Source organism: Protopterus annectens, chromosome 13.part0 (genome assembly GCF_019279795.1).
Source record: "Protopterus annectens isolate FY-2018-M chromosome 13.part0, PAN1.0, whole genome shotgun sequence".
NCBI lineage: Eukaryota > Metazoa > Chordata > Ceratodontiformes > Protopteridae > Protopterus > Protopterus annectens.
Window position 1 is genome coordinate 44033912 of NC_056747.1, and position 72089 is coordinate 44106000.

The window sequence follows — 72089 nt, forward strand, 5'->3', positions numbered from 1 at the left end:
CATGGCTTAACAATGTACTAAAAAAGGTTAAAGGCCACTCAAAAATACAGGAAGAAGACAGAGTTGGAAATGACCTAGATGATGTTTGGGCTCAGGAGGGTGCCTAAAAAGGTAAAACTTGGGACTTTCTTCAGTCCACGAAAGTTGCAGTTAACCATCAGCAAAAAAAAGGCAGGAACAGGAATATGCTTTCTCTTTGTATAGTGACAAGCCTGATTTTGACTTGGTAAAAATACAGCAGGAAGATGAGACTATAGGAACGTTTTATCATTTCATTCAGAATGCAAATGTGAATAAGCTTACTGAAAGTGACCTACAAGACAACCAGGATCTCATGGCAATGTATAACCAAAACAATAGATTTCTGTTAAAGGGTGGTCTCCTTGTAAGGACAGGTGACACCTCACATAGATTTCAGTGGGTAATACCTTTGGAATACAGAAGTATCATGCTACATCATGCACATGATGAACCAACAAGGGTACATAGGGGGAAATGAAACAGACAGAACACTAAAAGTAGTAGCTTACTGGCCTCACATGTGCAGTGATGTTACTAAGAACATACAAGGATGTAGAGCATGCTGTAAGTTCTAGCCAGTTTCCCCTAGACATAGGGCACTCCTTCAGGCAAGATGAAACACAATACCCTGATCTGATTTCCAAATAGACAGGACTGGTCCAGTAATCAGGTCTTCCAGAGGCAATAAGTGCTTATGAACTGCCACCTATAAATTTAAAAATGGGATGAATGTTCACCTGCTCCTAATAACACTAAAGAAACAACTGCTCTGCTGATCAACTGTGTGTTTAGTTGCTGAGCCATGAGGGTGAAATCTGATAGTGGACAACATTTCACTAAAGAGGTTATGGAAAATATTTGGAAAATTTGTGAAGTGCAAAGGAAGCAGCAGGTGTCCACTCATCCAGAGTCCTCAGGTCAGGTAGAGAGTGCCAGACTATAATCCATATATTAAAAAGTGCCTCAGCACTACAGGAAACGACCAGGATGTTAACTTACCTCCAGTATTAATGACTATGTATTCCACTCTTAGTAAATCCACAGGTGTCACACCTTTAGAAATAATGGTGACTAAGAGAATGATGCTGCCTTTACATTTTCTGTTCATATGCAGAAGATGCAAACTTGGAACATGGCACCACTGCCTATGATTACATGACCCATGTAAGGGAGCACTTAAAAGAAACGTTTGCCTTTGCTCATACAAATTTGAACAAGAATGTGGAAGCCTACAAGACCTATTATGATAAAAAAGGCCAGCACCAGAGAATACAAAATTGGGGAGAAGGTACTCTGTTTTAACTACAGCTGGGAAAAGGCTAAAAAAATTTCTGCCAACCTGAGATGGACCTTTCTTAATAAGAAATAAGATTTCTCCAGTGGCCTATCAGATAGAAATAAAGAAAAAAAGCACTGATGAAGCTATATTTAAATAGGTTCACATTAATCAGGTAAGATCTTTTCATGAATATAAAGCAAGCTCAAAAAATAAGAAGGGAAACTGAACAATTGACATGTATGGTGGAATATAAGACAGCTAAGTGCCCAGAAGATTAAATGGTAAATCCCCTTCTCCTTGCTGTTCTGAGTATTGAATGCCGATAGTGGTAGCATCTATATCCAATAAGGTGACAATGCAGGACTATCCCTTTTAAATGAAAAGGAAAATAAATACATGTATTACTAATTCTATGGTTATCATTAGTACTATTGTTATTCTATATCTGTTATTGTTGCTACCACTGTGTATTGCATGCATAGTGACTTTGTTACTGTCTCTTCATTGCATTTACTAATTCTGCCTTATTTATTTATTTATTTGGAGTTTGTTGAATGGGAAAAGTCCATTTTAAGTGGAGGCTTGGGGGAAAAGCTCCACATTTAAGTTACACGTGATGTACATTTATAAATTGCAGGGTAAAAACATCTATCTTCTTCTTCTTCTTCTTGTTCTTTTGGCTGCTCCTATTAGGGGTCGCCACAGCAGATCAACTGTTTCCATTTCTTCCTGTCTTCTACATCTTGCTCTGTCACACCAACCACCTGCATGTCCTCTCTCACCACATCCATAAACCTTATCTTAGGCCTTCCTCTTTTCCTGTTACCTGGCAGCTTCATCCTTAGCATCTTTTTCCCAATATACTCTGCATTCCTTCTCAGCACATGTCCAAACCAACGTAATCTTGCCTCTCTGGCTTTGTCTCCAAACCTTCCAACCTGGGCTGACCCTCTAATATACTTATTCCTAATCTTGTCCACCCTCGTCACACCCAGTGCAAATCTTAACATCTTCAACTCTGCCATGTCAAGCTCTGACTCCTGCCTTTTTGTCAGTGCCACTGTCTCCAACCCATATAACATAGCTGGTCTCACTACCCTCTTATAGACCTTCACTTTCACTCTTACTGGTACTCGTCTGTCACAAATCACTCCTGACACTCTTCTCCACCCACTCCATCCTGCCTGTACTCTCTTCTTCACCTCTCTTCCACATTCACCATTACTCTGAACTGTTGATCACAAGTACTTAAACTCATCCACCTTCGCCACCTCTACTCCCTGCATCCTCGCCATTCCTCTATCCTCCCTCTCATTCACACACATATATTCTGTCTTAATCCTGCTGACCTTCATTCCTCTTCTCTCTAGAGCATATCTCCACCTCTCCAGGGTCTCCTCCACCTGTTCCCTACTCTCACTACAGATCACAATGTCATCTGCAAACATCATAAAAACATCTATACGTGAGCTTATTTACATGATTTTTAAATATTTTAAAATATTTCTTACATGAACATAACATTTTAACACAAAAAGGGAAAGTATCAACCGAGACATTTTTATATATGGCTGTGCATTAATCTTGCTGTTTCCTGGCATATCATGTAACCAAAAATACTGAAAAATACAGGACATTTAAAAGATGCATCCTGGCTTCAACAAAAGCCATGCAATTTTGTTTTCCTAGGAAAGAGGCCTCTGGAATGTACAGAAACAAATATGTAGCATAAGCCTGAAATCCATCAGCATAACATCTAAACTGAGAATTCTGTTTTCTGCACAGACCTAAAGGTGCCATAAACACATAAAACCACTGAGCTGATACATGAAACTATATCCCATTCTACTCTCAGACACTTAAGTAGTCAAGAGGTCAGAAAGGCGTAATAAACTCACAGAATGCATGGAAAGTTATTTCCGCAATTTCCTCCTTTTTTAAGATGTATACATAGTTAAAAAGATAATCTGCTATGGTAAGATAAACATCAGAAACAGATCAAAGAAACTTCCTAACCATCTGTGCTGAAAAGATAAATACTGATAGATACAAGCTGTTGGAGAAGATCTATGCCTGGCATACAAGGCATTGTCAGACCCCAGGGTACATTTTTGGCTAGGCTTGTATGGGCCCTAGTAGCCTAGTACCTACCTATGAACCACTCTGATGGACCTCCTAAATAGCTGCAAAACAAACAGCCCCAGAATTACCCATTCTAAAGACATAAACCTTACCTGTGAAATATATATATATATATATATATATATATATATATATATATATATATATATATATATATATATAGGACCTGCTGCAGAGACAGGTATGTCTCCCAGAGAATACTCCTTCTCTGGAACAGGCTCCCAATCCATGTGAAGCAGAGTTCCTCCCTAAATCAATATAAGTGTAACTTGGACAACTGGATGGAGAACAGGAAATTCAGCCCTGGTTTGGCTCCTATGTCTTTAATGGACACAGGCCGCCTGTAAATGGGTCATCTCCTAAGGCCCTGCCTGCAAATGTTTCATCTTCCAAGCCCCTTATTACACTTATCAAGTATACCAGAACTTGCCAGAGATTTGGGATCCATAGCTAGGCTTAAAAAGGTCCTTGTGGTCATTAGCCTAGTAAACACCTATGAATCTACTGCAGTGGAACTGAACTCAATCATTCTGAGTTAGTCATTCAGGTGTTCTGTTCAGTCAGACTTTGGAGCAGTTAGCCAGAGACTTCATGCTTCAGACTCTCAGATATTTATCATCTTACTCCAGTCATACTTGCCTGCTGTTTACAGACATACCCTAAAAGGGCCTTGTAGAAGGACTGAAATAGCCTTCTAAGCTCTGGAAAAGGAACCAAAGACTGATATTGCATCTTGCTATCTCTGGGACTGGAAAATCCAAAAAAGTAGATCAATTCTAAGTTAGGGAAAATGGATTATGCCAGACAAGAGCTTTTAACCAGGACTCACTAAAACTGAACTGGACTTTGAATTTAGCCTACAACAGCACCCAACATCTAAGTGCCAGGAAGTAATGTCTGTTCTGTGGATCTTCCCCAAGACAGAGTGGACAGAAAATGCAGAACTATTTTACAGTGGACATTGAGGACCAAAAGATTTTAAGCCTGGACTCTTAAATTTGTTTGACAACTTGGTATGTTGCATGCCCTGCCATACTGCCAGAAATAAATAATAGGTTGTTTCTCTGACTTTCATGCTGTACAGCAAGTTAAGTGTTATTAACTGATGCCAACTCAACACAAAGTTAATAATTTATTTCTTATGTGCTAATAAATTCTATTTTTATACAAAATTTAACTTGGCTCATATTAGCAGTTTTAATTTTGGATTCATTGCAACCTAGAAAAATAAGAAATGGAAAGGGGGGACCAATAAATGTTGAGGCAGCTTATTCTCACCAACAGACAAATGTACTGGCTATAGTATATAGTATTACATTCCAGCCTAATTATTCTGACACAACCATCACAACTTCCTTCCAATATGCTTGTACATTCCCATTTTAAAATATTCTTTAAATAAAACCTTCCAGATCTTTATCACTTTCTTCACTCTCCACATCCAAAATTCTAGGAACACCATCTGTTCCTGGAGACCTCCTTGCTGACTGGTTTTATCTAATTTCTTTTTTTTTCAATAATCATTTTTATTGTTTTGCCAAACCATTATACATTTCACACACTATTTACATTATGTACAATATTGCTTCCAATGTTTTAGTTCCATTTTGAATTTCCCTATAATACATTAAGAATAAATATCATTTTAACCAAGTACAGGAAATTAAAATCACAAAAAATTAAACAAAAGCATCTACAATAGACAATTATAAACCAACTCAAGCCAATAATTTGTATTATTTCTACATTTTCTATCTAATCCAAGAATGTGTTGGTACACATACAGAATGTCCTGACAGAAAGTGGATAGGAACCGAAAATAATATTAAAGATTTGTTCCCAAATTTTTATGCTGTTTATACTTTTCTTATTATTTCTAATTAACAATATGTGTGCTAATATATGCTTAATCGCTAACAGCCTGAAATTTTGCCACGACACCTGTGCTGGGTTCAACCAATTTGTAGCTATATATAATTTCATTAGTAAACTAATATTCATAATTACAATCTTTTTTGTTTTGTCCAAATTCTCCGGTGGAATATGTAAAATCAGAAATTCCCAGGAGAGTGGTTTTATCTAATTTCTTCTTAACTATTATTAACATCTTCCTGTAACTTGACATAATTAAATATTTCATAAATATTTCCATTTATGCCTTTTCTTTTTATTAACACATGTATTAAGTTATCACTTCAAACAGATAAACATCCATTAACAAAAAGAAAAATCATATTAACATTTGTTTCTATTTACATGCATTATCCATCCTGTCTTTTCTTTCTTGTAATCATCAGAAGTCCAAAATTTCATAAATTCCTGCTTTCCCTTAAACCTCAACACTCTTCCACCTGAACATTATTCTGTACATATTTGTGATGTTCCCTATGCTGGCCAGTAATCAAGGACCCTGAATTCTCACCACTGACAATGGAGAGGGATGCTAACTTGGAATACAAATGGGCACACACAGTATTTCCAGATGTAAACCTCTCTGCATGAAGCACGGTTTCCCTTAAGTGCACACAGGGCACACAATCAGCCCAGGGTCTGGGTGTCTCTGTCTATCTCCAGGTCCCCAATAAGACTCCTCACTAGCACAGATGTAGGGTTAGGTTCTCAGCCGAGTATACAAGCCATGTCCTCCAGCACCCTCTCTGTGAAAACAGTACTTCAAGTCCCTGCTCCAAGTAGCTGACACATACACTCTTTGAGATTTAATTTTCATACACACACACCTGGGAAAGACTGGCATAGATATACTAGCTTTGCCACCTTCTGTCCAGACTATAAGGTAGTTTCACTTCCACCAGTCAGATACTATAAGGCTCTTAAAAGGGCATCCAATTATACAGAGTGAAGTTAATATTAAAACAAATGGTAATGTTGACCAAACAGAAGCCTTCAGGAGTGGCCAGATCCATCACCAAATAAATATATGCAAATACTCTCAAAACTTAAATATTTTCTAAAAAGGACCAGCCACAATGAAAAGTTTAAATATATTTAATAATAAATAATAAAAGAACAAGAAAATACTAAATATCTATTCACAGTAAACATCAGAGTTTCAGCCACAGGAAATATTAAAACTAACACAGATGGAAAGTTTCACACAGTTATAGAATAACAGTATTTAGCTAGTCTCGCTATCCATTCCTCATTGACTAAAATAATCACTGTTCATACTTACTGAATAGAGCAAGGCAAGATGAGTGAGTGGTCCTTGTTGTCAGATCCAAGACAGAATACAGAATACTGCTGAGACTTCAGTCGCCTGTAATATTAAAACATTATTTCTGTACAGAATGACGTCACACACATCTGGTCATCTGACTCTATTTACCACTCTATCCCCATTACTAGAAGCTACCAGGGTTTAGCACCTATGTGATACAATACACACAGCTTGAGCATTGCTCAGATGTGGTGCAGCTGCTGTAAGTCATAAAACCATTCCACTCTTCCTATAGGAGTTACAACCTATTCTCTAGCACAGACATTGCATCTCTGGCTCCATTCAAAACTGTGGGATAACATCTTTATGGCTTAACCCATAAAGTAATTTAATTTCGAGAATACTTTTCAAAGTCAGGTAGATTACTATTCCAGTGTCATGAAAAGGGTAAGGAAAATCATCACCTACCCTTCACATTCAGGCCACCATCTTTTTGAACTATTACCATCAGCCAGATGTTATAGATTAATACGTACCAAAACAAGCAGATATAAGAACATTTTTTTCCATAGGCCATCAAGTTCATAAACGGTTGACTCAGTTTATTAGGTTGGGGTATTCTTTTTCCCAAGCCTCCAAGGATTTGGCAGTATTATTTGCATATTGTTAATACTTGTTTCTTTCAGAGTTTATTTCAATATTTCTTGCTGATTTGCACTTTGCACATTGTATGTATATGTATATGTATATTTACTTTTCTGTCTTGTTCTCAATAGTTGCATGTATGTCATTTGTCTTGTTCTTAATAGTTATACATATGTCGTATATGTAATTCATACCTGGAGAGTCACTGAAACCAGAGTCAATTTCCTTGTATGCGTACATACTTGGCCAATAAATGTGATTCTGATTAACCTCTTCCCTTCCAGTATATGCTGTTAAAACATATTCATTTAATTCAGTTGCAATAATACATGCACAATTCTTTTCCTTCCAGCAGGGCACGCTGTTGATACATTTTAACACAAGCAAACCTGACAAATACATTTTCAGCACAAACATCTGTACAAATCAGTCTGATATACAAAGGACACTTTATTTATTTAAAGTTTGATGGCCGGGGAAGTCCACTGGGCCATAAAGAGCCCGTTTTCAGTAGAGGCCCGGGGAGAAAAGCTCCAAATATCGCAAGTTACATATTACATGTTACAAAAGAATAACAAAGATTTGTACAGAACAATTAAAACATTTACAGAAATATAATACATTATGTAATAACCTTTTAGTGAGTAAAAAATTAAACAGAAGGTTACTAGCCTTTTTGGAGGTTGGGTAAACTGAACATTTGCAGAAAAAGACATTTTTGTCAAATAAGGTCTTTGTAAGTAAACATTAAACAAGTAGCTACTAGCCCTTTGCAGGTTAAGTGGACCATTTTGTATGGAGAGAGTACAAGAAAACTGGATTATGGAAAGTACAGTGCATTAGATAGCAGAGAGAAAATCAGTCCCTGGTAGGGCGAAACTGTTTTAGGATGAGATGAAGTAACACAGTTGGTAAATGATAATGATTTCAGTACAGGGTAGAAAGAGACGGGGTGGTGAGGGGTTTATATTAGAGCATGACATGGGCATTCCCATTTGGCTGATAGATGAAAGAATAGCTGAGATTTCAACTTGGTATGGTCTGGAAGGTTGTGAAGGTGGGGGGAGGGCAGTTCCACTGCTTGGCTAAGGAGTAGGACAGTACTAGGTGGCCAGGAGGTCATGCTGGTTTGTGGACCTGAAGGAGATTTTGGCTTGTGGATCTGAGTTGGCGGTTGGGTATATAGGGTTGTAAGGCTGTAGTGAGAGATGGGCAGTTTGTGGGTTTAAAGATGAGCTTGTGAACAATGGTGAGTTGTAGGTAACTGAGGTAGTTGGGGAGAACAAGCCAATTGAGGGTGAGGAGGGAGTGGCAGTGGTGGGATGAATTTTTTGAATTAGTTGCAAATTTGCAGATCTTGTGGTAGCAGGATTCAAGTTTGGATCGTATGTCGAGGTGGAGATTTGTGAACAGAGGGGCACCATACATCAGTGAAGGGAGCAGGAAGGTGGATGCCAGGGTTTGACGGGTAGAGGGGCTGAGGAAGCGGTTGTGTGTGTAGAGGAGACCTATCTTTTGGTGGATTTTTTTGATTGCGGAGTGGATGTGGGTATCTCATTTTAGTTCATCATCAATAATGATACCAAGAAGCTTGTTGGTGGGAATGATTTCAAGGGGGGTGTTGTTCTGGCTCTGTGTGGTGAATGAGGTTTTGTCAATAATAGAGTTTTTGGTAAGGGAAAAGATCATTAGTTTGGTTTTATTTGCATTTAGAGCTAAATGGTTGGACTGCATCCAGGTTTTGGTTGTGGAGAAGGCTAACTGGATTTTTGCAAGGTGCTCAGAAGGTGAGAAGGTGGAGCAGATGATAGCTGAGTCATCTGCATATTGGATGACAGATAACTCTGGGATGGAGTGGTGAAAGTTGTTAATAAACAGGTTAAAGAGTAGAGAGCCAAGAATGGAACCTTGAGGGATGCCTGTGGGTGTAGGGAGGAAGGGGGAGGTTGAAGTTTTCCACTGGACAACTTGTTGGCGGTTGGACAGGTAGCTGTAAAACCAGGCTATGGTGTAGGGAGAGAGATGTAGGGTGGAAACTGGGATATGAGTAGGGTGTGGGAGATGGTGTCAAAGGCTTCTGACAAATCTAGGAATAGCACAGATACAAATTTGCTTGAGTCTCGTTCAATGCTGATGGTTTCCAGAAAGGAAAGAAGGGCAGTCATGGTAGAGTGGCCAGAGTGGAAGTCGTGTTGGGTAGGGGAGAGGAGATTGTTTTGGGTTAGGAGTGTCATTAGTTGTACTTGGATGGTTTTCTCTAGAATTTTAGAAAGAGGGGAAAGGATGGCAATAGGCCTGAAGTTGATAGTGTCAGTATTCTTGCCACCTTTATGTAGGGGGATGATGTAGTTATGGCGCCAGATGGAAGGGACGTATGATTCTTGTATGGATCTATTTGTAAGAAGAGAGAAGGGATAGGCGATGCTGTCTGCAGATAGTTTGAGGAAGGTAGGTGCAAGATAGTCAGGTGCATTGCGACAGGGTTTCAGTTTGAAGAGGAGTCTTTTTATAGTACTTGTGGGAATGGGAGTAAGACAGAAGGGTGTGGAGGGGGGTAGGTGGTTGGGGTGGAGGTTGTGGTGGGAGGGGCTGGGGTTGGAGGAGGGGGGTGGGAAGGAGGTGGATAGTTTGGCTATGCAGTCGAAGAATGAGTTGAACTGGGAGGCTGTGTCAAGGTCATATAATTATATATAATTACACACACACACACACACACACACACACACACACATATATATATATATATATATATATATATATATATATATATATATATATATATATATATATATATATATATACACACACACACACACACACACACACACACACACACACACACACACACACACACACACACACACACACACACACACACACATATATATATATATATATATATATATATATATATATATATATATATATATAATAGGACATATAATTATTTGCAAACTTCCAGCTAGGTGATCTGGCACAGGTTACACATCCAGTACCCCACTTCTCCTGGCATGGCTGGCAGTATCTCTTATCATCATATCACTCCTCCCTTTGAAGACTAAAGCTAGTTTTTCAAGTGCCCCTTGAACAACGTTGTTTGAGAGGAATAAGCCTATCTGGGAATACACTGTCACATACCCTGTCTTGACAGCCCGTCTGCATTGGCATTGCTAACCCCACTATGGTGCTGTACACACTGCTTTACAGAGTCCATTGAACATGTGGGAGAAACAGACAAAATGTAGGTTTTGTAAAACCGAACTGGAAACAGTCGCACACCTTGTTGCTGGTTGTGACATATTAATGGGAGAAGGACTGTATACTGAAAGGCATAATAATGTGGCAAAACTGTTGCACTGTTGACTGTGCAAACATTATGATACTGAAGTGGCTGAAAAACAATGGAAGTAGGAACCATGGTGGTGGTGCTACAGTAGCATTGTCGCCTCACAATAAGACGTTGTCTTGTTCGATTCTCAGCTAAAGCGTCTTCTGTGTGGAGACATGCGTGAATTGGCGTACCTTTGTTGAAGGTTGTACATCAAGGCTGGCAACTCGGTATGTAAAAATCTACTGCCAATCATTAGCAGACCGGAGTTCCGCTGTGGCGACCCCTAACCGGGAAAAGCCGAAAGATACAACAACTAACTACAGTGTCATGCTTACAGAGAGACACAAAGTAATAAAATATCAGGATCTGCAGGCAGAAACGAAAGCAATGTGGAAGAAAGATACCCAGACAGTTCCAATAGTAGTAGGAGCAACTGGTCTTATAAAAAAGAATCTACAGTTGTATTCAGGTATATTACCAATCCATGTAACCCTGTACAAACTGCAGCAGGAGTCATTACTGGGCACATTGTAGGTACTGCGAAGAACACTTTTGGCTGACATCAAAGATTTAAACAATACTAATTTCATGAACTTTAATCGTACTTTGACTTAGGAATGGCGTCCATTCCCGTCATAGTATTAGAAACCCAAAAGATTTGGAGAAATCAAAAGAAAAGCATGCTGTGCAGTCATACTATATGCCTGCAACCCTAGGCTCCACTATAATAACTTGGAATTTTCCTGGTTGGCAACATGAAGCCATAGCTTCCCCTCAGAATCCTCCTGCCTCCTACTGTAAATACTTGGCACCAGGGCCTCCCTATCATGGCAAGGTTTCATCATATTAACATGGTACAGTTTGGGCCCCTGCCTCCTGCTTAGCAGTTCTATCATGTAGTTAACATCACTAACCTTCCTTACCACTTTGAAGGGTCCCTCCCAAGCTGCCTGCAGCTTATTGTGTATTACAGGAATAAGAACCATAACCTGCTACCCCACAGCATACTCTCTGACTCAAGCATTCCCATCATACCAGACCCTTTTCTACTGTTGTGCTCCTGTCAGGTTCTCCTGGGCCAAGCCCATGAGCTCCCTTAGCCTTATACTGAGGTTTAGAGCATATGCCACAACAGACTCCTTGTGGGATTCACACTCACCCTCCCGCCCAGCTTGAATCAAATCTAAAGGTCCCCTCACCCAATGCCCATACAGCAACTCAAAGGGTGAAAACCTGTGGATTCCTGGGTGCCTCTCTGCAAACAGCACTCTCTCTTAAACTGGTCTGCAAATACTGTAGCATGGCCTTTAGTGTAGAGTTTAACCTGTCCACAAGACCATTAGTCTGGGGATGGTAGGGGGTGGTCTTTAGGTGCTTCAGCCCACAGTGCTTCTACAGACAAGCCAGCAGGTCTGACATGAAATTGACACCACTGTCAGTCAGTATTTCTCTTGGGAAACCTACCCTGCTGAAAATCTCTAGCAAAGCATTTGTCACCTTCTGTGCCTCAATGGAAGACAGAGCTATTGCCTGCCTCATGGTATCTAGTAGCATAATCTACTACCAACAGGGTATACTTCTTCCCTGTGGAGCTTTGGGTACTCAGAGGCCCTACAATATCTACAGCTTCCCTCTGAAATGGCTCCTCAATCACAGAGAAGGGCATCAATGGAGCTTTGACCTTGTCTCTTGCCTTGCCTACTTTTTGGCACTGCTCACAGGTCCTGTAGTACCCTGTTATATCCCTTGCAATCCCAGGCCAATAAAAGGCGGTATGCTTTATGCCCATATGACCTGAAAAAGAATTTCATGTGTTATTTTATTTATTTATTTAACATTTGTTATCCGGTATAGTCCGACTGGACAAGTGTCCATTTTCAATGGAGTCCTGGGGAGAAGAGCTCCATAAACATTACTGAATAAAAACAAACAAATTACATGAGTATGCATATACAATATAAATGCAATACAGAAGAAAAATGACAAAACTTAAAATGGTTATAAGTTACAGTAGTTAAAATTCCAATTTGCAGCATTGCCCATTCCTGGGATGACTGAACAGATAACATTATGTACAATATATACAATGAGCATTTCTAGAGAACAGTCTGACAAGGTATTTCCCCTAGTATAATCAGTATATAAAAGTATATATGAAGCCTTGGCAGAGCATAACACTTGTATTGTCCAGATATATCCGTATAGTTACTGCAGATGTGGCTTTATGGAGGTCCATTGCAGTTGCATAAATGGTTGGTGTAGAGGTATGATTTGAGGAGACTATTAAAACAGGATGTACATTTTTGAAGACTGAGGTCAGGAGGAAGGTTGTTCCATGTTTTAGCAATTTCCTGGGCAAAGAGAGATTCCCCAGAGTTGTTTTTACATGAGATGGTTTCAATTAAGGCTTTGTTGCTGGACCACAGTTGTCTATTAGAAATGTAGAAGTTTAGAAGGCCGATCAGAGCAGGTTTTTTTTTCTGGGATAGTATAGTATTTGGTGGGCTAGGCTGAGTTGATAGCACCTTAGTAGGAGGAGGAATTTGAGTCAATGTAAGGAGTGTAGGGCGTGGCAATGGTGGGAGCATGATTTGCCACTGGCAGCAAATCTAGTGATTTTGTTGTAGCAGGTGGACAGTTTATTCAAGTCAGTTTTATTCAGGTTTCTTAGTGTGGGGGAAGTATATAGTAGTGTAGATAGGAGGTGGGTTCTGGCTATGGCAATACGAGATTCGGAGGTTAGATACCTTTTGCATCTGTAGAGGGAGCCTATTTTTTTTGGACTTTAGAAATGGTTCTTGTTTGTTAAATCTGAGCTGCTGGTTGATGGGAAGTTCTAGGAGCTTAGCCTCTGAGACAGGGGTGATTTGAGTCTTGTTGGTGGATAATATGGAGAAGGAGAGTTCATTGGTCTTAGCTGGATGGAACAGCATAAGTTGTGTTTTCTTGGGGTTTAATATCAGTTGTGAATTACTGAGCCAGTTCTCTATTTCAGTGAAGGCTTCCTGGGCTTTTTGTTAGAGAAGCTGGATATTGGATGCAGAGCATATGAGGGTTGTGTCATCGGCGTATTGGACTATATCGGCTTTTGTGGTTGGTTAGTTAAGATATTAAAAAGAAGGGGGCTAAGAATTGAACCTTGTGGTACTACTAGAGTGACTGGGAGTAGGAAAGATAGGGAGTTGAGCCATTTGACGGACTGGTGGGGGTTGTCTAAGTAGCTTTTGAACCAGAGCAGAGTGGAGTTGTTAATGCTGAGATCACTGAGGCAAGTTAGACGTTTATTGTGTGAAACTGTGTCAAATGCTTTGGATAAGTCTAGAAAGGTAGCTGAAACTAGTTTGCCTTGGTTCTTGGAGGAGTCTGTAGTGTTGGTGAAGCTGAGTAGGGCAGTGGAGGTGCTATGGGATGGGCAGAAGCCATGTTGGGTTGTAGAGAGAAGGTTGCTGGAGAGGAGGTGGGAGAGGAATTGGTGATAATGCACCTTTCTAGAATATTTGAGAGGGATGAAAGGATTGCAATTAGATGATAGTTAGAAAGGTCTATAGAGGGGCCACCTTTGTGGAGGGGAATGATGAATGAGGTCTTCCACAAGGTTGGAATGGTTTGTTCGGTAATGGCTCTATTAATTAGTAATGAAGTGGGGGTAGGCTATAGCTGAGGATGCAAGTTGGAGGTATTTGGTGGGAAGGTTGTCGGAGACAAGGGTAGTTGGTTTGAGCTTAGCTAAGAATTTCTAAATAGTGGATGTTGGTACTGACTTGAGTGTGAAGGGAATGGTATTTTTTTGGGCTTTAGGAGGTTGTGGGATGTTGGTGGAAGTAGATTCATTTATGAGTTTGAGTACAGAGGAGGTGAAAAAAGAAGTTATGTTCTTAAAAAAAAAAAAATAAAAACCAAAACACCAAAACCACTGACCAAGAAAAGAAAAGAAAAATAGCATTAGCGCAAATCAACTTTAATCTCTGCTTTCATCTAAAGGACTTCTTCAGTACAGAATGACCTTCACATAATATCCTTACAATATATAACAAACTCAAACCAATTAAACCATGAATTAATCTATTTAACAATTAAATAATTAATTTCTAAATACCATAAACATTACTATAAAAATTCTAGTGAAGCTGCAAATATACATAAAAACTAAATTTCGTTTCTTAATCATTAATTTACGATATTTAAAAAAAAATGATGTTGATAACGTCATTCAAACCAGGTTTTTTATCAGCTTGCAGCTGAATTTGCCATTTGGCTTCCCTTTGTTCTAAATGATTTTTAAAATCACCTCCTCTAATGTCAGCTACACCTTGTTAAAAAATAGAAAATGAAAACTTTTTAAAACCAACACGTCAAACTGTGTTTATACAGAGCATTGTTTATATATTTCCTTTTTATACTATACATGTGTTCTCTCATTCTCTTATACAAGTTTCTAGTTGTCATACCAATATAAAATTCTTGACATTTGTCGCAAACAGCAACATAAATCACCCCTTGGATTTTACAGCTAAAAACTCCAGGAACAGGTATAGTGTAAGGAATGTGTGGAAGTAAGATATACAGTCCTTCTAAAATATATCAGCACATATGTTCATAGGTAGGTACTAAGCTATATGCTCGAAGGCATTTATAAGCCTAGCCGGAATGTGTTGGCTTTCGCTGCCCCCTTAGATTAGTTCCCTGTGCCTCTGTCCAGCAGAGTCATTGAAGTGATCCCTGGGGTAAACTTTCTGTTTCCCATCCACTCATCAAGGTTTCCCTTGAAAAAGGTTAGCAAGGAGCTCTGCCTAATATAGATTGGAATCTTGTTCCAGAGCATGGGAAGTCTCTGGGACAGTAATTTATCCCTCCAGCACATCCTATTTATTGTTGTGGTGAGGTTTATATCCCTGGAGCGTGTGGCTTGAGGGGATATGGTTTTCTTTAGGTGGAGCATGTCCATCAATTCTGGGTTGGACATGGCCTTGTATGTCAGGCAGAGATCACCTCTGAGTAGGTGGTATGCAACCGAGTACAGCTGGAGTTTCTTCAGTCGAGCTGCATAGGGCATCTGCTTGAGGCCAATGTTCCTCTTGGTGAGGTACTTCTGTGGCCTTTCCAGTAGTTGCAGGTGTCTTGTAAGTTACATCCCAAATGAGGCACTGTACTCTATGATGGGTCTGATGAGTGATGTGTACAGGGGCCCAATGACCTCTTTCGATCTGGATGCAAACCCTTTTGTGATTTGGTGGGCCACATAGAAGGATTTTCTAACCACTTTGGCAATGTGATTATCAAATAAGAGGTTACTATCTACTTGGGTCCCCAGATCCCTTATTACGTCTTCCGTATTTAGGGGGCTACCACCTATGTGGTAGTTTGTGGGTACTTTATTTTTTCCAAAGGGGATGACTATGCACTTTTTGGCATTTAGCTTGAGGCCATGGTTTTGACACCAGGTATCTGTCTCAGTGAGACCCTTTTGGAGGATGTCTGTGTCACATAGTGCATCCATGACATTTATACATGCCTCGAGTTTTATGAAAACAATTTCTTTAAGTTGTAATTATTCCTATAAACAAATTTAGGTTTACCACCAACACTACTTAATTAATCTGGATTCCCTTCAATGATCTTCCAATTACATTCTATAATGTTGCGTATATTATTATTATCTATTGTCACGTCCATGCTAAAGCATAACAACTCTTCATTCTTAGCAATAGCTTTCTTAACATTTTTTATAGAGGAAAAAACTATTCCCTTCTTTAAAATGGGGAGGAATTTTATTTCTCTCTGCTACCATATACTTTTTGCAGTATAACCAACTGATTATGGCCTATAAAATCCTGTATAATCCGGACAATACTCCTGCACTTAAAAATATTATCACCCCCTATAACAATCCTAGACCGCTTCGATCCTCTAACAAACTACTAATTCAGACTAGCAAAATTAATAACGCAGCCGGTGATTCTCTCTTTGCAAACTCTGTAAGTAGATCCTGGAACTCTCTTCCAGCTGATATTACCTTACTTTCCACCTTAGGTCAATTTAAAACTAAACTCAAACAACATTTGTCACTTAACTGGCTATGTCACTGTATCAAGCCTGGCTAGCTCTCTAGAATGTGTAAAAATCTGTTAACCAGTTTACTGTGTCATTTAATTTAATCCTGACTTGTGCTCAGGATTAACTGTAACCTGTGGAACTTTGCTTAATTTGCTTACTTATGTAATCTCTGTAAATAGTCTGTTTGTAATATGTAATGCTGGTATTATGTAATGATGTATCTGCTTACCCTTGGAGCTTTTCTCCCCGGGCCTCCGCTGAAAATGGACATGCATCCAGTCAGACTATCCCGGTCAACAAATGTAAAATAAAAAAATACATTTTTGCCATGTCTCTTAAGGATTTTTCTTCATAGCCTCTTTCTATAAAAAGACTAATAATATACTCTAATTCAGTGGCCAGCAGATGATCTTCACTAGTCATCCAACTAGCACGAATTCGCTCACCTCTCGGAATATTATTTTTAATAAATTTTGGATGCTGACTAGTAGCATGGACATAAGTATTCTTAAAGGTCTTTTTCCTATAAATACTGCTAACAAAATTTTTAGACCCATAATCCCAACTTAACAGAACATCTAAAAAGGTGATAGAACCTCTGTCGTCCACCACAAACTGCAAACAGTCTGACACTTCATTCAGTTTGTTAACAAACATCATGATGTCATTTAAACCACCTTTTATGATGAAAACCAAATCATCAGTAAATCTTTTATAATAAATAATCTTGAATATACTGTCTAAATGTTCTAGGACCTGATGTTCTCACCATCCCATTACTATATTGGCAAAATAGGGGACTACTGGGGAGCCCATCGCTACTCCTCTAATTTGTTTATAATACTGCTGATTAAAAACAAAAAAAATATTATTTAGAAGCACTTCCAAAGCTTCACAATAAAAATTAATTGTTGTATTGTCTGAATTAGTGTATAGATATAAATATGCTCTTACATATTCAATGCCTATGTCGTGAGGAATACACGTGTACAATGATACAATATCAATCAAAAATCACATGTAATTCAGGATCAAACAATTCATTTTCACTTAACAATTTAATACTGTTCAAAAAGTCCCAGGAGTCCCTTATATAAGAATTCATTTCTGAAACTAATGGATTTAATAAGGCATCAACCATGAAATAAATATCATGGGTGACATAATTTGGAGCAGAAATTATTGGTCGAAAAGGAGGGTCTGTAAGGCACTTATGGGTTTTAGGAATGCCAAACAAAACCCCCACTTCTGGATGTTCACCATAGCAAAAATTGTATGACACAGAATCCAAATTGCCACACAATAAACTGTCATAAAGAAAATCACATACATATTTAAAAGATCTGGTAATAATAGATTCTACTTTGACATATTCACATTCATTGTTTAACATGCTTTCCATTTTGATAAGTTATGTTCTTACCATAATGTTCCATCTGTGTTGTTCATTTTCATTCATTCATTGGGTGTCGGTTCCGTCCTTGGAACCGAGTCAGCCTTATAACAAGCTCGTGCCAGCCAAAAAACTCTTGCGCTAAGCTTTACCCATAGTGCCCCTCTCCCTGTTACCTCAGATTGAGTTTTCCCCTGATAAAGAAAGCAGAGGCTTTTTCTGAGCAGGTCCCCTAATATGGGATTTGGATCAAATCCAGACCTCCAGGACCCCCTTGGAGGGGGAAGGAGGGTGGGACGTAATGAATGAATGAAGATGAACCACATAAATGGAATGTTATGGTAAGAACATACTTTCTTTATCTGATGTTGTTAATCTTCATTCATTCCTTACTGACGGGACAGAGTCCCTAGCTACTTTATATCCTAGGAGACCCTTATGGAAGGATGTTCCTGAGTACCGTTGAACCAAAGGATGCTCTCCCCCTGGAGACCAAATCCAATTTGCAATGAGTGATAATGGTATGAGGGATAGCCCAAGTTGCAGCTGCACAGATATCATCCATTGAAGCCCTTGAGTGAAAAGCTACAGAAGTCGCCACTGATCTGGTGGACTGTGCTTTGACTTTGTTCATTAGAGGAATTTGATTATGTTGGTAGACAAAACGTATACAATTTCTCAACCACTTAAATAAAGTCACTTTAAAAACAGCGTTTCCCAATTTAGGACCTGAATGGGAAACAAACAATTGGTCTGATTTACGTACTGATTTAGTTCTGTCCAGATAAAATTGTAATTGTTTATGTACATCCAGCAAATGAAGGCAGTATTCTCCTTTGTTTGAGTAGTTTGGAAAAAAGACTGGTAGGTCAATGGTCTGGTTAATTGTCAATTCTTAAATAATTTTGGGCAGGAAGGAAGGGTTAGTCCGGAGTGATACTCTGTCCTTATGAAAGACCATGTAAGGGCACTTCATGCACAAGGCCTGAAGCTCAGATATGTGTCTTGCTGAGGTGATGGCTACTAAAAATAGGGATTTCCAGGATAAGAACTTTATATCGCAAATGGCAGCAGGTTAGAAAGGTGATCGTGTCAGGGACTGCAGTACTAGTGTTAAACTCCAAGGTTCGAGCGGTTCTTTGAAGGGTGGTCTGATATGCGAGACCCCTTTCAAGATGGTTTTACAGAGATGATGGGAGATTAGGGATGAGTCTTGGAATCCATTATGGAAGTTTGAGATAGCAGCCAAATGTACTCTAATGGTGGAGGCTGCTGCTCCTGAATGAAGAAGACCTGACAAATACTCCAAAACCACACTAACAGGAGCAGAGCAAGGGTCTAGTTCTCTCTGTCAGGACCAAATAAGGAATCTCTTCCACTTGTTAAGATAGATTTCCCTGGTGGATAGCTTATCTGAAGCCAGAAGAATGTTACGTACTGGGGAGGTAAGGTTATTCTGCCTGGCAATTACTGGAAGTGGAGAAACCAAGCTGTCAGCTTGAGACTGGATATGTTTGGGTGAATCAACCCCTGTGGGTGTGAGATTAATTCCAGAGTTGGAACCAGAATCCATTGTTGGCATACAAGGTGAGGCCAAAGGAAGGGAAACCAGATTTGTCAGGGCCAGTAGAGTGCAATGAGGATTACTCTGCTTCTCAGCCGAAGGGCCTTCTTTAGAAATTGTGGGGTTATGGGAAGGGAACGGAAAGCATACAGAAGTCCTGTGGGCCAATCATGTATTAAAGCATCCCCTGGGGTATTAGGGCAAAGTAGCTGCTGCATTTGTGATTTGCTGGACAGGAAAATAGGCTGGCCACAGCGGATGAATATCTTCGCCACTATGGTTGAATTGAGGGACCACTCGTGAGGCAGGAGGCTACATCAGCTCAGTTTGTCTGCAATCACATTGAAATTCCCAGGAATCTGCTTTACTATCAGAAAGTGTTTGGAAGCTATCACCCATTGCCAAATTCTCATGGCCTCTCGACAGAACAGGTAGGACTTGGTTCCCCCATGTTTGTTGATGTACCAGGCAACTGACATGTTGTTGGACTGGATAGCAATTGTCCCTGACTGGAGGACAGATTGGAATGCTTGCAACACTAGAAACACTGCCCTCAGTTCTAGAACACTGATATGCAGATTGGCCTCCGTGGTTGACCAAATGCCTTGGATCATGTTTCCCTGAAAATGCCCCCCCCCCCCATCAGGGAAGCGTCTGTGGTCATTGTGGCCTTGGGGTGAGATGGGGAGAAAGGGCGACTCCATAAGTCTTTTTCTGGCATCATCCACCGAGTTAAATCTTGTTTGCATCGCTTTGTTATGTGGATCTGAAAGGACATAGGATGGTGCGAAGGGGACCACTGTGTTAGCACGAGCCACTGAAGAAGTCTCATGTGTAGCCTCGCTAGGGGAACTATTGTAATTGATGCTGCCATTGATCCTATAAGTTGAAGGACACCCCGAGCTGGAACCTTGTCTTGAGAGAGTATCACCCCAAGTTGGGACCCCAGTAATCTGTGATCTGGCAGGGAGATTAGGCAAGATTGGGTATTGAAAGTTGCTCCTACAAATTCTAAGGTTTGAGAAGGAGTCAACTTGCATTTCTCCTTGTTTATAGAGCTTCCTAGGTATTTTGCTAGTTTTAGAGTGTAGTTTAAGACTGCAACCAGTAGACGTTTGGTGGGGGCAGTAATGAGCCAATTGTTTAAGTACAAAAACACTTGGAATCCTTGAAGTCTCAAGTGAGCTGTTACCAATGCCATGCATTTAGTGAACACTCTGGGGGCTGTAGAGAGTCCAAAGGACAGCACCCAAAATTGGTAATGACTGGCTCCCAGCCGGAAGCGAAGAAATCTTCTGGAGTGTTTATCCATTTTTATGTTGTAATACACATCCTGAAGATCTACTGAGTACATCCAATTATCTTTCTCCAGGAAGGGTAGGAGAGACTGAACCATGACCATCTGGAATTTTGTTTGGTTGACAAATTTGTTCAGAATGCTGAGATCCAAGATTGGTCTCCAGTCCCCTGTCTTTTATGGCACAAAAAGAACCTTGAGTAAAATCCAGATCCTATTTGGTCTGGTGAGACTGCTTGGATGACTCTTTTTTGAAACAGCTTTCATATTTCTTGAGCTGCTTCTTTCCTTTGACTGGGTGGAACGTCGGGAATGTGCCTTAATGGCTTTGGCAAAATACCAAAGGATATGTGATAACCTCTGGCTGATATATTCTGCACCCAAGAATCTGTGGTTATTGTTTGCCAGGCAGGATGGTGCAGAGAGGAACATCCCCTGACTGCTTCCAGAGGAAAGCAATCGGGCTTCTCTTCTGGAGCGCTGGTAGGGATGTCCAGAGAAAGAATCTCTGGATACCTGGTTACCCGGACCCCCTCTGCTTCTGTAGAGGCATCTTCTCGATGAGCTACCCTCTCTGCACCGGGGAGTAAACTCAAGAACCACGGTGAGGTCACAGAAAGGACCCTGGGATTTCTTGTGCCACATCTTTCCACTCCTCTGAGTCCTAGAGTAGGATCATTGAGGGTTGGAAAAACATATACCCACTGCAGACAGGGTCTTGCCATCCTTTTCACACCTGGCTACTGTGTCTTCCACTTTTGGGTCAAAAAGGGAAGAAGCTTCCACTGGAGCATTAAGAAAGGAAGACTTAAAAGGGTCCACAAAGTCACAAAGGCACATCCAGGTGTGACATCTCATGACAACACCTGAACCCAAAGCCCTAGCTGCCCCTTCAGTAGCAGGAGAGATTAACCACATGGATGAGTTGGATATAGATTCCAGTGTTGCAAGGTAACTTTGTCCCGTACCTCATCAGAAACTGCTCCTGCAAAGGTTCCTAAGAATTCCAAGATTAGGTCTCTCTGAAGCCTAGTAAAGTGTGCCAAGTAATTCATGGACCGAATAGCAAAGATTGATGAGGCAAACACTCGTTTCCCTAACCGGTCCACCGCTCAAGACTCCCTGTTTGTGAGGTGGACAGCCTTGCTCTCCTTGGCAAGCTCTTTCCTAGTGGCTGCTGCCACCACCATAGCATCTATGGGAAAGCCTTTGGATCAGTGTATACTTTCTTCAGGTGGGGACAAAATTTTGTCTGGTCTCAGGGAGTTTGGTTTAATAGTATCAGGACTCTTCCATGTGCATGGCAAGACGAGCTGGACTAGTTTGTCTGCAGCTGGAGTCACCCAAGAAGTAGAGGGTTGAGCACAAAAAGCCTGTGAGAATACAGACTCCTCAGAGGAGGCATTGGTGGGCTTCCAGTCTCCACACTGCTTTAAAATTTCCAGGATGTCTCCAAGGGAGACATCCTCGGGGGTGACTGTTGGAACCCCTCCACTTCTTCGTAGTCCGTATCTTCGGTGAGGAACTCTTCGGGGGAGTCCATGTGCTTCCTCTTGCTTGATCTCTTACATGGTACCTTTTCAGTGAGGGCTTCTGAAGAAGAATCAGAAGAGAGGGCACCCTGCGTTAGGGTATCTTGAGGCTCTTGTGCTAGATGTCTCAATGTGGTGGTCTGAGTCAGCTGCGGTTCAGAGAGAGGACATACCTGGTATTCTGATGCTGATGGTTTCCCTAGGCAAGGGCCCTCTCCATCACTTGGAAAGCTGGCCCACCTGAAGAGGGGTGGGAGCCCAGAACTGAGAAGGACAACCTTGGAACCAGGGTCACACCCTGCTCTAACGAGCCCACTCCCAAGGAAGGAACCCCAAGACAACTTGGTACTGCCAAGACTCCAGGAACCGTAGTAGATGGCACCGTAGAAAAAATTGGCACCATACTAGGGGTCACAGTGCTGACAGCCCAGTCACAATCCCGAGGATGGCTTGGCTTCGACTGAGCCAATGACCAAAGGTCAGCTCCAGAACCACGGTGAGGTCCACTAGTAGAACTGAAGAAGTTGGAATCAGAATAGATGTTGGTGCCAAGTGCTTCAATACCTGCAAAAAGGTCAAAGGAAAAGAATATGCAGGTCCGTGGGAAAAATTCCCAACTCCAGTTAGGAGGGGAGTCCTGGAAGGTGTTGAAATCCCTCTGGCCATCAGCAGCTGATCTACAAGTCGCACCACGTCCAATTCTGAGAGGCTCCTGGAGGATTGGGTAGATATCCCCGACGGAGAATCAGGCCATTCCAAAAAAGGGCTATATTGCTGCCCAAAGAAAGGATCTGCCATAGGGGAGTATTGGGTCTGAGGTACAGTTTCTCCTATCGGCACCGTCTTAGGACCAGTAAGATGTATAGTGAGGGGGAGGCGACCGGTGTTGGATGCACTATTGTTGGTGCTGAATAGGATGGGGCTAAAGCACTTGTTGAAGCCATAGTCAGTGCAGTGGGCATTATCAGTACAGTGGTAGTGCCGGAGGCAGTGTCATTGAAGATAGCACCGAAGTAGACGATCGTGGCTTTGGAACTGAGGTCGGCACTGTATAGGGCAACTGAGGCCCCGGTGGCGTTGGTGCCAATTTAGGTATTTTCGGTTTTGGTTCAGTAGATTTCTTGTCACTAGAATGAGGTGAGGAAGGGAATGAGTGACTTCTTTTTTTATGCTGTTTATAGGTTCATAGGTAGGTACTAGGCTATTGACCCTAGGGTCTATATAAGTCTAGCCAAATGGTACCCTGGCTTTTGCCACCCAAGAAAATTATTTTCCTGTGCCCCTGTCAAGCAGAGCCACAGAAGTGATCCCCGGGGTGAATTTCCTATCTCCCATCCAATCATCAAGATTTTTCTTGAAGAGTGCTAATGAGGAGCTTTGTTTGATATAGCTAGGTAGTTTGTTCCAGAGTATGGGAAGTCTCTGAGACAGGAATTTATCCCTCCAGCATATCCTGTTCATTGTGGTGACAAGGTTTAGGTCCCTACAGCGTGTAGCTCGGAGGGACTGGGATTTCTTTATGTGGAGCATGTCCAACAGCTCTGGGTTTGACATAGCTTTGTATGTTAGGCAGAGATCACCTCTGAGTAGGCGATATGTGACAGAGTAAAGCTGGAGTTTTTTGAGACGGTCTGCATAGGGCATTTGTTTGAGGCCAGTAATCCCCTTTGTGAGCTATTTCTGTGGCCTTTCCAATTGTTGTAGATGCCTTGTGAGGTACATACCAAAAGGGGCATTGTACTCTGTAATGGGTCTAATGAGTGATGAGTAGAGGGGAACAATGACCTCTTTTTTACTGGATGAGAAAACTTTTGTGATGAGGTGTGCCATGTAGAAGGATTTCCTGACTACTGTGGTGATGTGATTATCAAAGGAGAGACTACAGTCCACCTGTGTCCCAAGGTCTCTTATCACACTTTCTGTGTTAAGTAGATTACCACCTATGTGGTAGTTCATGGGTACAGCATTTTTACCAAAAGGGATGACAATGCACTTTTTGGCATTGAGCTGGAGGCCATGGCTTTGACACCAGACATCTGTCTCAGTGAGGCCCTTTTGTAGGATATCCACATCATCAGGAGTTTTGATTATGGCTCCTAGTTTGCAGTCATCTGAGAACTTTGTTAGCCAAAGACCTTCTGTGTTAGCCTGTACTTCAGAGAAGTAGATACCAAACAGGAGAGGATCTAGGACTGAACCCTGTGGTACTCCACTTGTCATTGGTCTGAAGTTGGATTTAAAGTCTGCTACTTTCACAGTGTGGGTTCTGTCAGTGAGCCAGTTGGCAACCCATCTTTTGACATAGGGATTTATACCTAGTTTAGTGAGTTTGTCTATAATTCCAGAGTGAGGGATGGTGTCGAAAGCCTTGGCGAGATCTAGATAGGCTTTGTATACCACCTTACCCTCATCTACGGCTTTGGTGACCGCTTCAAATAAGTCTATCAGGTTTAGAAAATATGATCTGCCTTTTACAAACCCGAACTGGGTAGGGTCCAGAGTTTGGAGATTACCAATGTCATTGTTTATAAGTTCCATGATGTTACTCTCCATAGCCTTGCAGACCAGGCTCGTCAGGCTAATGGGGCGGTAGTTCCCAGTGTCCATGGTGGCTCCTCCTTTGTGGATTGGGATAACCATTGCTGTGCGCCATTCAGTGGGCACAAAGCCTGAGGTGAGGCTATGATTGAACACGGTACTTAGGTGGGGTGCCAGTTCATTCTGTAGTTCATGTAGAATGCAGCCTGGGATGTTGTCAGGTCCCATGGATGCTGTGTTCTTGGCTTTGGAGAGTGTGTCTTTTACCTGTGCAGCCGTAATTACAGGTACTTTGCATTCTTCCAGTACAGAGATGGGCTCTTTAGGGGATGAGAGAGGGGTAAAGTTAGCACTGAACCTATCTGCCAGAATGTTGGCAATATCAGTTGGTTCTCTATATTTAATGCCATTGTGCTGTAACTCATAGCAGATCTGAGTGTTGCCATTGAGATTCTTGACATAGCTATAGAATGCTTTGTGGTTGTCTTTAGAATCAGTGGCGATTTTTTTTTGTAACTAGCCTTGAAGGATTTTATGAGGGATTTCAGCTTCTTACTAAGGCTAACCACGGAGTTCCTCCAATCATGGGATTTTACTCTTTTTTGCAACATTTTCTTTCTTCTGTGGTACAGTTTGTTTATAGCAGGGGACCACCAGATTGGCTTCCTTTTCTTGGAGGATAGCATCTTGGTTCTGTTAGGGATTGCACGATCCATGCACTTGTGTAAGTGCTTATAAAGTGCAATTGCATAGGATTCAGCAGTTGTATCTCTATTGCCTGTCAGCATGGGTGTCGTGAAGTTTGTCACTTCTGTCTTAAGAAGCGTGAAGTTGGCTTTGAAGAAATTTTTTACGGTGGTTTCCCTAATGGGGGTGGGGGTGGGATGTGGATGTCTAGGGTGATTTGCTTGTGGTCGGATCTGATCAACGAGGTATTGACCTCTGGTATGGAACACCGGTTGCCCATGTTGGTAATGACCAGGTCTAGGATATTGCTGCCCCTGGTGGGGGTGTGGATAAATTGATCCAAGGCATTGGTATTTATGAATTCCAGAAAACGTTGAGCACAAGAGTTGGTACATGAGTAGTTTTCCCAGTTAATGGTGGGGTAGTTGAAATCACCCATTATTAGGGTGTTAGGTTGTACCTTAATATTTTCTAGTGTATCAAGAAATGAGGAGTGGGAATCCTGGGGCATGGTGGGGGATCTGTAGCAAGCTACAATTTGCATTGCGGTCTTGCCCATGGTTAGTTGTACTTGGATAATCTCAGATGCATTATGCTGAGCAACTAGCCTGGAGGTGTGGATATCCTTAATGAATATGGACACACTTCCACCTTTAGTGCTTCAGTCCAGGTTAGGTGGCCGAAAGGTGTGGTGTGAATTATAGCCTGGTAATGCAGGGGTGCTCTCTGGAACCTTGAACCAGGTCTCTGTCACTGCACAGAGTTTCTGAGAAAGGGGTGAGCCCTCCGACCCAGAAATAGCCTCTGAAAAAGGAGTTCTTAAAAGGCCTTTTAGAATTAGTTTGTTCTTTCTCTCGTTTATGGTATGAGAACTGAACCCTTTACAAATTTTTTAAGGCTGTTGAATAGAGAGGTGCGGAACACCCAGGCAGTAGACACAAGATGAATGCGTGTCCGAGTTAAGCATTTTGCGACAACATTGGTTGCATTGCTTGAAACCTGCTGTCCCTTTCTTTTTAGACATAATGTTCATTCATTTAACATCAGTAGAGGTTTAATGACATGCTTTCTTTTTAGACATGGCGGGAACAGCTGGTAGCATGTATCTGCCACAAACAAAAAACAATACAACTTACAAACTCGATATAAGAAAAAACAGAGGCGAGGTTTTTTTTTAGCAGAAGGTAAGGGATACCAATGATGGTATTAAGATTACCTCAAGAGGTAAGGAGAAAGAAGGTAGAGAGAGGGAAGACCTGTACCAACAATGATACTAGAAATTACCAAGTTGGTAAGGAAAGCAGGAGAAAAGTGCTTAATATGGAGTAAAGGTTTAGCAACTAAAAGAAGAATGGGATTATCAAAGTAAAAAAGAGAAAAACTATAGATAAAAGATTTAGAATAATAACTTTTTTAAAGTACTTAGCTGAGAGCTGGCTTGACACCCATCTTGATATCTACATGGCAAACTAGAGCAGATTAGTTGTTAAAGCTGCAAGCTATGTCTAAATTTGTGCCAGTTATATTGGGGGGTGGTGTGGTGGATTTGCCAGGCTGGAAGATGCTATTCACTGTTGCCCAGAAGTTTTGAGGGTTAGTGTTATGTTTCTGTTGTTCGGATATGTAGTAATTTTGCTTGGCAAGCTTAACCTGCCTTTTTTGCCTTATTTCAAAGTTCAAGAAAGGCTTGCCTAGTTATTGATGTTTTGTAATGGTGCCAGGTTTTCCAGGCTTTGTCTCTATTTCAGAGTAAGGCTTTTGTGGGGGTTTTTTGGAGCCATGAGGCAGGGTTACTATGTACCTTGTTTATTTTAATAGGGGCTAGGTGGTTGAGGATGTTTAATAATGTGGAGTTGGAGTATTCAACTGCTTTGTCAAGTGGAAGGTTTTGATGGGAGACCAGTTACAGTATTTTAAGGCTCTCAAGAAGTGATCTTTGGGGAAATTTTTGTGAGAGTAAGTTTGTAAGTGGGAGGGGGAGTTGGTTTTAAATTTGTGTCTAAGAATAAAAGTGGGTTTGTGGTCGCTGAGAGTGTTGGGCCAGTGTGCCACACTGCTGGGCAGTATTGGGTTGGTTGTGAGGATCCATTCTAGTGTGGATTCCCTTTTTGTGGCCTTGTTAATACGTGTGGGGGAGTGTATGAGTTAGGTGAAGTTATATAGATTGATATGGTAGGTGGGAGTAGGAGAGTGGACAGAGTTCCAGTCAATGTTAACATCGCTTAATACGATGGTTTCCTGGGGAAGGGAGTGGAAGGCCCAGTGAGGTATTGATTCTAGGGTGGTTAGGTTATCACCTGGGGGTATATAGATGCCAAGCAAGTTAAGATGTTTGTGTTGATTTAAGGAGAGTTTTGCAAATAAAGTTTCTGTGTTTTTGAAGTCTGGGGTTTGTTTTAGTAGGAGTTGGAAGTTTTAGGTTAGTTTTGTGAAGCAGGGCTACTACGCCACCTCTTTTATGTACCCAGTCAGCCCTCAGAATGTTATAACCAGGTGGGGTTATGGAATTCTCCTTGATATGTGGTTTAAGCCATGTCTCTGTGATGACTATGATGTCTGGGTTATATAAAGAGATGGTAGAATGAAGTTCCTCTAGTTTATTCATAATATTGTGAATACTGTGAATATTCAAGTTTAGTATAAGTAAGTTGTTGGAGTTGTGGATGGAAGGTAGGAATTACTATTATTATTAGAGGGGGTTACAGGGCTAGAATTGTCAGATGATAGGCTCAAAGAACTACCAACTGCTAGCCCTCTCTCAGAGGTCCACTCTCTATATAGTAACCCTTTGGTCCAGTATACAGACTCCCCTTATCCTTGAGAATCAGGTGCCTCCCTAGCTACCTCCATCAAGCCTCTTAGAGTCTCCACTCTCCTTTTGTGACTCTTCCCGGTTCCCCACCCACAGGAAGTCTGGTATCCTCTGACAGTGGTTTCTCATGCAGCCTGGGTACTACCACTCACCTCTGCCTTTGCAGTCACTCTGTCCAAGGGAATATCAGTACCTACCAGCAGCTGTGGCTCACCTTCAGGCTCACTGCTACAGGGTAGCTCCCGGCCTGAAATAGCCATCTCACCAGCACTAACTTCAAGTATGAGGTCTGTCTGGGTCTCTCCCATGCCTGTCTCCAAACCTGACTGCATGTCACTGCATGCAGACAAGGTACTGCATTATCAAAATCGTTCCCTATCAAGACATCTGCAAGGATATTCTCAAACAAACCTATTTGCTTGCTTCCTTTTCCACCCTCCCAGTCAAGGTGAACCCTGACCAAAGCCATTTGTAATGGGGTTCCTCTTAAAGCTCTGACTGGAGTGGACTGACCAAGCAAGTACTGTTCCTCTTTAACCACTGCAGACTTCATAATGGTTATGTCAGAGGTTTTGTCTCTCTTAGCAGTGACCTGTTTTCCATCCAATAAGATAGGGCATAATCTCTTGTGATAGTTTGGTGACCTAGTTATCTCCAGAATATTTACAACTGGCATACTGTTATTCCCACTTGCTACCTCTCCCACCTTTTATTCACCACCTTGCCTCTGTGGACATCTATATGCTACATGGCCCTCACTTGTTGCAATTAAAACATTTAACTCTTGATTTGGGCAGTGTACCTGAACTAGTGGCTTCCCATGTTACTGGTGGACTCTGTTGGGGCAGTTTAGGCTGCCCACCATGGGTTCCCTTATATCCATGTGCAGCACTAGGTATCCCTTTCCTGTGCAGTGATGCCCTGTTTGCTAAGTAGAAATCCCCTTTCTTCCCCAGCTCATCTGCAGAGTTACATTCTCAGTCTGCCAACCAGATTCTCATGTTCTCAGGAAAAGTGCTAAGGGCTTGTTCTCTCACCAAAAGGTTTGCCAGTCTGTCAGCCCTTCAAAAGTGGTGATCTGACACCCACTCACCCACCTATGGAAATAAGTGCTTAACTCAGTGATATAACTGCACACACATTCATCTGCCTTGCGTCTATGCTCACAAAACTTTTTTTTCTGTAAGCTTCAGGTATTAACTTAAAACTTTCAAGTAAACATCTTTACTTTTTCATAGTTTAAATAATCAATAACAGAAAATTAAGAAACAGCACTTACAGTTTTACCAAGTTGTAAGAGGGTTGGGAGCCATACCCAGAGCCCTTGGTCAACATTACACTGTTTACATACTCTTTAAATATATGAATAAAAAAAGAAGTTATGTACTCACCATAACATTCCATCTGAGTAGCTATACTTCATTTGTCTTCAACCTGTGTGTCTTTTGATCCACATCGGATCCAACACGACTGCATTTTCCAGTTATGGCTCCAAGCTCCATGCTCCTCCCCTTACCGATAATGCCCCCTTGTCTCCCTTCTACCCTCAGATCGAGTTTGCTGCCTAACATGTATCAGACACCCAACCAAATGACACCTTATCACCAGGATAACCAATAGGAAACTCCCTTAGCCTGGACAGAACCAAGGATCCCAACAATAACCATCTGATAAGGAAAAAATATCACCATCTGAATTTAGGTTAGGGGGAAGTAGGGGGGGACCGTTGAAGACAAATGAAGTAAAACTACTCATATGGAATGTTATGGAGATTACACAACTTCTTTATCTGAAGTAGTTTACATCATTTGATCTTCAACCTGTGGGACAGAGTCCCCAGCTACCAAACTCTTGGGTGGCCCTCATGGAAAGATGTTCTGGAGTACCACAGAGCCAAAGGATGCTCTACTCCTAGAGACTATGTCTAATTTATAATGCAAAATAAAGGTATGAGATGAGGCCCAAGTGGCAGCTGAACAAATATCATCCAAAGATACCCTGGACCAAAAGGCCACTGACGTAGCCATAGATCAGGTCAAATGAGATTTCACTTTCCCTGGCAGAGACAAACCCCTTTCAAATAGGCTCGGCCAATGCATTGGGAGATCCAGCTAGCAACTGTCACTTTCAAAATTGGTTTGCTGAAGAAGAGCTTGGCATAAGACACAAAAGGTTGATCAGATTTGTGGAAGGGTTTAGTCCTGTGTAGGTAAAACCTCAATTGTCTACGCACATCCAATAAATGTAACCCATATTCCCCTTTGTTCTGGTAGTTAGGAAAAAAGACTGGCAAGTTAATGGTCTGATTAATATTGGCTTTCAAAGCTACCTGAGGGAGGAAAGACGGGTTGGTGCGTAGCGACACCTTATCTTTATGAAAGATCATGTAGGGCATTTTGATTGAAAGAGTCTGAAGCTCCAACACCCTTCTGATGGAAGTGATGGTGACCAAGAAGGCAGTTTTCCAAGTCAGACATTGCAATTCCACTGAAGCCACAGGCTCAAAGGGAGGAGATACCAATGCCTGCAACAGTAAGGTAAGGTCCCATAGTGGGACAGGATCCTTTACTGGGGGGTCTAAGAAGAAAACCACCTTTAAGAAAGGTCTTACAAAGTTTAGAGGAAGACAATGAAGACATATTTACCCCCATGTGGAAATTAAAAATGGGTGCCTGTTGGACATTAACTATAGAGGAACTGGCTCCCTGTTGAAAAATGCTAGCCAGAAAATCTAAGACTGCCAAAAGAGGAGAAGTAAAAGGGTACAGGGACCGCGGAGAGGCCCATATCGAGAAACGTTTCCATTTACTACAATACACTTTTCTGGTGAAGATTTGTGAACCGCTACCAGAATAGACTTAACAGGGGTTGACAAACCAAGAGTCCTAATAATCGTGGGAACTGGAGCAGCCAAGCAATGAGCCTCAGACTGTCCAGGTCTGGGTGTGGGATCCCCCGAGGGATGAGAGAGAAGATGCAGAACTGGATCCAAAGTCCAATGTGGAACAACTAGATGAGACCTGACTAAGGGAAACCAAACCTGTTGAGGCCAGAATGGGGCAATGAGGATCACAGTGCTCCCCAGCTTTCAGGCTTTCTGCAGAAACTTGGGCATCAAGGGAAGAGGAGGATATGCATAAAGAAGACTGGGAGGCTAAACATGAATCTGAGCATCTCTGGGGGTTTCCCCTGGTGGGGGGTTTAGAGTGAAAAACTCACTGCATTTCGCGTTGGAAGGATATGCAAAGAGATTGCAGCAAGTACGACCCCACTCTAGAAAGATCTGTTCTGCTACTGAAGGGTTCAGAGACCACTTATAAGGCATCGGGATAGATCTGCTGAGCCTGTCTGCTAGAATGTTGGACCATCCCAGAATGTGCATTGTCACCAGAAAACAGCCAGTGCAGATCGGCCATTCTCACACTCTCATGGCTTCTCGACACAGGGAATAAGATTTGGCTCCCCCTTGTTTGTTGATATACCTGACCACTGACATATTGTCTGTCTGAACTGCAATAATTCCTAGAGGAAGATGAGCATGAAGGGCCTGCAACACAAGGAGAACTGCTCTCATCGCTAGAACATTGAGGTGTAGAAAGGTCTCAGAAGGGGACCACATGCCTTGGACTGTCCTTTCTAAGCAATGCTCCCCCCTCATAGGGAGGCTCCGTGGTCACCATGGTTTTGGGAAAGGCAGGTTGGAACAGACGTCCCTTGAGGGGATCTGGAGACTGAATCCACCACCAAAGGGAGTCCCTGCATGCTCTCGAGATTCTCACTGGAAAGAACATGGGGAGATCTAACAGGGACCACTGAACTGCAAGTGTCTACTGCAACACTCTCATATGAAGGCACGCCATTGGAAGAATATTGATCGTGGCCGCCATAGACCGCAGTGCTCTTAACACTGCCTCGGCTGTCGGTAAATGGGCCTGAAAAATATGTAAGACGTGTAACCGCAGATTGTGTATCCTGTCTAACGTAAGGAACACCCTCATTTGTAATGTGTCCAGCCATGCCCTGATGAAATCCAAAACCTGAACCAGGAGTAGAGCAGATTTGTTCATGTTGATTGTGATGCCCAACTTGTTGGCTAGCCGAAGGAAGGAGTCCCTGGCCTAACAAAGTAGATGCTCTGAAGGGGCAGTAAAGAACCAATCATCCAGGTACGGAAAGACCTGAAGACCCTGAAGCCTCAGGTGAGCCACTACTACTGCCATTAACTTGGTGAACACCTGGGGAGGCTGTGGTGAGACCAAAGGGAAGGGCTCGAAATTGATAATGACTGGTTCTCAGCTGGAAGTGAAAGAACGTCCAGGAGTACCTGTCCATCTTGATGTGATAGTACGTGTCCTGGACATCAATTCAGCACATCCAGTCTCTGGCCTGCAGACAGGGCAGGATAGACTGAATCGTGACCATCCGTAATTTTGTCTTGGTTACAGACAGGTTCAGTTCGGACAGATCCAAGATTGGTCTGAAGTCCCCCGTCTTTTTTGGCACTAAAAAGAACCTGGAATAAACTCCGGATCTAAACTGGTCTAGGGGGACCAGTTGGATGACTCTTTTCCTTAGCAGTGAATCTATTTGTACTGCTGCCTCCTCCCGCTGCTCGGGTTGGATGTCCGGGAGGGCTTTGTTGGATGGGGGAGGTTCCTGGAACGGAATATCCTCTGGATATGATGCGCAACACCCAATCATCTGTTGTTATGGACTCCTGTGTTAAAGGGTGTAGCAAGAAAAGACCCCCAACTGCCTCCAGAGAAGAACAGTTGGGCAACCCCTCAGGGCTGCTGCCCAGGTTTATCCAAGAAAGGTTCTCAGGCCCCAAAATATTTAGGACCCCCTTTGCCTCTAGGGCAGCATCTGTCAATTCTCTCTCTGCTTCTGGGGGAAGGTGAGTCCTGAGCATCCCAGGAAAACACCTGAGACTTGCGGAACCACATCTTCTTTGGGCCTCGCTGGTTCATGGAAAAAGACCTTTGAGGTGGAGAGAAGCAGATCCTGATGGCAGACAGTGTCTTCTTGTCCTTTTTGATCTGGACCAAAGTCTCTCTGGCCATCTTCCCGAACAGGGAAGAACCATCATAAGGGACATTGGTAAAAAACGCCTTGAAGAGCTCCATAAATTGACATAAGTGGAGCCAGGAGTGACGCCTGATGGCAATACCTGTCCCCGGCACCCGTGTGGCTCCCTCCATGGCGTGGGAGAGCAAATGCATGGATGTGTTGGCTACTGCTTTTAAGGTGGCCATTCATGCATCGAACGTCTTTCTGTCCTCTGCCGACATGGACCCTGGGGTTGACTCCGTGATTTCCTAAACAAGATCTTTCTGGAATCGAATAACGTGTGCCATATAGCTCAGCGCCCTCACAGAGAAGGTCAATGAACCATAAACTCACTTCCCAAAGTGATCCAACGCTCTCGACTCTCAGTCAGGTGGGTGGACCATGGAGCTCTCCTGAGCAAGCTCCTTCTTGGTGGCCAACACCACAATCATAGCATCTACAGGGGACCCCTTGTTCCAATGAAGCTTGTTCGAGGGTGGACTCAAAACCTTATCCGGCCACTTAGTGACTGGCTCTATGGTGTCCGGCTCCTTCCATGCCCTAGATGTTATTAGTTCCACAAGGGGGTCGGCAGGAGTGGACACCCAAGAGGTAGATGGACCTCTGCCAAATACCTCCAGAAACACGGACTCATCCGAGGTTGGCTTTGGGGTGGACTACACCCCCCTCTGGCAGAGGAGCTCCATGATGTCCCCAAAGGAGACATCTTCAGGGGGTGACTTTGGGAAGCCTTCCCCTTCATCCAAATCCGTGTCTTCCATGAGGGACTCTGGTAGAGAGTCCAAGCACCTCCTTTTACATGCATGTTTGCGGAGGGCCTCCTCAGGAGGACTGTCTGGGGAGGCCTTGCAAATGGGCTATTCTGAAGGCAGAACTACCTGGGGCATTACGGGCAAGGGCTGTCCTTGAGAGGGCAAGAAGGCCGGAACCACACTCAGAGTCAGGGGAGGTCTGAATGGATTCAGAGGATGAGATAGTCTGAGGTCTCGACCCTGTAAGAGCCCTCTCCACCACATCAAAAGCAGAGGGGGAACGTGCCTCATGGGCAGAAAAGGCAGAATCTGCTCCCCCTTGTGCAGACAGGAGAGTTGGAACTGAGCCTGCTGGAGCTAAGACGCCGAGAGGGATGCTCCTCTCCAACAGGCTCAGAGCAGAAAACACCCCCCTCGGATCCAACCCCGAGGCTGTGGCTCCAAGAGCTCAGATATGAACCCGTTGGAGCCAACAAAATCAAGGCATTGGCCAGCATCGAGGTACAGGGTACCATTGGCGCCGACCCCTCGACTTCGATCGTCCTCAGATCCAATTACTCCAAAACTGCAGGTTGGATCAGAGAAGGTGTAGTAGGACAGAACAAGGGTTGGAAGGGACCCGCTCCAGAGGGAGAAGGCCCCAGCAAGACCCCCATCTGTAGGTGAGTGCAGATAAACCTATGCATCATCTTGTCTATCTCTGCTTCCAAGAGGCTCCGAGTGGACCGGGAGGATGCTACCAAAATCGGATGGGAGTGCTGGTTGGGGGAAGACCTGACCAGAACCAGGCTTTGTTGTTTCTCGGGCTCAAGTGAAAACCTAGGGGACTTGAACCTAGGAGTCACAGGCCTGGATACAGGCTTCACTTTCGGCAGTGGACCGGCCTGTGGCAACCAGTTGGGGTATTGCTTGCGAGGCTGTTCCTCCTTAACCTGATCCCCTTCCCCGGACCTCTTGCTGGTAGTGAGAGTCCCAGAGGCCGGGGAAGAAGAAGCCGGAGCAGCAGCCGCTGCTTTCCCCACAGGGGAAGGGGGGACTGCAGTCCCAGAAGAAGAGGGCAACAGGCCCTTAAGGATCAATTTATACCGCCTGTCCTGAAGTGCCCTGGGGTTAAACCCAGCACAAATAGAACAGGGGGACTGGAGGTGTTCAGCCCTCAAGCAGACCACGCACAGAGTGTATACAAACACAATTCCACGGCTACTGCAACCGGCAACTGAACAGCTGGGCAGCGTAGATGTAAAAGCACAGCCACAGGAACCAAAAAAGAACCAACCAAGAATACACTCCCAAAATCACAGTTGTTTAATGAAACGACTTAGCGCTTTCACCTTACAAGGCATCTTCAGAGTGGTTCTTTTTTGGTTCCTGTGGCTGTGCTTTTACATCTACGCTGCCCAGCTGTTCAGTTCAAGAGAAAAGAAAAATCAAGAGGAAGCAAAAATAGAAAAAATATATGCTTACAAACACTGAAACAACACTCTGGAGCTCGGACCATGCTTGTTCACTCTTAGGCGGAAAACAAGATCTGAGGGGAGAAGGGAGACAGGGGGCATTATGGGTAATGGGAGAAGCATGGAGCTCAGAGCCATAGTTGCAAAATGTGGCTGTGTTGGATCCGATGCGGATCCGAAGACCCACAGGTTGAAGCAAACTACTTCAGATCTACCAAAATTATTATCCTCTGTAAATTATGGAAGAAATGCCTTTTGTTGCTTCTGGGGTTCAGTTATTCCCTTCCCCATTAACTTCATGACCCTGGTGAAGAGTCAACATCTCCCTTTCATGTTGACGCGGCTTCTCATTTTCTTTAGTCTTCAAATGCTGCAGCCTCTCTGCTGATTCCAGTTCCATCTGTTTCTTCCTTTCTTCAGTATTTAAATGCCACAATCTCTCTCTGCTGATTCTAATTCTAAATGTTTGGCCTCCAGTTCAAGTCTCTTTAACTACTGACAGATTTTTAAGTCCTCTGAAGAAAAGGTGAACTGTCCTGTTTCTGAGGGCTGTAAATTCCCATTACCAGACTGGTTATCCTCCTGGTTGCTGGTCTGAGCTACAACTAAGGCTAAAATCATTTCCTCTTTAGTCAGCTTGGTACACATCAGTCCTTTGGCTTCGCACACCTTGGCTAGCTGGTTCTTTGTCAGCTTACCATAATCCTCTGCTAACAATTTTGCCTGCTCTACCTGACTAAGCTAAACTAACAAAAAATTAATAAAAACTGTTGTGATATGAAACTCTAAATGTCCACCGTGTAGCTGCTGAGAGAATGCACACCTTTAGTGACAACTGCTTACAGGCTACAGAAGTCCAATATCCACACCACTGTTCACAATATGTGACGTCCCCATGCTGGGCCAGTAATCAAGGAGCCTGAATCCTCACCACTGACACTGGAGAGGGGCCTTCACTTGGAATAGAAATGGATACACTCAGTACTTCCAGATGCAGACTTCTCTGCATCAAGCACAGTTTCCCTTAAGAGCACACAGGGCACACACTCAGCCTGGTGTCTGGGTGTCTCTATCAGTCTCCCCCCAGGACCCAAGTAAGATTCCCCACTGGCACAGCTGTAGGGTTAGGTTCTTAGCCGAGTGTGCAAGCCAAGTCATCCAGCACCCTCTCTGTGAAACCAGTGCTTCATGTTCCTGCTCCAAGCAGCTGACAGACACACTCTTTGAGACTTCACACACACACACACACACACACACACACACACACACACACACACACACACACACACACACACACACACACACACACACACACACACACACACACGGCTGGCACAGATTTATTAGCTATCCCACCTTCTGTCCAGACTATAAGGTAGTTTCACTGCCACCAGTCAGATGCTATAAGGCACTTAAAAGGGTATCCAATTACACTGAGTAAAATTAATATTAATACAAACAGCAAAGCTTCAGGAGTGGCCAGAGCTGTCAGCAAATACATATATGCAAATACTCTCAAAGCTTAAATGTTTTCTAAAATGGACCAGCCACAATGAAAAGTTTAAACATATTTAATAATAAATAATAAAAGAAAAAGAAAAGACTAAATGATATATATATATAATAATAAATAATAAAAGAACAAGAAAATAAATATCTGTTCACGGTAAACAGAGTTTCAGTCACAGGAAATATTAAAAATAACAGTGGTGGAAAGTTTCATACAGTTGTAGAAAAACAGTATTTAGCTAGTCTCACTATCTATTACTGATTGACTAAAACAATCACTGTTGCTGCTTACTGAATAGAGCAAGGCAAGATGGGTGGGCGGTCCTTGTCAGATCCAAGACAGAATACAGAATGCTGCTGAGACTTCAGTCTTCTCTAATATTAAAACATTATTTCTGTACAGAAAGACATCACACACATCTGGTCATCTGAATCTGTTTCCCACGCTATCCCCTATCACTAGAAGCTACCAGGGTTTAGCACCTGTGTGCTACAATACACACAGATAGAGCATTGCTCAGATGTGGTGCAGCCAGCTGCTGAAGTTGTAAAACCATAAAACCATTACACTCTTCCTACAGGAGTTACAACCTATCCTGTAGCACAGACTTTGTGTCTCTGGCTCCATTCAAAACTGTGGGATGACATCTTTATGGTTTAACCCATAAAATAATTTAATTTCAAAAATATTTTTCAAAGTCAAGTGGATTAACATCTTGGGCAGCCACAGAGGTGCAGTGGTTAGGGTTGTCACCTCACAGCAAGAGGTTCTCCGATTCGATCCTTGGCTGGGGTGCCTTCTGTGCAGAGTCTGCATGTCCTTCCTGTGATCGCATGGGTTTCCTCAGTGTGCTCTGGTTTCCTCTCACATCCGAAAGACATACTGTAGGTGGATTGGACACTCTAAATTGGCCCTAGGCATGAGTGTGCACATGTGTGTACCTTCTATGGAAGGTTGGGCACCAGGCTGGCAACTCAACACTGTAAAACTCTACTGCCAATCATGAGCGGACAGGTGATCAGCTGTGGCGACCCCTAACCCAAAAAAAAACGAAAGAAGAAGGTGGACTAACATCTTCTCTTCCAGTATATGCTGTTAAAACATATACATTTAATTCAGTTACAATAATACATGTACATTTCTTTTCCTTCCAGCAGGAGGCACTGTTGATATATTTTAACACAAGCAAACCTCAAAAATACATTTTCAGCACAAGCATCTGTACAAATCAGTTTGCTATACAAATGACATACAATTATTTACAAATTCCCAGCTAGCTGTGCTGGCAAGGTTACACATCCACTACCCCACTTCTCCTGGCATGGCTGGCAGTACCTCCTACCATCACAGTATTGTTTTCACAACCTTCATTTATTTCTATGTGAGTTGCTCCTTCTCTTTTCTTAAAGATCCCATTTTCAGTATTTTTCTCTCTTTCACAATATTCAGTACTTCAAATATATTTGGTTTAGATTTTGATTTCCATTTTCTAGTAATTCTTTTTTGGCAACCGACACAATTAAATTCAATAAGGCCTTAGTATGTCTATGCAATTCAGATCCTGTGTCCCAGCTCAAAAAAAGACATTATGTCTTACCATAATGTTCCATCTGTGTTGTTCATCTTTTTTCATTCATCACAGATGGGTTCAGTTCCGAGCCCTCGGAACCAAGTCGGCCTTTTTACCAAGCTCGCACAAGCCAAAAAACTCTCAAGCTAAGTCTCTACCTAAGAATGCCCTTCTCCCTGTTACCTCAGATCGGGTTTGTTAGAGAAAAAGAAGTAAAGACAAGGCCACTATCTGCACAAATACCCTAGGGCATCACTTAGACCCAAAGCATCCCCCAACAGCCTTTGGAGGGGGAAGGAGGGTGGGAAGTGATGAATGAAAGAAGATGAACAGCACAGATGGAACGTTATGGTAAGGCATAACTTCTTTATCTGATGTTGTTAATCTTCTTTACATTCATCACTGGTGGGACAGAATCCCAAGCTACCTTGAGGTCCATGGGTGGCCCGTATGGAAGAATATTCCTGAGTACCACTGAGTTGAAGGCAGCTGTCCCTCTGGAGACCAAGTCCAACTTGTAATGATTGATAAAGGTATGAGGCTTAGCCCAAGTAGCTGCTGCGCAGATGTCATCCATGGAAGCCCTGGAATGGAAGGCTACAGATGTTGCCATAGCTCTAGTGGAATGAGCTTTAATTTTTGGCATAGGTTCATTATTGAGAGAATCGATGAAGCGTATGCAGTCCCTTAGCCATTTTGATAATGCAACCTTGGAAACAGCCTCTCCCATTCTGAGCCCAGAAAAGGAGACGAAAAGCTGTTCAGATTTACGGATAGGTTTGGTCCTGTCTAGGTAAAATCTCAATTGTCTATGTACATCTAAGGAGTGAAGACAATATTTTTATTTTATTTTACATTTTATTTTACATTTGTTGACCGGGCTAGTCTAGCTGGATATATGTCCATTTTCAGTAGAGGAGGGGAGAGGGAGATAAAGCTTATATAATAATTAATGATACTGGTTCCAATATTTTCCAACAGTGTTTGATAGGTGCAGGATGATAAAGAATTTGATGGCTAAGCTAGCTGGGTTAATTTTAGTTGCTGCTGATATTCCAGCCAGCCTAGTTGTTTTTGGTACAGTGGTGGTGTGGTTCTTGTAGGGGTTTCCTGTGGCAAATCTGGCTATGGTGTGGTAGGGGAGAGATTTTGTTTTGATTTTTTTTTTTTTTTGATAAGTTGTAGGGAGAGGGAGAGAGGGGAAGAGGAGGGAGAGAGGAGAGGGGAGGAGGAGAGATTGGGAGGAGGAAAGGAGTGATTCTGGAAAGAGAGCCTTTTTTTTGTTAATGGTTTTTTTGTGTGTTGTGTGTGGTTATAATAAAGTTCATGTAGTTCAATGGTAGTGGATTTGGTAGTGGTGTCTTGTGTGGTATGTTAGTGGTGTGTGCCATTATAGGTATAATAAATATGATAAAATTGGGGAGATTGAAGGAGGAAAGTGGAGGAGTTTTTTTTTTTTTTAGTTTAAGTTTTAAGTAGTAGTTAGTGCTGTCTTCTGTAAAGAGTTTGTGAGGAGTGTTGTGTGAGGTACAGATGTGTGAAGGCAGATGGCAGATTAGGAGAGCAGTATACAGAGCTTGTATAGCAGTATGTATTGGGTCATTAAAAGCAAAAGGTGTAGAAAATAATTAATAAATAAAATATAAGGGGACCCCACACCAAGGTTGACAGTTAGGTTGATGGGACAGTTAAGTGATAGAGGAGAGTGGAGATTTAGAGTACTTAAATGTCTGTTAATTAAGTAATTAATTTGGTAGTAAGAATAAATTTTATTATTGATAATGATAAGAATTGGTGATATGAGTATTTGGTTGATGAGTAAAAAAAAAGGAAAAGGATAGAAAAGTGCAGAGAGGAGGGCAGTGGTGGTACTGTGGGATGGTCTGAAACCATGTTGGGTGTTAGAGAGTAGGGTTTTTTTGGAGAAGGTGTGTGAAGTGTTTGTGATACACCTTTCCCATAACATTAGAGATTTCAGTAGAATTTCCACCCTTATGAAGTGGGATAATATGGGAGATTTTCCAAAGTTTAGGTACATATCCTTCAGTGATGGTTCTGTTTATCAGTATTGAAAACTGAAGAGGCTTTTTTTTTGCTTGCTAATTGCAAGTATTCAGCGGGTAGTAGGTCAGAAGGAGTACATGGTTTGAGGATATAAGTTGTTATGTCATCACCAGTGATGAATGTAAAGAAGATTAACAACATCAGATAAATACTCTCCTCTATTGGCAAAATTCAGAAAAAACACTGGTAGATGAATGGTCTGGTTAATGGAGAATTCAAAGCAACTTTGGGAAGGAAGGAAGGATGGATTTGTCTGAAGTGATACTCTGTCTTTATGAAAGACCAGATAGGGCCTCTTGATACAGAATGCTTGCAGCTCCAAGACTCTTCTGGCAGATGTAATGGCTACCAATAACAAAGATTTACAAGACAAAAATTTTAGGTCACACCACAGTATGTTCAAAAGGTTTTTGAGTCAAAGACTAAAGGACTAGAGTGAGGTTCCATGGTTCCACGGACTGTCTGACAGGAGGCCTGATATGAGAGGTCCCCTTAAGGAAAGCCTTGCAAAGGCATAAAGAGATAAGATGGGTGCCATCTATACCATTGTGGAAATTGGAAATTGCCGCTAGATGTACTCGTACGGTAGAGGCTCCATTATCAAAAAACTTAGCCAAGTATTGAAGCACTGCAGTTAATGGAGCCAAATACAGGTCTAGCATGTTATCCTTGGACCAGATGGGGAACCTTTTCCATTTATCCTGATATAGTCTTCTGGTGGATGGTTTGTGAGAGGCCAGAATGATGTCTTGAACAGGCGAGGAGAGATTAGCTTGCCTGACAACCAGTGGAAGTTGAGAAACCAAGCTGTCAGCTTGAGACTGGACAGATTTGGGTGACAGCCCTTGGGGGTGAGTAATCAGATCTGGTAGAGGGTCCAGAATCCACGGCGGGTATACTAGGTGAGGCCGAAGGAGGGGGAACTAAACTTGTTGAGGCCAGAACAGGACTATGAGGATCACCTTGCATGTCAACCGAAGCACTTTCTTTAGAAATTGTGGGATCAGAGGGATAAGAGGATAAGCGTAAAGACATCACGTGGGTCAATCATGGATCAGGGTGTCCCTCAATGACTCCCCCTCTGGGGGAAGTAGGGCAAAATAGCTGCTGCACTTGTTGTTTGATGGAGAGGTGAAAAGATTGCAGCAAGGCTGGCCCCAGTGGCTGAAGATTTCTGATGCCACCTCGGGGTTGAGGGACCACTCATGAGGCATGAGGATACAAATGCTCAGTTTGTCTGCAATCACGTTGGAGCTCCCTGGGATATGTGCTGCTATCAGAAAGCGGTTGGAAGCTATCGCCCACTGCCAAATTCTCATGGCTTCTCAACATAGGGGGTAGGACTTGGTTCCTCCTTGGTTGTTGATATTCCAGACGAATGATATATTGTCTGAATGAATTGCAATTGGCCCGGAAGGGAGAGCTGAATGGAAGGCCTGCAACCCTAACAGCACAGCTCTCAGTTCCAGAACACTGATATGCAGGTGGGCGTCTGAGATGGACCATGTGCCTTGGACAGTCTTTCCCTGGAAATGGCCCCCCCACCCAATCAGGGAAGCATCAGTGGTCACAATGGCTGTGGGCTGAGGGAATTGAAATGGACGACTCCAAAGTTCTACATCTGGCCTCATCCACAAAAGGAGGTCCTGTTTGCAGGAATTGGTTATTCGAATCTGGTAACCGAGGGGGTGATAGTTTGAGAACCACTGACATAGAAGGAGCCACTGCAGAATCCGCATATGTAACTTTGCTAGAGACACTATTGGGATTGATGCTACCATACAATCTAGGGCCTGAAGAACTTCCCTTGCTCAGACTCTTTTTTGAGAGAGTATCACCCGGAGCTGAAGCCTCAATCGATGGAGTCTGTGAATTGGGAGTGATACCAGGCAGGACTGAGTACTGAACACTGCTCCAATGAACTCCATTTGTTTTGTAGGGGTAAGGTTTAATTTCTCCCAATGTATCATTATTCCCAACAATTTTGCCAGAGAGAGAGTATAATGCAGTGCTGTTACCAAAAGATGCTCGGTGGGGGCGGTAAGGAGCCAGTCATCCAGATATGGAAACACCCAGAATCCTTTTAGTCTCAAGTGGGCTGTTACCACTGCCATGCATTTTGTGAACATTCTGGGGGCTGTAGAGAGACCGAACGGCAGAGCATGGAATTGATAATGACTGGCCCCTAGCTGGAAGCAAAGCAGAATCCTGGAGCATTTGTCCATCTTGATGAGGTAATACACATCCCAGAGATCTATAGAGCACATCCAATTGCCTTCTCTTAAAAAGGGGAGAATGTACTGAACCGTGACCATCCAGAATTTGGTTTGGGTGACAGACTTGTTTAAGCTGCTGAGATCCAAAATGGGTCTCCAGTCCCCTGTCTTTTTTTGGCAGCAAAAAGAATCTCGAGTAAAATCCGGATCTGCGCTGGTCTGGTGGGACTGGTTGGATGACTCTTTTTTTGAGACAGCTTTATAATCTCTGAAGCTGCTTCTTCCCTTTGAATGGGTGGAACATCAGGAAGTTTCCTTGGAAAATTTGGCTGACAAGAAAGGGGAATGGTGTAAACTCTGGTGATGATACTCTGCACCCAACAATCGATGGTGACAGACTGCAAGGTAGCTTGGTGCAGAGAGAAACTACCTCCAACTACTTCCAGAGGTAAGCAATTGGGTGTGCTCCTCAGGAGCGCTAATAAGGCTGTCCAGAGAAAGAGACATGGAGCCTTGGTTACAAGGACCTCTTCTGCCTCTGTAGGGATGTCTTCCGGGATTGTTACCCCCTCTTCCTCTGGGGGTATCATCACCACGTGTGGCAGGGAAAGGCCCCTGAGATTTCTTATGCCACATTTTTCCACTCCTCTGATTCCTGGAGAAGGTACGCTGAGGGTTGGAAAACATAGGATTATGGCAGACAGGGTCTTTCCATCTTGCTCACACCTGGCTAGTGTGTCCTTCACTTTGGAGCCAAAAAGGAGCAAAGCTTTGATGGGAGCATTCAGAAAGGAAGACTTGAAGGAATTTGTGAGGTCACAAATGCACATCCAGGCATAACACCTCATAACAATGCCAAAACCCGTGGCTCTGGCCACCCCTTCAGTCACATGTGACAGCAGCCTCATGGATGAGTTGGATATTGATTCCAGGGTTGCGAGCTGCAAAGCCACTTTGTCCCTGACCTCGTCAGACAACTGTCCTGTGAGTGTCCCAGAGAGTTTGGAGATCAAGTGTCTTTGGAACCTTGCAAAATGTGCCAAGTAATTCAGGGACCATATAGTAAAGGTCTCTGATGAAAAAACATGATTCCCAAGTCTGTCCACCACTCGTGACTCCCTGTTGGGTGGGTGGACAGCGGGACTTTCTTCAGCCAAGTCCTTTTTATTGGCCACCACCACCATAGCATCAACTGGTAACCCTTTGGATCAATGCAGGTTCTCCTCGGGAGGGGAAAGAATTTTGTCTGGTCTCCGAGGGATCACCTCAATGGAATCGGGGTTCTTCCAAGCATGCTGCACGATGAGCTGGATGAGCTTGTTTGCAGACAGGGTCATCCAAGAGGTAGAGGTCCAGGTGCAAAAAGCCTGCAGGAACACAGACTCCTCAGATGAAGGGTTGGAGGGTTTCCAGTCACCTGTCTGCTTTAACATTTCCAGGATGTGACCGTGGGGACCCTTCACCATCATTGTAATTCGTGTCTTCCATTAAGGACTCCTCGAGTGAGTCTATGTGCTTCCTCTTGCACATCTTCTTTCGAGGGGGCTCCTCAGTGGAAGTCTCTGAGGAGGACTCGGAACAGCAGGTACCCTGAACAGGGCTTTCCTGCAGCTTCTCTGCCCGGTGTCCTGGGGAAGTGGACTGTGACAGCTGTAGCGCAGGGGGTGAAAACTGAGGTTCCGACATCAAAGGAGTGCTGCCAGAAGCAAGAGCCCTCTCCATCACGTGGAAGGCAGGCCCACCCAAAGAGGGATGGGAGCCCGGAACCGAGAAATACAACCTCGGGACCGGGGTCACACCCCGGTCCAACAAACCCACCCCCACGGATGGAGCCTCAAGCAGGATCGGCACAGACGTGGCTACTGGCACCGAGGAGAGAGGCGGCTCTGTACCCTGAGCAGATGCACCCATCCCCCAATCCCTAGACAGGAAGGACCAGTTCAGCAGTAACCGATGACCAAAGGGACAAACTCGAAGCCTTGAGAGATGCACCGTAGGCACTGAGGTGATGAGTTCCAAGAAGGATGTTGGAACAGAAGGCTTCAGAACCGAGATGGTCGAAGGAGGAGTGCAAGATGGAGTCCATGGATAAGTCAACCCAAGTCCTGCAGGTGGATGAGTCTTAGAAAGTGTGGGGGATCCCCCTAGCTAACAACAGCTGGATTAACAAAACACACCACGTCATGTTCCGACAGGCTCCTGGTGAATCTAGTGGATACTCTGGATGGGTAGTCAGGACATTCGATTAAGGGATAATATGCATGGCCAAGAAACAGATCTATGGATGGGGAGTATTGGGTCTGTGGTACAAGGTCTGCCACACCGAAGTCTATAGTTTTGAGACTGGAAGTAAAGGGGTCAAATCCAGTGAAGTAAGTAGAATGCTCGGTACCTAAGTGGCACTCGGAGCCGAAACGGTCAGTTCCAAAATGGAAGCTAATGCAGTAGTCAAAGGTGTGTCCTGAGCCAAAGTGGCCACAGATGCCGAAGTCGAAATAGGCGAAGTAAGGTCTATGATTGTGCCAGAGGCAGGACCGGTGGTGAAACTGGCATCAGTATCAAAGGTTTCAAGATGGTCAGAGCCAAGGAAGATGGAGCCATAGAGGCAGATTTATGCTCCGAAGATAACTTTGGCACCTTCGATTTCCTAGGCTTGCTCTGATCACCCGATGGTGAAGAAGGAACAAAGTGGGATCTTTTTTTGTCCTTAGTAGGAGGGGTTGAGACTGCCATTGCAGAAATGGCCTCTGAGAAGGAAGACTTGAGTAACCCTTTCAGAATGTCAGAATGAGTTTATTTTTGCGGTCATTAAGAGTGCGTTGACTGAAACTCCGACAAATGTCACATGGAGGCTGCAATGAAAGGTAGGGCACTCCCAAACAGTATACACAGTTATCATGAGAATCACTATTAGGTAACTTGCCATTACATGAAGCACAATGCTTAAAACCTGAAATACTCTTCATATCCATCATCTTGATAGAAAAGACACCACAGGCCAACTGTATAATCCAACTAGAATAGTCAACTCTGTTCAAAAAAGTCACAAATATAACAATACACTGATATGTAGAGAAAAAAAGGGAAACACCTTAATAAAAGCCAAAGTTAATAGGTTAAACAGGAGAGACAATAGCAACTATGGTATTGAAGAAATATCACATTGGTAAGGGAGAAAAGGCCGTACCAACAATGGTACTTGAAAACCAATGGTAACATCAGGTAGAGAGGAAAAAACAAGGTTAGACAGAAGAAAAGACACTGGAAATACTAATCACTTAATAAAATATGAATATATCAAAAATTTTTCACACAAATATCAAAAAAGTTCCACTTAGCTGAGAGTTCGGCTGAAACACGGCTTTATGGCTATGTGACAAACGAGATCTAGGGTAACAGGGAGAAGGGCATTCTGGGTAGAGACTTAGCTCGAGAGTTTTTTGGCTGGCGCAAGCTTGGTAAAAAGGCTGACTCGGTTCCAAGGGCTCGGAATCGAACCCATCAGTGATGAATGGAAAGAAGATTAACATCATCAGATGAAACATTTCCTTAGTTATAGCCATTTGCACACCCAATATTTCTAATGGGGTGCTCTGTATGGAATTTTTAAAATCTGCAAACTCATTGCACTCCCCAAACATATGTTCCCAGTTACCTCTTTCTTCCCTATCTCACCTTCAACATTTGCTATCTGAGGAAAATTCTTTGAAGTCTGCTTGGGGTATAAAAATACCAATGCAAACACCTCCAGCCAAAGATCCTAAACATTCCAGACTTTTTTTGCATACCTGGAAGCCATACATATGTCCTTCCATTGCTTCCTTATGAATTGCTTTTAAAGTCTATCTTCTCAATCTTTTCTAACCTTCTCTTGTTGATTCTTACAATTTATATATGCCTTATGATAATTCCCATTTTAACAGCAGCTTCAGTTCCAAACTTGATTAAAAAGTCTACCAGAGCAGGTATTTCACTTAAGTGTTCCCCTATCCAATTCTCTTTGTCTATACTCTGATAGCAATCTATGGTAGGGAAGGCAGTCTCTAGTCTGCATTCCAAATGTCTTATTGGCCTCATCCCACTCTATTACCTTTTGCTCTAAAGTTATTTGCTCCCAATATCTTAGTTACAGTTTTCTTCACTAAATTTCAGGCCCCCTCTTGCCTACTTTCTATATCCCAACTTGTAGTCATCCCTACTGGCAAAATATACTTTCTGCATTCTTGTGTTGGCTTAGTTTTTAGAATAGTTTCTGCTATGCTACTTTTATGAAAGCAGTATTCTGCATGGGTGTTGTTGTTCTTAAGGATGTGCATCAAAAATCGCACATTCCCTTTATTTCTTAAACTTAAACCAGTTCATCATCCCTTTCCATTTTGAATTATAATCTTCTGTGCATGTGTTATGGATATGAGCCTTAACTGTGCAACTCTAAAATATCCATTAAAATCAGGTAAACCTAAACCACCTTCTTCTACTGGAAGGATCAGCTTATCCCAGTTAACTCTTGCCCTCTCCCCCTCCCAGATAAATTCCTTCAACTCGTTTCACTGTTTACATCTTATTTTCCATATCCATCAACAAAAGCTTCTAGTTTTTCAGTTTTTGCATTATCTTCAGTTTAGTCTCTTCCCACATATCCTTAGCTGTCATAAGCCTTTTCAATTCCTACTCTTAAATACTTCATCTATTGTGTCCTTATAAATATAGGCATTGCTGAACCAATTTGTGTGTGCATACATAATTTCTGTCTATAGCCTTTGTATTATCTTTATCAAAAATACATCCGGAGAAGACCTGAAACTATCTCAAAATGTTCCACAACACACTAATATGTCCTTTTCCAGATTTATCAGGTACAAAATATCATCATCTGCCAATAAAGCCAACTTTTCTTAATTACCGCCATACTGATTTATATCCTTGCATTTCTGAGTCCCTTATTTTCTTTGCCAATGGCTCTCAACAAAAGCAAATAAAAAAGAAGAGGACATCCTTGCCCTGTTCCTCTATCCAAACACAACTTATCAGAGGGGTATCAGCCAACTTTAATTCTTGCCTCCGTTCCTTCATATATCCTCCTAATTAACCTTATTATTGTATCAAGGAATGCAAATGCTTCCATTGCCCTACTGATAAAATCCCAGCTTACACTGCTGAATTCTTTCTCTGCATCAAAACTCACTAACAGCAGCAGTATTTTCTTATATTCTGCTTCCCTCAGGATCACCACTGTCTTATTAATGCTGTCAAATGTTTGTCTCCTGTCCACAAAACCACAGTGATCCATATCTATCAATTTTGGCAAACCCTTTGCCATTCTTTTAGCTAGTATAGGCATAAACATTTTATAATTATTGTTTAAAATTGAAATGGGTCAATATGAAGCTGGGTATGATGGGTCTTTATCATTTTTAAATAACATAGCCACCACAGGTTTCTTCCAAGATGTTGGTGCTTCCCCTCCATTTAAAATACTGTTTATCTACTGCTGATCTTTCATATCTTTATCATTTTTTTCCTAACTTCTAAACTTCCACAAGAATACCATCTGTTCCTAGAGACTTTCTGAAAAAAAGAAGTTATGTACTCACCATAACATTCCATCTGAGTTGTTGCTCTTCATTTGTCTTCAGCCTGTGGGACACCGACCCAGCATGGATCTGACTCGGCTGCCTTTCTCCAGCATCTGATCTGAGCTCCAAGCTCCACCCTTACCCACAATGCCCTTGTGTCCCTCCTCCCTTCAGATCAAGTTTGCTGCTGGAGGAAGAGGGGTCAGTCAAGACTCCCATCTGTATCTGGGTGCGGATGAACATCTGCATCATCCTGTCCACCTCAGCTTCGGAAAGGCTACAGGCGGATCTGGATGAAGAAGCCACTGACATCAGTCTAGAGGGGTGGTGATGTGATGCCGATGCTGGGGAACAGGTCTGACACACCTCTGGCTCTGGGGAGAAGCATGGGGAACGGAGCCAGGGAGACTTGATCCTTGGAGCTGAACGGAGCTTGGCAGGAGGTCCCACTAAGGAATAGCAGTCAGGGGACCACTTCCTAGACTTGTCCTTGTGCCTGTGCTTATCCTCGTCCCTGGTCCTCTTGGTGGTAAGTTGAGTCCCAAAGGCCGGGGTGGGGGTAGAAGTCATACCAGGGGTAGCAGTGGAAGTGAAGGGCTGGGCCCCCGTAGAAGGTGGGGGGAGAAGGCCTTTTAGAATAAGTTTGTTCCGCCTGTCGATCAATGTGTGGGGATTGAATCCCACGCAGATCGAGCAGGAGAAATCAAGGTGGGCAACCCCTAGACACTCAATGCACAGAGTGTGGCCATCAGCTGGGGAAAGCTTGTAGCCACACTCCGTGCACTTGCAAAACAGAGGTTTGGGAGTCTCTGACATGGTCAAAGACAGAGGTAGGTCCAAACCAATGAAAAAAATAAACTTGCCTGTATATATATATACACACACACACACACACACACACACACACACACACCCACACACAACCATGCACACACACACATGCACAAACACACACACACACACACACACACACACACACACACACACACACACACACACACACACGAGACAGGACAGAAAGAAAGGGGCTTTTTTCTTTTAAAGCAACACAAAATGCAGATGGGAGATAGGAAAGATAGAAAAGAGAATTCCTAGACAGAAAGAAGAACTTGAACGGACAAAAAGAAACACACTTACCCAAAAAGCTCAGAGCTAGTGGAACATGATGCTTACAGGAGTGCTGCAAACAAGACCTTAAGGGAGGAAGGAGACAGGGGCATTATGGGTAGGGGAGAAGCTTGGAGCTTGGATCAGATGCTGGAGAAAGGCAGCCAAGTTGGATCTGTGATGGATCTGTGTCCTACAGGTTGGACACCAAATGAAAACAACAACTTCAGATATGATTATACAGGACCATTTTTATCTCATCTTCTATCTTAATTGTTAGATGTCCAACCTCATCCACCTCTAACATTTGCATAATTAAGTGTTCCATAAATATTTCTATTTGTGCTCTTTCTTGATTTCCACATTACTCCACTTTTACAAATTTAAAAAATTTTCCAAAACATCTCTAATACCTCCATAGAATCTCTGGTTATTTTTCTTGTCACAGGCTTTCAAAGTTTGGTGACAACTCTTTCTATTTTTTGCTGCCTAAGTCACTGTGCTAAATGTTTTTGTGCTTTAGAGTTATCAGAAATCATTGCTTAAAAGCCGTCTTTCTAAACTCATGCATATTATCCAGATACTCCCTTATTTTGTCTTTAGCACTCTGCATTTGGTCATGTTCTTGTTCTGTGAGATTCTCCTTATTAGTTTAATCACTGTCAGACCCTCCAGGTAATTATGACTACTTCTTACCCATATTTCTTTCTATCCCATTTTTAAACTTCATTTTCATTTTATCCCACTCACTAGCTATAACTTCTTAAAAAAATGTCTGTCTTCCTTAATAACTCTTGGATAATTTCCACTACCCATTCCTTAAATTAATTTCATTTTGCTAAGGTTTTTGTGCTTTGCAGTTATCAAAAATAGTTGCTTAACATAAACCATTTTAAACTCATGTATATTATCTAAATACTTAATTATTTTCCCTTCAGCACTTTACAGTTGTTCCTCTTCTAGTTCAATAAATCCCCTTTATTTTGCAAGACTAACTTCTGTCAACCCTTCTAGATAATTCCTATTACTTATTTTCCATACCTCTATACTTCTTCCCTGGTTTTAAACTCTATTTTCATTTTATCCCACTCACTAGCTATCTTTTCTAAAGAAATGTCTATCTTCTTTAATATCCACTGAATCATTGCCACTCCCTATTCCTTAAATTCCTCTCTTTTTTACCTAAGTAAGAAAGCACCAGTATCTCATTTTTTATTTCATTACCCTGTATCTTTATCTTAGCTTTTGGTGCATGATATAAAATCTAAATGTGTCAAAATATTAAATACATGTGCTGCACTGAAATATAGTTTTATCCAGTCTAGTCCTGTTATTTTACCTTGGGGATACATAAATTCTGTCTGAATGTCTACTAGTGAATTCACATCTTCCATACCAAACATTCTCATGAATTTCTTCAGACACCTACCCTACTTTGTTATAGGTTCCCTTTTAGACCTGTAATATATCCTCACTATACATGTCAGTGCAATTCGTCCCTCATGCCAGTAGCACCTTACCACCATAAATCTACTATTATTGTCTTTTTTACCTCTTCTATCACCATTGAAGCCTCTTCAACAATTATTATTATTCTGCCCTTTCCTTTTGTCCCCAGTATTCTGCTGAATGTCCATCCTGAAATCCTTTTTTTGCCAAATTCAAATGCTCATTTGTATACAAATGTGTCTTCTGCAATAAAGTTATTTACACCCTACGTTTCTTGATATAATTCAATACTCTTTACTTTTTGTCTGTATGTGTAAGACCATTTACATTCCATGATAATATAAACAGAATAACAGAATAGTCATTAAGATAGAAAGCATCTCTGGTAAGAGGAATTAATGATTATATATACATAGATTGTATATATATATATATATATATATATATATATATATATATATATATATATATATATATAAATCTATCATTTTCCGATTCCTATGTTTTTCTAATTTAGTACTACTTGTCCCATAACAATTTAGAGGATGATAAGAGGTACTGATGATTCTATTCTATTTATTTGTTCAAATAAAATGTTCTAAAGTTTTTCTACTTTATTACTACTGTTCCCTAACTCCCCCCCCAATGTTATTAAATCCACTTAAACCCTTCCCAGTCCCACTGCCCACACCGTCCTTACACTTTTCTTGCATAACCCGTCATTGCTCCACTTTCTTCTTCTCCTGTTTAGGGCATCTTTGCTCCCCATGTATTGCAATCTCCATTATTTGTTTCCCCACCACGCTTTTAATTTAATTTTTTTTAAATTAGGTAATAACATGGCAACAGGCCCATTTCCTATCATTGGTTTCTCCACACCATAGCCAAGCAGTCTCAATTTCTACGCCTTTTAAAAAATGCCTCTCTTATCCATTTTCAAAAAAACCTTATATTTCCCAAATTCCTGGTAGTATACCACTAACATGAACACTTCCTTAATTTCCCTTAAAAACATACTTTAGGCACCCTTATATTTAAAAATGTTATGGCCATATATTTCTGCTTTTTATTTCTTTTCCCCTCCATCTATCATCAGACAACCTATGTAGAAGATTCTATAGGAATGATAAGTGTACTAATTGGTTCTCTGACAGAGCAGCTGATGCATGGAACAGACTACCAAATTACATTAAAGCAAGTACTAGTTTAGATAGTTTTAAGAACAGCCTGGACACTTATTGTAGGAACAAGTGTTTTGGTATATTGGCACGCTAGAATGGCATTAAAGCTCATGCTTGAAATATTTGTATGTATGTATGTATGTATCTATCCCCCACACCATAACCACATTCTTTACAGATAACCGTTTGCAGGCTCCTACTACAGTATCACAATGAGGCAGTTTTTCATTTCAATGATATGTTTAATGATTATAACACTTTGTTCAGGTGACATTATATCTATATATCTACATCTACATGTAGGGCTAATTATAAATTTGTTAGGCCTCTTGGGTACAGGCTCTGTAGTGTCTGGGGACTCCCATGCCCTTTGAGTGAGTAATTCAAGCAACTCATCAAAAGGTGGAGACACCCAAGAGTTGGAGGGTTGAGACCCAAAAGCCTTCAGGTGGACTGACTTATCATCAGAAGGGTTAAGGGATTTCCAGCCACCCCCCTCTGTTTAAGAATTTCTAAGATGTCTGCAAAGGAGATATCTTCTGAGGGGGGACCATTGGGACCCTTCTGACTCATCCAAGTCAGTATCCAAAGTGACTGACTCCTGTGGGGAGTCCAGATGCTTCCTCTTGCAAAGTCTCTTTCTAGGCACTTCTTCAGTGGGAGCTTCTGGAGAGGTCTCGGAAAAACATGGCTCAACCAATGGGGCTTCCTGAGGCTCAGGATCTCTACACTTCAATGAAGCATGTGATGAAGAGGCAGACACCAGTGCTTTCAGGAAGGGAGCTTCTCAAATTGATGCAGTGGTTGTCGGGGCGGCCAAACCCTCCTCATAGCCTTGAAGGCCCCTCAGTACTGATGAGAGGAATCCCTTGGAACCAAAGATTCGATGGAAACTGCACCAGTATGGAAGGCTTTGAGCCAGAGGATGGGGCTGAACTCACTCGAGCCGAAGCCCTGAGAGGTAAAGTTGGCACCTAGTCAGTCCTACTATCCTCCCCGTACCCAACCGGTGAGTGTTGGCCCCGAGATCCCTCAGTCGGCGCTGAAGACATCAGGGCAGTCAGGACTGAAAAACCTAGAGTAGGTGTCAGTCCTGAGGGGTCCACAGTCATCAGTTCTGCACTCTCCGGCTCCGAAACTTCCAGGCAGAATGGAGGAGAAACTGAAAATGTTGGAGGAACTAAGGTTGGCGCCGAAGCCCCTGGGGTTGGTGCTGATAAGATTTTTGCCAGCGCCGGTATCTGTAGAAGCTTCTTCACCACACGGTCCACATTCAAATCAGACAGTCTACTTGAAGCCCGTGAAAAATTTGAGGAAGCCATCAACTGTAATATGGGAGAATTTAATGTAGGAGATACCGGCTCCAAGGTCGGGGACTGGCTCCTAACCATAAAGACAGTTGGTTCCGAAGGCTGTGGAACTCATGTCGAAGCTTTACTAGAAGCTGATTTTAAAGTAGATGGACTCTTTGTCAGTTCTGAATGCTTTTTGGATTGCTTGTCTGACTTATCCAGTGACTCCTGGAAAGAGAATTTCAACAGACCCTTATCCATGAGTTTTCTTTTCCTCTCATGCAACACTCTGGAGCTAAAGGAGTGGCATACAGCACAGCTTTCCAGCAGGTGTACCTCACCCAAACAGCAGACATAGTCAGTATGTCCATCAGTTATAGACATCTTTTGCCCACATCCTGGGCCTTTTTTTGAAGCCAAACTTGTCCTTTTCCTTTGCCTGCTGAGACATATTTTCAAAGGTATAAAGGTAAATGCTAAGTATAGTAAATCACAGCAAAAATGTCCTGTAAAAAATAGGGTTCTAACAGTAATATGCACACAAACCAACTAGTAAAGCCTTGAGAAAAAAAGGCTCTGAGAAAATTAGCTATTAATGTAAATTTCAGCTATGAGAAACTATCTGCCCTGTAAATAAAAGGAAGGACTGTAATTTAACAGATAACACACACACACACACACACACACACACACACACACACAAAATGTAATGCTATAGGTCGGTGACAAAAAAAAGCCTTAAAACACGGCCACCAACATCTTATTTTAATATTAGTATAAGATAACTATGTGCCCTGTGTAAAAGAAGGGCTATCATGTAATACAAACACATTCTTAATATGATACTAAGATAAAGAGAAAAAAGGGCCTAAAAACACGGCCACCAATTTCTCAGTAATTTAACTAACTGAGATAGAGATAGGGAGAAAAAAGGCCTAAAAATGGCTCTAATAACTAAATATTATCTAAATAATCTAAGTATAGACTTAACACTATAAAGTAACTATTTATTTCAATGACTAAGTAACAAACTAAGCTATTATAACAGATATTTATGAGAAAAATAAAGTTATTTACTGGCCAGAGCCGGTGAACATCCAATCAAGTTGCAGCAGCAAACAAGATCTAAAGGAAGATCAAGATGCATCACGGGATAGAGAGTTGGCCTTGAGCTGGTTGAAGACCTTAAGCTTTTGCAGTTGGCCGAGTCGGAGCCGAGGATCAGCTCCGAATCCATCAGTAAAAATGAACGGCAAGATAGAACAACTTCACATCAAGTTTTCCTTCATTACAAATTTGGTTAACTGTATTCGTGAATGATAAGAGAGCAGTGGTGGTACTGTGGGTAGGGCGGAAGCCATGTTGACAGGGAGGTAGAAGACTGTTATTCAGTATATATTGTTGGAGCTCAGTGTGAATGCATTTTTCTAGGATTTTTAAGATGGGGGACAGATAACGATAGGACGGAAATTGGAGGTATCTATTCAACTGCCATCTTTATGTAGAGGGAGAATATATGCTTTCTTACAGATGCTAAGTATATAGGGGTTAGGTTGTCAGGGACACAACTACCTGATTTTATTTTAAGGAGAAGTTTGGTTATGGTAGAAGTAGGAATAGGGGAGAGAGAGAAAATGTAGCAGAGGGAGGGTTAGCAGGAGGGTTGTGATCATAGTAGTGGTTAGTATTAGGAGATGGGGTGGGAAGGAGGCAGTGAGTTTTGCTATGGTTTCATGAAGTATGTATTGCTACATAAATTCTTCTCGCCGAGGTAATGGCCACCAAGAATGAAGTCTTCCAAGAAAAGAATTTTATATTGCAAGTGGCAGCAGGCTCAAAGGGATGACGAATCTAAGTTTGTAGGACCAGCATCAAATTCCAAGGTTCAATGGGGTCTTTGAAGGGCGGTTTTATATGTATGACTCCTTTCAAGAAAGTTTTACAGAGACGGTGAGATATTTAAGAGGAATCTTGGAAACTGTTATGGAAGTTTGAGATAGCTGCTAAATGGACTTGGATTGTAGAAGCTGATGTTCCTGGAGTAAGGTTGATAAATACTCGAACACCAAATTATTTGGAGCTGAAAAGGGGTCCAGTCCTTTTTCTCGAGACCAAAAAACAAATCTGTTCCATTTACTATAATAAATTTTTCTGGTGGACAGTTTTTGGGAAGCCAGAAGTATTTTCCATACAGGGGAAAATAGGTTATTTTGCTTGGCAATTACCGGAAGTGGAGGTACCAAGCTGTCAGCTTGAGGCTCGATAGGCTTAGAGGAGCAATCCCTGAGGGTGTGACAGTAATCCTGGAGTTGGATCCAGAGTCCATGGTCAGTGAACCACGTGAGGCCAAAGGAAAGGGAACCATACTTGTCAGGGCCAATAGGGTGCAATGAGGATTACTTTGCTTCTCAACTCAAGTGCTTTCTTTAGGAATTGTGAAATCAGAGGAAAGGGTGGGGAGGCACAAAGCAGTCCCGGGGGCCACTCGTGTACTAGAGCACCCCTTGGGGACTCTGCCTGAGGGGGATTAGGCAAAGTAGCTGCTGGATTTGTGGTTGGTGGGAAACGTAAATAGATCGCAGCAAGGCTGACCCCAGCAATGGAAAATCTCAATCGCTACTTTGGGATTGAGGGACCAGTTGTGAGGCAGGAGAATACATCTGCTCAGCTTGTCCGCAATCACTATAGAATTCCTGGGATTATGCATTGCAACCAGAAAGTGGTTGGAGGCTATCACCCATTGTCAAACTCTCATGGCTTCCCAACACAATGGAAAGGATCTGGTCCACCCTGTTTGTTGATATACCAGACGACTGACATGTTGTCTGACTGGATATCAATTGTCCCCAATGGGAGGGCATATTGGAATGCTTGCAATGCCAGAAGCACAGCCCACAGTTCTAAAACACTGACATGTAAATTGGCCTCTAAGGGGGACCAAGTGCCTTGGACTGTCTTTCCCTGAAAATGCCTCCCCCCCACCCCATCAAGGAAGCGTCCGTGGTTACTACAGACTTGGGCTGAGACGGTGAGAAGGGACGACTCCATAATTCCATTTCTGTGTTCATCTACCAATTCAGATCTTGCTTGCAGTGGTTCATTATGCGGATTGGGTAGGACATGGGATGTATCAGTAGGGACCACTGTGATGATAGTACCCACTGTAGTAATCTCATATGGAGTCTTGCTAGCAATCATTGCTGCCATTGAACCCAGCAGTTGAAGAACTGAATGAGCTGGGACTTTGCCCTGACAGAGTATTACTTAGAGTTGAGAACTTCCTCTCTGAAGCCTGTGAAGAGAAAGGGCGACCAGGCAAGACCTTGTGTCAAATGTTGCAACTATGAATTCCAGGCTTTGAGTAGGTACTAGTTTTGACTTCTTTTTGTTTATTGAGATCCCTAAGAGCCATGCTAGCTGCAGAGGGTAGTGCAAGGTGAGAAGCAGTAGATGCTTGGTGGGGGCGGTAAGGAGCCAATCATCTAGATATGGAAACACTTGGAATCCTTGCAGTCTCAAGTGAGCTTTTACTACTGCCATATGTTTGGTGAACACTCTGGGGACTGTGGAGAGACCAAAGGGCAGCACTCAAAATTGGTAGTGACTGGCTCCCAGCCAGAAGTGGGAATATCTTCTGGAGCATTTGTCCATTTTTATATGGTAATACGCATCCTGAAGATCTACCAAGCACAACCAGTCATCTTTTTCCAGAAATGAGAGGATAGATTGAACCGTGACCATCTGAAATTTGTTTGTCTGATGGACTTGTTTAGGATGCTGAGGTCCAAAATTGGCCTCCAGTCCCCTGTCTTTTTTGGCACTAAGAAGAACCTTGAGCAAAATCTGGATTCTGTCTGGTCTGGTGGGACTGTCTGGATGACGCTTTTTTGGAGCAGTTTTCAAAATTATTGTGCTGCTGCATCCCTCTAACTGGGTGGAATGTCAGGGACTCGCCTTTTTGTCCTTCGTTAAAGATCGAAGGGAATGTGATAACCTCTGGTAATTATCATCCACACCCAAGAATCTGTTGTTATGGAATGCTAGGCAAAGTGGTGCAGAGAGAATCACCCCAGAGGCAAGCAATTGGGCTGCTCTTCAGGAGTGCTAGTAGGGAAGCCCAGAAAGGGAATCTCTGGACTCCTGATTATGCGGACCCCCTCTGCCTCAGGGGGGGCATCTTCCTGATGAAATCCCCCCTCTGCCCCGGGGTGAAACCTTGTCACGTGTGTCACGGAAAGGCCCTTGGAATTTCATGAACCACATCTTTCCACTTCTATGATTCCTAGAGTAGAATCATCGGGGAGTGGAAAAATGTAAGCCCACAGCAGACAGGGTCTTGCCGTCCTTCTCACACCTGGCTAGCGTGTCTAACGTTTGGACTGAAGACAGAGGAAGCATTAACAGGAGCATTGATGAAGGAATACTTGAAAGAGTCCACAACGTTGCACAAGTGCATCCAGGCATGACATCTCATGACAACATTTGTACCCACTGCTCTGGCCTCCCCTTTGCTTGTAGGTGCAATCAACCACATAGATAAGTTAGATATGGATTCCCAGGTGTTAAGCTGTGAAGCAAATTTGTCTTGTACCTCATCAGACACTGTTTCTGTTAAGGTTCCTGAGAGTTCCGTGATCAGGTCTCTCTGGAGGTGGGTAAAATGTGCCAAATAGTTCAACAACCATATGGCAAATGTCACTGAAGTGTAAACCCGCTTCCCTAGTCTGCCCATCATCCAAGACTCCCTGTTTGGAGGATGGACAGCAGGATTCTCCTCTGTGAGTTATTTCCTTGTGGCTGCTCCAACCACCACAACATCTACTACCAAGCCTTTGGACCAATGGGGCTGATCCTCTGGAGGGGAAGAGTATTTTGTCCAGTCTCCAGGGGATTGGCTCAATGGTGTCAGCGGCCTTCCAGGCACACTGCATGATGAGCTTGACCAACTCATGTGCAGGCGGGGTCACCCATAAAGTAGAGGTTCGAGCATGGAAACCCTGCAAGAATGCAGATTCCTCAGAGGAAGGGTTAGTGAGCTTGCAGTCACCCCTCTGTTTCAGGATCTCCAGTATGTCTCCAAAGGAGACATCCTCAGGGGGTGACCATGGGGACCCTTCCTCCTCATCGTAATCTATATCTTCGGTGAGAGATTCCTCAGGGGAATCAATGTGCTTCCTCTTGCATGATCTCTTTTGGGGTGGCTCTTCAGGGGTAACGTCTGAAGAGGACTCTGAAGAGAGGTGCCCTGCAGTAGAGTATCTTGCTGCTCCCATGCCTGATGTCCCAGTGTAGTGGACTGTGTCAGCTGCGAACCAGAGGACATGTATATGTGACATTCCAGCACCAAAGGGGCCAACTGCAAGCCTGCTGAGGGAAGTGCCTTCTTCATAACCTGGAAGGCAGGCCTGCCCAAAGAGGGATGAGAGCCCAGAACCAAGAAAGACAACCTCAGAACTAGGGTCACACCCCAATCTGATAAGCCCATCTCCAGGAATGGAGCCATGAGAGGATTTGGAACTGCCAAAGCAACCAAAACTGCAGATGGAGCCTTAGAAAAAAATCGGTGCTGTACTAGGGTTCACAGGGGTCACGGTGCTGACAGACCAGTCATAGGCTCGAGGGTGGATCAGCTCCAACTTAGTCATGGTCCAAAGGGTAGTTTCTGGAACCACTGTAAGATCCGAAAAAGCTGGCACAGGGATAAGCGTCAGCATCGAGGGCTCCAAGACCTGCGGGGAGGTTGAAGGAGGAACACAGGTTGGGGTCTGTGGAGAAGAAATCTTGGCTCCGGGTAGGAGGGAGGTCCTAGATGGAGTTGGGATGCCTCTGGCCACTAGGTCTGATCCACAAGTCTCACTACATTGACCTCCAAAAGGCTCCTGGTGGAACAGGCTAACATCCTCGATGGAGATTCAGGCCAGTCAAGGAATGGACTTAGCTGTTGTCCAACAAAGGGATCAACTGACAGAGAATATCAGGTCATAGCCAATGTCTCGACCTTCAGCACCATGGTTGGAAGACCAGAAGGTTGTAATGATAGGGGGGGTGACCAGTTTTAAGGGACAGACTACAATTGGTGCCAAGAGTGTCTGTGGTACCGTGGAAGGGGTCGGTACCTTGGGAATAGTAGGGGTTGTCGGTTCCATAGTCAAGGACGGCACCATGGATGGAGTTTTAGACTCTAGTGTTGAGGTAGATTTCGAAGTCATTTTGGCATGTTTCGTTTTCGGTTATGTATGAACCTGAGTCTCAGTGTTTGTTGATTTCCGGGATTGAGGAGACGATGTCACTGAATGGCTCCTCTTCTTCATCTCTTTGTTAGGAGGGGTTGAGACCTCTGCCTCAGATAAAGCCTCCGAAAAAGGGGTTTTCAAGAGACCCTTTAAAATTAATTTGTTCTTGTATTCAGCTAAGGTATATATACACACACACACACACACACACACACACACACACACACACACACACACACACACACAAAAAGAAGGACTTTTTTTAAATTTACCAACAATGATAAGTAGAAAGTATACCCAAAGGGTAAAGGGAAGGGGAAAGAGAATACCAATGATAGTATTTAAATTACCAAAAGGTAAGGGGAAGGGAGGGGCCTGTACCAATGATGGTAAGAAGAAATACCAACAAGGTAAAAAGTAAAGAAAAAATCACTCACACAGTAGGGAACTATTACTAACTATAAACTATTAAGATATAAGAGAAATATAGAAGATCATAAGGGTAAATTTGCAACAATTAAGAGAAAAATGAAACAGCTTGAGAGCTGGCCTAACATGTCTTGAAACTCTATGCAGCAAATGAGATCTGAGAAGATGGTCACTATGGGTAACCTTAGCTCGAGATTTTTTGGCTGGCACGAGCTTGTTATGTCTGCCGAGTCGGTTCTGAGGAGGGAACCAAGACCCATCCGTCATGAATGAATGAAGATTAACAACATCAGATAAATACTTAATCTGATGTTGTCAATCTTTATGTCATACTTGTCAGTGGGACAGAGTCCCTAGCTACCTGAATTCTGGGAGGTCTCAGGGAAGAATATTCCTGAGCACCATCAAACCGAAAGATGCACGTCCCCTAGAGACCTGATCTAATTTGTAATGAGTGATAAAGGTATAAGGAGAAGGCCATGTGGCTGCTGCACAAATATCATCCAAAGAAGCTCTTGCATGAAAAACTGCTGCAGTTGCTACAGCTCTAGTTGAGTGCATTTTCACTGGATGCTGAAGGTGAAGCCCTTTTGAGTTGTATATAAAGGTAATGCAATGTCTGAGCCATTTTGCTAAGGTAACCTTTGTAACTGGATTACCTAAGGAAAGCAAAGGAAAGGCAACAAATAGCTGATCAGATTTTCTGAAATCCTTGGTTCTATGAAGATGAAAACGTAGTTGTCTACGTACGTCTAATAAATGTAGGCAATATTCCCTTTATTGGAGAAATTAGGAAAGAAGGCTGGCAGTTGCAATGTTTGGTTGATACTGACTTCTGAAACTACTTTTGTCAAAAAGGAGAGGTTAGTTCTGAAGGAAGTTCTGTCTTTGTGAAAAAGTATGTAGGGAGATTTACAGGATAAATCTTGAATTCCAGAAACTCTTCTCGCAGAGTTGATAGCTACTAAAAATAAGGTTTTCTAAGTCAGAAATGTTAAGTCACATGTAGCTGATGACTGAAAAGGGGGAAGTCTTAGAGCTTGTAGAATGGACGGTAAATTCCAGGGAACTATGAGCTCCTTCAAAGGAGGTCTCAACATAAGGATGCCCTTCAAAAAGGCCTTACAAAGCTTATGTGACATAAGTGTTGAACCACTGAAACCAGTATAGAAATTTGACATGGCAGCCAGATGGACTCTAATGGCAGAGGCAGGAGAACCAGTTTGATAAAGACCAGCTAAAAAATCCAATACCTTATGTACGGGGACTGTATAAAGATCTAGAACACTGGTAACAGCCCATCTAGCAAACTTTTCCCACTTACCCTGATACAGTTTCCTAGTAGAAGGCTTGGGATGGGCCACAATGATTTGGTGGACAGGGGAGGAAAGGAGGGAAAGCCTGGCAATCATGGGACCTGGAGAAGCCATGCAGTGAGCTTGAAATGTTGGAGATTAGGATGAACTACTCCTTCTGCGTGAGATAATAGATCTGGAGCTGGGTCCAGAATCCAAGGTTTCTGAAGCAGATGAGGCCAAATGAAGGGAAACTAAACCTGCCAAGGCCAGAATAGGGCAATGAGGATCATTGTGTTTTCCAACCTCTTGGCTTTCTTTAGAAATTGGGATATCAGGGGAATTGGGGGAAAGGCATACAGGAGACCGGGGGGCCAACTGTGGGAAGAGTGTTTCTTGGTGATGGAGGGGGGGATCAGGGCAAAGTAACTGCTGCACTTGTTGTTTCACGCAGCAAGGTTGGCCCCAGATAAAGGATAGAGAGATCATTCGTGAGGCATAGGAATGGATCTGCTCAATTTGTTCACAATCACGTTGGAGGTTCCCCAGAATGTACATTGCCACTAGAACGTGGATGGAAGAAATCACCCATTGCCAAACTCTGAGGGCTTCTCGACACAAAGGGTAAGATTTGGATCCTCCTTGCCTGCTGATATACCAGACTACTGACATGTCGTCTGTCTGAATTGCTACTGTCACTAATTGGAGGACATCTTGAAATGCTTGCAACACTAATAGCTCTGACCTCATCTCTAGAATATTGATGTGCAAGTTGGCCTTCCATTGGGACCATGTGCCTTGGATTGTCCTTTCCAGATAATGTTCCTCCATCCTATCTGGGAGGCATACATGGTCACTATGGCTTGTGGTTGATAAAGGATGAATGGTGAGCCCATGAGAATGTCATTGGAGTATAGTCACCACTCCAGATCCTGCTTGCAGTGATTGGTAATCAAGATAGGATAAGACATTGGTTGATCTATCAGGGACCACTGGGATGCTAGTAGCCACTGTAAAATTCGCATGTGATATCTCACTAACAGGACCAGAGTGATCAAGGCTGTCATATAGTCAAATGCTTGAAGAACTAGTCTGGCTGGAGTGGTTTTGCACATGATGATTTGGCTGACCTGGGATCTGATCCTTTGTAGCCTTTCCCTTGGAAGAAAAGCAATTCCTGCAATTGTGTCTAACATGGCTCCAATGAATTCTAGATGTTGTGATGGATGTAGATTCAACTTTTCATTATTTACAGTAATGCTCAGAGATGCACAAAGATGTAGAGTGTAGTCTCTTGCTCGGTTTGATGCCTGGTGGTACGGTTTGATGCCTGGTGGCAGCGGTGAGGAGACAGTCATCGAGGTATGGAAATGCTAGAAAACTTTGCAGTCTGAGGTGAGCTGCTACCACTGCCATGTATTTGATGAACACCCTGGGGGCTGAGGTGAGACCAAAGGGCAGCATCCTGAACTGGAAATGACTGGCTACCAGCCGGAAGAGCAGGATCCTCCTTGAGAGTTTGTCTATCTTTATGTAGTAATATTTATTGAAGCAAAATTATTGATACACATCCAATGAGGTTATATTTTCACCTATTATACTTTTCAGTTTTTCTGATACTCAGTACATAGTTTAATTTAATTAAATTTTAATTTTTTTCATTCAATCCAACATTTTCCACATTTGCTATTTCTACACAAAAAATACTATAGAACAACAACAATATAAATATAAACATATATAATAATAAACATGCTCAGCTAAATAATTATCTCCTAGAACTATTCCATTTATTCCTAGAATATTTGCTAAAAAATTATTCACTTATTCATTTTTCATTTTTTTGCCTTTTGAATTGTATCTTTGTATCTTAAAATGCTAAAGCCTTTCAATTTTTAAATTTTTTTTTTACACTAATTTTTAATTGTTTCTATTGTTAATTTTGTATTGTTTGATAGTAGGTAATTGTTAAAAGTATTTAAATTGAATTATTAAATAAATTATTTTAAAATGTAAATGTACTTATGCATTTGAGTTCTGAAGATGTAGAAGAAGATGTTTATGTAGTAATACACATTCTAGAGGACTATAGAGCACATCCAATTCTCTTTTTCCATAAAAGGAAGAATAAAATGTACCAAGACCATTCAAAATTTGGTTTGCTGTACTGTCTTGTTGAACTGTTTGAGATCCAGAATGGGTCTCCAGTCCCCTATTTTTTGGGTACTAAAAAGAACCTTGAGTAGAACCTGGATCCTACTTGGTCTGGTGGGACTTTTTGGATGACTATTTTGTTGAGCAGTTTTTGAATTTCTGCTAATGCTGCTTCCATTTGATTGGGTGGAACATCCGGACGCCTTTTTTGGATTTTTGGGGTTATGGAAAGTGAAATGTTGTAACCTCTGGAAATTATTCCCTGAACCCATTTGTCTGATGTTATCTGTTGCCAGTCAGGTAGGTGTAAGGATAGCCATCCCCCGATTGCCTCCAGTGGGAAGCACCAGAGAAGGAATCTCTGGACCCCTGGTTCTGCGGGCCATGTCTGCCTCTAGGGTGGTATCTTCCATTACTTCTTCATCTGTCCCGGGGAAAGACCTTCCCACATGAACCCTGGAAAGGCCCTTGGGAGTTTTTGAACCATAATCTCCTACTTCTCTGGTTCCTGGAGTAAGGACGTTGAGGAGTGGAGAAATGTATGCCTATGGCAGAAAGAGTCTTCTCATCTTCTCATATTTTTTATATCTGGCTAGAGTGTCTTTTACCTTAGGACCAAAAAGGGAGGATCTGTCAAATGGAGCACTGATGAATGATGCTTTAAATGACTCCACAAAGTCACATAAATGCATCCGGGAGTGCCTTCTCATGGCTATGCTTGAACCTGCCTCTCTTGTTATCCCTTTGGTTATGTGGGCAATGAGCCTCAGTGACGAATTAGAAACTGCTTCAAGGGTGACAAGCTGTGAAGCCATTTTGTCCCGTACCCCTTCATCCACTGCCCCTGAGAGGGTATCTGAAAGCTCTTTGATTAGATCCCTCTGCAACCTAGTAAAATGCACCATGTAGTTCAAGGACCTGAGAGCAAAGGTCAATGAAGCATAAAAGCGCTTCCCAAACCTATCGATTGTCCTAGACTCCTTGTTAGGAAGATGGATAGTTGGACTTTCCTCAGCAAGTTCCTTCTTGGTGGCTGCTGCTGTCACCATGGCGTCCATGGGTGAGGGTTGGGCACAAAAAGCCTCCAAGTATACTGACTCCTCCGAGAAAGGTTGGAGGGAAGATCATCAACCCCTCTGTTTCAGGATTTCGAGGATGCCCTCGAAGGAAACACCGTCGGGGGTGACCTGGGGAAATCTTCTCCTTCATCAAAGTCGGTATCTTCGGTGTATGACTCCTTTGGGGAGTCAAAGTGATTCCTCTTGCACTTTTTCTTAACAGGTACTTCCTCAGGGGGATGTTCCAGAGAAGTGTCTGAACAGAAAACCACTAAGGAGGGTATCACTTGGGGTTTTTGTGCTCTCTGTCCCGGGGGAGAGACCGATGGGGCTCTGATCGAGGGGATGTAGAGGTCAGTCCTGAAAGCAATGGCAAAGACTGTGAGTCCCCAATGGACAAGGCCTTCTCCATAATTCGGAAAGCCAGCCCTCCCATAGATGGATGGGAGCCCAGAACCGAAATAGACTCCTTCAGATCTGAGGTCCCACCCCGCACCGAAGAAGCGACTCCCAAAACCAAAGCCTGAAGGCCGAAGCACTGAAGGCCATGGAAGGCTCCAAAATAAATTAAGTCGATCCATGTCCCTCAGAACCGGCCACTGAGTCTCAACTCCTGGAAGCATCCAGTGCCGAAAGTCGTGAGACACTCATGGCAACCTTCGGCTCTGGAGAAGAGGCTGCTACTGGAACCGACAGTTGAAGCCAGGAATGTCAGAACCGTGGGCTCCAATGACTCAACTGGAGTTGGAGGAGGAAGAACTGCTGGTGCCAGAATTGGTCCCGGTGCCGGTCTGGCTAGGAACCGAAGACAATCCCCTCGCCATAAGGAGCTCATCCATCAGTCTCATAATGTCTGATTCAGAGAGGCTCTTAGTAGATCAAACAGAGGCAGTCAAAGGAGACCTAGGGGGCTCAGATCATGAAAGGGGGTTTGGTGGTCTGTCTTTGAATGGGTCAATAGATGGTGAATATACTGATCTTGGAACCATAATTATTTTAGGCTACTCCTGCACTGTGGAATCTTTTGGTGCTGGGGCAGTAGAACTCGGTTCTGTTGTTTTCATAGCTACTGATTCTTTTTTACCATTCAGTGCCGAGGAACTTTTTGACACCGAAAGTTTTTCGATTATTTTCTAGGCAGTTTGCGGAACTAGGAACTCAGGAAGGTCTCTTTTTTGAAGAAAAGGAAGACAAAGAAGAACCGGCTTCCATTTTGGACCCAGAAATGGCCTCTTCGAAATCTCTTTTCAACATACCTTTAAGGATAATTTTTTTCTTTACTCGATGACGGTCCTAGCAGAGAACCCGTGGCATATAGAGCAATCTTCTTGTAAATGAACCTTCCCTAAACAATACAGTCATCACACATGCCCATCCAAAGTGGCATTTTACAATTACATTTCTGGCAAATTTTAAACCTGAAGGTGCCTTTAGAAGATTTAGCTGTGGATTCAAACTTTTCAGCCATCCTAGAACTAGACACACACACACACACACAAAGGGATAGTAGGACATTTCTTTTCTTTTTTTTTTTTTTTAATAAGAGAGGAATTAGAAGAAAAGGAAAATGGAAAAACACCAACAATGGAGAACAAGGTTACCTACAAAGGTAAAAAGAGGTAGCAACAATGGTACACAAAAGAACTACCAATGGTAGTAAGAGATAGCAAAAACAAAGATATACACATGCACGTTAAAGAAGGAATGAGAGGTGCGGGTAGAAAGAAAGAAAGATACTATCACTAGAAAAGAGCTAACAAGAAGAGAAAAGATCATTTTTAAAGAAAAAAATTACTTAAGCAAGAAGCCAAACCTTGAGAGCAGTAGTACGTGTCTGACACACAAGAGCGGCAAATGAGATTTGAAGTAATTTAGAGTGGAACATTATGGGTAGAGCCTAGCTTGAGAATTTGGAAGGCGTGAGCTGAAGTAAACAGCCAAATTGGTTGCGAGGCTCGGAACCAGGTTCCCCCTGTCAAGGATGACATGAAGATAGACAACATCAGATCTTAAGGGCACTCAACAAGACCTGTATGTCTGTATCACAAACCAGCACACTACCCCCTCAGGTATTCAAGTGAAAAGCAAAAAGCAGTTCCATCTATTAGCATGTTCCCCCCTCCCACCATCATGCCCCAGCCATTCAGATCCCACTTCTGTGTCCATCCACTGATCTTCCTTCCAAATTTTTAAAGAAAAACATAATTTCACATTTTAAATTGTAGTAAACTTCTTCTTCTTCTGCTGTCGGCTTTTCCCAGTTAGGGGTCGCCACAGTGGATCACCTGTCCACTCATGACTGGCAACAGAGTTTTACAGTGTAGAGTTGCCAGCCCGGCGCCCAACCTTCCACTGAAGGCACACGCACGTACACACTCACACCTAAGGTCAATTTAGAGTATCCAATCCACCTACATTGGTCTTTGGGATGTGGGAGGAAACCGGAGCGCCCGGAGGAAACCCACGTGACCATAGGGAGGACATGCAGACTCCACACAAAAGGCATCCCAGCCGAGGATCGAACCAGAGAACCTCTTGTTGTGAGGCGGCAACGCTAACTGCTGCATCACCATGGCCTCCCCTTTAAACTGTAGTAAACTGCTTGCAATAAATATAGCAAACAGCTGCTACAGTTTATACCCTGCCTGCATGGAGCACTATGGAGCTCAGGTTTTTGTTAAATAAATAAATAAATAAACAAACAAACAAATAAATAAATAAATTAATTCATTCTTGCAAATTGTTTGTGACAAATGTAGCAAACAGTTGCTACAGTTTTTACCCTGCCTGCACGGAGTGGTACAGAACTCAGGTTTTGGTTAAGAACAAAAAAGTTTTTTTTTTTTACTCAAACTCTAGCAAATTGTTTGCTGCAATGTAGCAAGCAGTTGCTACAGTTTACACCACAGACAGTATGCTAAGCTCTCAAGGTTGACTGAAAATGTAATACCATTTTTTAAAATGCCAGTATTGCATTAGAGAGAAATCTAGATCAGCTGATCATGCCCCCAACACTTTGCACCTGGGGCAGTTGCCCCTCTTGCCCGACTCTAGTTACACTACTTTAGTATGATTCTTTGTGCAGTCCAGATAAAAATGTAGGTGCCTATCAATATCTAATGAAGTATTTCCCCTTACTGAAGTATTTACGGAAAGGACACTTACAGGTGGATACCTAGGTTCAAATTAGATTGAGTAGCTACCTTAGCCATAAAGGAAGTTTTTGTCCTAAGTGATAACCTGTCAGGATCAAATATGATGAATGGATATCTAGAAAGCAGAGCCTGAAGTACTGAAACTCCTCCTTGCAGAGGTGATTGCTACAAGAAAGGCAGTCTTCCATGATAAGAACTTGAGAACCACTGACGCAGCTGGTTCGAAAGGGAATCTAGTCAGATATTCATGTACAAAATTAAAATCCTAAGCCAGTCTGGGCAATGGGGCCTTGAAAGAAAACCTTTCTTGAAGAAGGCTTTGCATAAGGGATGAATTGCTGCTGAATGGTTTTAAAATCCTATGTGAAAGACAGGAAATAGCTGAGAAATTAACTTTAATTGAGGAGTAATTAGATAATTTCTTATACAACTGTGACAAAAAGACTAACACTTGATCCAACATGCAGCAATGTGTGAAAATGGCTTATCTGAGGCCCTCTCTGAGAACTTCTTTCATTTACCTTTGTAGATCATGCTAATTAAAGAGTTTTGGGAAATGAGAAGTCATGTACCTACCATAACGTTCCATGTTGGTTGTCTTCTCTCGCCTTCTTTCTTGCTGGATGAGTTCGGAGCCGATCCTCGGCTCCGACCCGGCCACTTACTAAAGCTCGAGAGCTAATTTTACCGGCTCGAGGCAACCCTATATCCCATGATGCAAGGCGATAACTACCCAGATCTCATTTAGTAGCTAAGGAAAAATTATGCAATATATTCCTCCAACTGGAGAGGAGGAGGAAGGGGAAATAATCCCTCGAAAAAGACCAAACTGATCTAGTGACACTAGGAAGCTAATTAGCTGTAAAAATTGGATCAGGACTCTTCAAGGAAGAGGAACAATCTTCTCGGTCTGACCAGGCTAGGGGGATGGTGGGAGGGATGCAAGAAAGAAGGCGAGAGAAGACAACTAACATGGAACGTTATGGTAGGTACATAACTTCTCAATGTTAAGTTGTCAATCTCGCCTTCATTCTTGCTGGATGGGACCACGTCCCTAGCACCTTTATCCTGGGTGGCTCAATGGAACAGACTCTTGAGAATGGTGGAACCAAAATTTGCTCTGTTTCTGGAGGGCCAAGTCCAATTTGTAATGTGAAACAAAGGTATGAGGAGAGGCCCATGTGGCTGCTGCACAAATAGTGTCTATTGGAAGTCTAGCTTGAAAAGCTGTAGATGTAGCTAGTGCTCTAGTTGAATGGGCTTTTGGCCTAGAAGTCAACTCTTTACCTCTGAGTTGATAAATGCATGTAATCACAGAAGACAGCCACCTAGATAGGGTTACCTTGGATACAGGAAGGCCTTTCCTGTTCTCTGCATAGGATAAAAACAGTTGATCAGATTTCCTAAATTGTTTGGTTCTGTCCAAATAATATTTGAGTTGGAGGTGAACATCGAGATAATGTAGTTTTTGCTCCGCTCTATTAGAATAATTTGGGAAAAAAACTGGAAGATCAATAGATTGATTTAAGTTCGTCTGCGATGCCACTTTGGGTAAGAAAGACAGATTAGTCCTTAGAGAAACTCTGTCTTTGTGGAAGATTAAGTAGGGAGGATGAATGCAGAGGGCAGGAAGCTCAGATACTCTCCTGGCAGAAGTAATGGCGACCAGGAAAAGTGTCTTCCAAGAAAGAAATTTCAATGAACAGGTAGCCGCAGGTTCAAAGGGGGGAAGAATCAAGGATGTTAAGATTAAATTTAGACACCACTGTGGTGGAGGGTCTCTAATCGGAGGCTTAAGTAAAAATACACCTCTAAGGAATGCCTTGCAAAGTTTATGGGACATGATGTTGTGGTCCAACAAACCAATATGAAAATTTGAAATGGCTGCCAGCTGAACTTTTACTGTGGAGGAAGAAGATCCTGACTGAAATATTTTGGCTAGGAAGTCCAGGACCGAATGAATCGGAGCAGTAAAGGGATCTATGTTCCTAGCTTTTGCCCAGAAGGAGAAACATTGCCATTTACTAGTGTAAATCCTTCTGGTGGAAGATTTAAGGGAAGCTACTATGATATCCTGGACGGGATTAGAAATCATAGGAAGCCTGGCTAGGGATGGAAGTGGAGCAACCAAGCAGTGAGGTTGAGAGAAGGTATGGATTGGTGCAGTTGCCCCGACTGGTGGGTCAGAAAATCTGGAACCGGGTCCAGATGCCATGGCTGTACCAAAAGATAACGATGTAGGAATGGAAACCATATCTGTCGAGGCCAATAAGGGGCAATGAGAATCATCTTGGCTCTCAAGGCGGTTGCTTTCTGAATTACTTGTGGTATTAGAGGAAAGGGAGGAAAAGCATAGAGAAGTCCCCGGGGCCAATCTTGGATTAGAGCGTCTCTGGGGGGATGGCCTGGAAGGGGGAAGAGGGAGAAGAAGTCAGGGCATTTGCTGTTTTGAGGCGTAGCAAAAAGATCGCAGCAAGGAAGGCCCCGCTTCTGAAAAATCTCTTCCGTCACAGATTGATAAACCACTCGTGAGGCATGAGAATAGCTCTGCTCAACCTGTCTGCTATGATGTTGGACTTCCCGGGGATATGCGTTGCTATCAGAAACTGCTGAGAAGAGATTACCCACTGCCAAAGTCTGAGTGCCTCTCGACACAGGGGATAGGACTTGGTTCCGCCCTGCTTGTTGATATACCACACTACGGACATATTGTCCGTTTGGACTGCAATAGTCCCCAGGGGAAGAGAGTCATGGAGGGCTTGCAACGTTAAAAGCACTGCTCTCATCTCCAGGACATTTATATGCAGGTGGCATTCAAAATATTGCCAAGTGTCATGGACCATCCTGCCCTGATAATGCCCCCCCCCACCCAATCATGGAGGCGTCCGATGTAACCGTGGCGAGAGGAACAAAGGGTCTGCCCTGATGGACTTGAGGGGACAATATCCACCAGCTCAGATGCCTTTTGCAAATTGGAGTTATCTTGATCCTGTGACGCATGGGAAGTCATTGAAAGGACCATTGGGCGAACAGCATCCACTGTAGGAGACGCATGTAAAAGCGGGGAAGGGGAAGAAGTGTTATGGCAGCCGCCATAAGACCCAATACTTTCAGGGCAAACCTGGCCTGAATTTTGTCACTCTGGAGAAGCACATGGATGTGGTTTTAAATATCCAAGATCCTTTGATCTGTTAACTTTGCTGAAAGTTGTACGGTGTCCAAATTGGCGCCTATAAAGGTAATAGATTGACAAGGTGACAAGGCAGATTTTTCAAAATTTATAGAGATCCCTAGCCCTCTGCAAATGTGAATGGTGTAATCTCTGGCTTGGAGAAGTTGATGCCTGGTGGTGGCAGTGAGGAGTCAGTCGTCTAGATATGGAAACACCTGGAATCCTTGACGTCTGAGGTGAGCCGTAACCGCTGCCATACATTTGGTGAACACTCTGGGGGCTGTAGTGAGTCCAAATGGCAGGGCTCTGAATTGGAAGTGACTGGCCCCCAGCTGAAAGCGGAGAAACCTTCTGGAGCGCCTGTGAATTTTTATGTGATAGTACGCATCCTGAAGGTCCACCAAGCACATCCAATTGTCCTTGCCCAGAAAGGGTAGAATGGACTGAAGCGTGACCATCCGGAATCTTGTTTCCTTTACAAACTTGTTTAGTTTGCTGAGATCTAATATTGATCTCCAGTCCCCTGTCTTTTTTGGTACTAAAAAGAACCTTGAGTAGATTCCGGATCCTATTTGGTCTGCTGGGACTGGCTGGATGGCTCTTTTTGCTAGCAGTTTTGATATCTTTGGTACTGCTAATTCCCTTAGACTGGGTGGAACGTCTGGAAGGGTTCCCTTTTGCTGAATTGGGGTTTGGATAAAGGGAATTTTGTAACCCTCAGATATGATCGACTGTACCCATTTGTCTTGAGAAAGGGAAAGCCAGGGTTTTGGGTACAGCGTAATCTTCCCCCGACTGCCTCCGAAGGTGGACAATCGGGCAACATCTCAGGGATGCTGGAAGGGTTTGTCAGAGAGAGGCTCCCTGTTACCCTGATTC